Genomic DNA, 72,089 nt, shown 5'->3' on the forward strand with positions numbered 1-72,089 from the left:
AACACAGTTAAAAATCATCGTTAGACATGTATAAAATTACAATAGTATCCTTTCTTTGATATTTTGATAATTGTTATACTTTACATTTAAGATTAATCTCATAATATATGCCCAACTACCTTATTTTCATCTTCATCCCCATCTCAACACTCTTACATGATGGATCCCCACCCGTCCTGTTGTGCATTCACTCCACTTATAGTAATTCTTGAAATAATATAGGCTCAACCTTATATTTTGGACAATAATCCATCCAAATTTTTAACTACATGATGATAATCGATGATACATGAGAAATTGTTTCATATTAGTAAAACATATTTTTTTTTATTTTTTTATTATGAAAATTTGTATTTAAAAGTGGTTAAGGATGTGAAAAAAAAACGGTTGTTAAAACCACCTTTAAATCTATATTACCATAACACTTTTCCATGTAAACTTATTATCTTGCTAATAAATGTAATTTCTAAAGTACTTGTGTTTGATTTTAATAAGATAAAATCTGTTTTCACATTTTCGCAAAATATTTATGTTTTCGCATGAAGCTACTTGTATATATATATATATATATATATATATATATATATATATATATATCAAGGTTGCAGAAAACGCTAGACGTTAGCTAGACGGTGGACTGGGGTCTAGGGATTATCAGTTAGACGATGATTAATCGGGGACCATTAATTATTAAAAAAATAATTCAAAAATTTATAAATCAAACTTTAATACTAAGAATATAAGTAAATAAGCATAAAAGTTTAATAATAACTTAATAAGTTTAACAAGCACAACCATTTATCATCCAAAATAAGCATAAAAGTTTAATAATAAGTTTAACAAACACACAAAATCATCATCCAACAAGTCCATAAAAGTTTAATAATAAGTTTAACAAGCACAACAATTTTCTTCTAATCTTCTCCACATACTTCCATTATTTGAACCCCATCCGACTCATATTCGTCTTCTTCTAACACTTGCTCCTAACTCTCGGACTCGAAATCTTCATCGAAAAGTTCCCTCGTTTTTGGACTTCCTCGGGGTGCTTGACTAACATCGGTTTCAAGAGCTTCATCAACCGTTTTGGGGTCTACTTCATCTACATCACAATCATCGCAATCTACAATCCATTCTTGAGCGGAGAGAGAATGATTTGATAATAGCACTTCCATGTTTCTATCTTTTCTCTTTTTGTTTTTTTCCATTAAATTAGCATTGAATTGAACATAAACAAGATTGTTCAATTTGCTTGTCTCCAATCTATTTCGTTTCTTTGTATGTACCTACAAATTTAAACACAACAAAGAGGTCATACGTGCTTAATATTTAAATTTTATAAAATATAAATTTAATGCTTTAGATTACTAACCCCTTCAAACGTGCTCCAATTCCTTTCACAAACCGATGAACTACTAGTTAAAGAAAGAATCCTCATTGCAATCTTTGTCAAACGAGGAGTTGTGCCACCAAATAGTCCCCACCAACTAGCTACAATTTTGAAACAAAAAAACATTATTAATCGATAAATATCAAAATTTTATAAAATATATAAATAGATAACTAAAAGGAAAACGAATTACTCGGATCAAAGTCGGCATCATTCACCTGACAATGTTTAATTGCAAGATCAGAACCAAATCTATCCACTTTTTTCTTGTACTTTGGCAAGTCAATTGTTACGACTTGCCTTTGCATCTCTAAATCTCCAAGAAGTAATGTACATTCCTTTAGGCTTACCGGAAAATTTACATTACTCCCATTCGTTGCTAGAGAACATATGTCTTAGTTGCTCCTTTTTTTCGGAAAAACTTTGTAATGTTAGAAAGGCGGAAGCAAATCTCGTGACTCCCGGTCAGATAATTTCCCTTTTGTTGGTGTAACTTCTCATCATCGCCAAGGTTTTGTGGTGAGCGTAAATGAATATGGTTAGTTTCTGAAACATCCCAAAAATCAAGACTAAAAATTTCATTTTAATTCATTAATAAAACCATAAGTTATCAAAACATTTCATCAAACATTGTCATCAGAGTTCCATATCAAAAATCAAAGTAAAACATCCCAGGCTAAACATCATGGTGTGTGTGATGCAGTCATCCCGAGCTCTTCCCTCCGCTACCGGAAGTACCTGAAACCAAAACTAAAAACAGTAAGCACGAAGCTTAGTGAGTTCCCCAACCTACCACATACCATACACATAACCACATACTGGGTCCCCGCCCGCTACATCGGGACTTGCCCGACATCGGACTCACTCCGGCATCGGGCCCCACCCGACATCAGGCTCCGACTGGCATCGAGCCCCGCTCAGTATACAGATCGGTTTGTCTTAAGCCTCGCCTGTCTCTGGGCCCCGCCCGCTATACATATACAATCACATAAACATGCTAACACATAAAGCAACATACACTACTGAATTCCTGTTCTAAGGCCTCACCTATCTTGGGCCCCGCCCATGTCCTGCTACTGAAAAGTCATGGAACCCTGTCCACAATCCTGTTAATGGTGAGATACGGGCCCCCACCCACACTCACCTCTCTCCTATCCCGAGCCCCGCCCCTGTTCTGCTAATAATGAGATACGGAACCCCGTCCGTACTCAGCTAGTGGTGAGATACGGGACCTCGCCCACACTCACCACCCTACCAAGCACATACATGTATCACAAAGATAACAAGTATAATCTACTATGCAACATATAACATTCCTCGGGATTACCCTGGCATCGAACCTTGGTCCGGAAACATACTACCGACACATGCAAGAATCACAAAGACCTCTAGCATACTAACATACCTCGGGCCTCGCCTGACATCGGATCGCAATCCGGAACATATATCATAAAAATGCCTAGGGCTAACCCCCGAGTCTTCCTACTATACACAAACATAATGGGCCGACATTGTGGCCGTAGACCCATACACACAGTGAGGAGACTCACCTCGCACTGCTGAAAACCCACCGATAAACCTCTGGCTGCTAACTGGCAATTCCTCGAACTGCTGCTCGCTCCTTCGGCTCCTCGAGCTATCAGTACCAAAATAACACTTAGTCCAAATCAATAATCCTCCTTAAGGTAAAATTACCATTTTACCCCTAGTCTAACTTGTTCCATGACTAAGGCCCAAAGCCATAATACAAAAGGCCCAACACTAGGTAGGCTTCCCAAGCCCACTAGTGGCCCACTAATGGCCCAATTTGCTAAATTGGGCCCAATCCCTCTAATAGGCCTTACCCTAAGCCCAAACATATTCTTGGCCCAAAATATTAAACTTCTGATGGCCCACTAAGGCCCAAAGAACTAAAATCCAATGCATGGCCCAAACCGAGGCCCAAAACAAGCCAAGCCCATATCTGATGAGTACGTTGGGCGTACTCCTATGTACGCTAAGCGTACAAGCTAAATGGTGCGTACGATGGGCATACCTGCATGTACGCTCAGCGTACTCCACTGTTAAGTCACTTTTCCTTTATGTGCTTAATACTCTAATCCAGAAGCTACAATCACAGATCCAAGTCCTTTTCAACGTCTTAATCCATAAAGTCACTGACTTGGTGACTTTTCATGGCCCTAATGAGCCCAAACTCCAAAATAGCATTCCATTCCCATAAAAATGATCTTAATTCATGCATGATCCCAATAAGACATTCAAGATGGCAACTTTTTGCCTTAGGGACTCATTTAGAACTGAGAGTGGCAACTCTAAGTCCAGAAATCGGATTTGAACCATAAAGTTCTATGCTTGGGACCAAAATGACTTCAAAACCACACTACACTAGATCTAAGCATAATTGAGGAAAGTTATGAACTTTATACCTCCAAAGAGTCCCAAATGATGATGCTATCCCGGATCTATGAGCTCAAGCTACCCAAGTCCTTCTTTGCCAACTTATTCTTTCTTCTTCCAAGCTTAAAACCACCAAGATGGGCTTCTGAAGATCAAAATCACACAAGAATGAAGGAATGAGACGTTCTAGGGTTTTTCTGAGGTTGGGGAGGCTGATAAGGGGCTAGGGTTTGAGTCCTAATGTTCCTTATATAGTGATTGACCCTAAAATTAGGGTTTAGGGTCTCTGAGCGTACGCTGGGCGTACGTTTCCAACACCCGCGATTACTTAACCCTTCTACGTTGGGCGTACCCCAGCTTACGATGGGCACACTCTTGCGCTGACCACCTTGCATGCATGGTCCTTTCTTTCCATCTTTCTCCATTAAGGACCAATATTGCCAATAACTTCAAAGTGCTATAACTTCTTCGTTCTAAGTCCGTTTCCGACTAACTTTATATCCACGAAAAGGTGGCGGGAAGACCTACGCTTCTAGCCACACCCCCGAGCCTAAAACATTCCGGATAAAACCCGAGACCCATAAAATACCGAATCGCCCCTACCCTTGGCCTCCGAGACCACAACCGAGTACTTTCAAAACTGGGTGTTACAACTCTCCCCCCACTTAAACTAGACTTCGTCCTCGAAGTCTTCTGCGGATACTTATCTTGGGTACTTCTCATGGGTCACAGTAGCCATTCCAAGCTAGCCTGAACTCTCACAACCATTCTTATACAACGCTTAACCTTATTTGCATCAATCCGACTCCTGAAAGGACCGCTACACTTGACCTCCTGAGGTCCAACCATTACCCTGCGCAATCGATGGCCTTCCCAAGGAAACTGTACATTAGCGACAACCTTTCCTGTCTCTGCGAAGGACAAATCCTTCACTGTAACAAATCTCCAGCCACTCCCAGTGCTGGTCCCTTCGCTGTTAACCATTGAATGCTTCCACTTACTATGTCCATATGTTGAACACTCAACTCAGCTTGAAAATCAGATAATCCTTCAAGTAGAAGATTCATCCCTGCAACAGTTAGAATTATACGAGAGCTGTGCAACAGAGTCAAACCCTTTACTCTGAGATTATTTAATCCAGCTGTGAGCGACTTAGCACCTCTCGGTCAACTAGCTGCTCCACTCCAGAATTCTCTTATCACTACCTGTCCGAAGATCCTGCTGTCTCTTATCCGCTTTCCGGATGAACCGAGACCACCCTGGTCCCAACTGGTCTACCATCATCTGGGTTACCGGACTCCCACCGGTTACTAAACCCAAGCTCAATCTCTTAGTCGCTCCCAGTGACTTCCGAAGAAATTCCGGCTATCTAAACCTGTTCTATATACCTTGCCACTCTAGCTCTATAAGTCCTAGGATCCTCGATCCCCTACCTTGACCCTACGCTCTACCAGGTCCCACCTGCGCTGCTATAAGCACACGCGCCTCGCCCACGGGTCCCACCCAAGCTATATCTCGGAGCAGCCTCTCCCACGGGTCTCACCTTTTCTAGGGCTATGTAGGCCCACCCCTCATCCGATCTCAACTTCCTATTCTGACTCTTATCATGCTGACTAGGAGATACGGGTCTCGCCCACACTCCACTCACCAGGAGATACGGGCCCTCGCCCACACTCCGCAATCTAGGAGATACGAGCCCTCGCCCATACTTCGCTAACTAGCCTGTTAATGAATGCTACAGCTATCCCGTATGCTTACATCTCTTTTCTCACTGTCCGATTGCTAGTAGATGCTACGACTATCCCGTAGTCTTACATCCTGGCTAAACCCGCGTCCTGTTGGAAATTCTCTGACCTGGTTTCCCAAACTAGCTATCTGCTGTTGTGCATACACGAACCCTACGTTGGGAAGTTTTCCCAAACTTCCAATTCCTGCACTACTCTATCCACATGGTCAATCAGGCTGCTTCCGTACCCAACATGATGTGAACTTATCCCAGCTCGCACTTATTTATGCTCTTGAATACTTGTATGGTTTTCCCCCACTTCGATTCAGCTAACTCCTTACAACTCACAGCCTTGGAAAGGATTCCTCATCCTTCTTACCGTCCAAGGATCGATCCGCTCACAGTCCGACGCTCACCACTACTAGTGACCTACTAACCAGTACCAATCAATACCTTTCTTGAAATACTAGCGACACATATCCCGAGTTCTAGTCACGCTTGCTACAGTTAATGCATCCTGATAACCTTCTCTAAAAGGGAACGACTTATAACTACTATTATAAAATCCAAAGTATGCCAATGGCATATAACTCAATATCGATGCAGTACCATAACAATAAAATCATAAATAAAAGTTGATAGGAAAGCAATAGATACGCACCTGCAACATCGGAAGCTCCTCGTGCCTCTTCTGTGGTCAGCTGGAAAGCCCTGCTCCTCACCGTAGGTGCCTCTGACCGGCCCTGACGGCTGTTGGTGATCCTCAACGTCGCAGGGGCAGGTGTCATCACCTGTCCCTTGGTAACCAAGCTCGGACACTGGGCCTTCTTATGGCCCCGCTGACTGCAATGGAAGCAGATCAGGTCTGATCCATGGGTGGTGGTACCTGTACAATCTCTACTAAAATGACCAGTTCGGTCGCACTTGAAGCAGCCAGAATCACCACCACTACCACTCCTGCACGCACCCTCGTGCGTCCTGCCAAACTTGCCACACCGGCTCTGACTCTGATAGTCCCTCGATCTCGAATCTGACCCCTTGGGTCTCTTGCCTGAACCCGTGGCTACCTGAATCTCATCCGGCTTCCTCTTCCTGAGGTGCTCTAGGTCGATCTCCCTCTCCCTGCCTTGAGCTATGATATCCTCCAGCGTCTTGCAGCTGGACCTGCTCACAAACTTTCTGATGTCATCCCTCAGCATCTTGTGATATCGGGCCTTCTTCATCTCCTCGTCTGCGACATACTGCGGAACAAGAAGAGCCCTCTCCCTAAACTTGGTGGTAATCTCCGCCACAGTCTCAGTCATCTGCCGAAGGTCCTGAAACTCCCGTGCTAACTGCTGCACCTCAATCACCGGTGCAAACTCGGCCTTGAACCTGTCCGAGAAGTCACTCCACGTCATCGCGTCCAACGCGACATCATCCCCAATGGCATGCCCAACCTCCTCCCACCAATCCTGCGCTCTGTCCTTCAGAAGACAGGAGGCAAGTCGGATCTTGTCCCCCTCGAGACATCGGCTCGTACGGAAAGCTCTCAGCTTCTCATCCAAAATCTCTAGTATGCCCTGCTTGACCGTACCGAAGATCAAAGGAGTCTGCTGAAATAAACTCTCTCATCTGCTCCCTGAGCTGCTCGGCTCCTGAGCCCGAGCTTGATCCCTCACCGGCGCCTGAATCGCCAACTGGTCTACCCCGTAGCGTCACCATTCTGCAACATATCATAATAACCATCAGTATACTCCACTACTGAGGGATCACACACACACTACAAGTTCCCTGGTTTTATCTCATCCCTCTTTGATTCGAGTACAGATCCTCTGCTTTCAGTAGTATGGGCCCCTACTACCTTCCACATCTATCCGTACTTTCCTTAAAGATTGCCTTGACTCCACCAAATCCCTTGCACTACTACTATTGCTCCCATCACTAATCTGATCCTAGGCTTTCCCTAGGGAAATCTATAACCCAACCCAGTCCTCAGCTGCTGAAGAACTCTTCATAATGCCAATTAACCACTACGTGAATACCATCACTTGTAATGAGGCTCGGATAATCCTTCGAGTAAAGGACTCATCCCTACAACGGTTGGACTCAGATAAGAGCTGCACAGTAGGGTCAAATCCAGCACTCCGAGATTATTCAACCCTGATCACATGTGACTTAACGTATTCACCCAGTAACTAACTCACATCACTCAAAGTACCACAAAGCACAAAGCAAGTAGCATTCGGACAAACGGAGAATCTAACCAGAAACATAATCAAGCGATTCTGTCCACATATCAGGAATCTGTACTAGCATGCGATTCTAAGCTCATACACATATAACAGGCACATAAGGCATCCTCCTAGATCCTTAGCCCTAGTCTAGCATGCAATTCTCATAAGCATATCATATCCAAACAAACATGTATGGGTAATTTGGGAGAACTTACTTGAGCTCGGCTGATTGCATGCACAACACCCTATTCTCTTTTCAAAGTTCATTTCTCTTTTCAAAATTCTTTTCTTTTTTCTCAAATATCTTTATAAAAATGACTTCCTTTGAAAATTTTTCATACCAAGTCCTCAGTTTGAGTTCGGACACACCCGAGATTGTGCCCGAATCCCTCAAACCAAGGCTCAGATACCAACTTGAAACATCCCAAAAATCAAGACTAAAAATTTCATTTTAATTCATTAAGAAAACCATTAGTTATCAAAACATTTCATCAAACATGGTCATCAGAGTTCCATATCAAAAATCAGAGTAAAACATCCCAGGCTAAACATCATGGTGTGTGCGATGCAGTCATCCTGAGCTCTTCGCTCTGCTACCGGAAGTACCTGAAACCAAAACTGAAAACCGTAAGCACGAAGCTTAGTGAGTTCCCAACCTACCACATACCATACACATAACCACATATTGGGCCCCCGCCCGCTGCATCGGGACTTGCCCTACATCGGACTCGCTCCGGCATCGGGCCCCACCCGACATCAGGCCCCGCCTGGTATCGAGCCCCGCTCAGTATACAAATCGGTTTCTCTTAGGCCTCGCCTATCTCCGGGACCCGCCCGCTATACATATACAATCACATAAACATGCTAACACATAAAGCAACATACACTACTAAATTCATGTTCTAAGGCCTCGCCTATCTTGGGCCCCGCCCCTGTCCTGCTACTGAAAATTCATGGAGCCCCGTCCACGCTCCTGCTAATAATGAGATACGAGCCCCCGCCCACACTCACCTCTCTCCTATCCCGGGCCCCGCCCCTGCTCCGCTAATAATGAGATACGGAACCCCGACCGTACTCAGCTAGTAGTGAGATACGAGACCTCACCCACACTCACCTCCCTACCAGGCACATACATGTATCACAAAGATAACAAGTATAATCTACTATGCAACATAAAACATTCCTCGGGATTACCCCGGCATCGGACCCTGGTCCGGAAACATACTACCAACACATGCAAGAATCACAAAGACCTCTAGCATACTAACATACCTCGGGCATCGCCCGACATCAGATCGCAATCCGGAACATATATCATAAAAATGCCTAGGGCTAACCCCCGAGTCTTCCTACTATACACAAACATAATGGGCCGGCATTGTCGCCGTAGACCCATACACACAGTGAGGAGATTCACCTCGCATTGCTGCAAACCCACCGATAAACCTCTGGCTGCTAATTGGCAATTCCCCGAACTGCTGCTCCTTCGGCTCCTCGAGCTATCAGTACCAAAATAACACTTAGTCTAAATCAATAATCCTCCCTAGGGTAAAATGGGGTAAAATGACCATTTTACCCCTAGTCTAACTTGGTCCATGACTAAGGCCCAAAGCCATAATACAAAAGGCCCAACACTAGGTAGGCTTCCCAAGCCCACTAGTGTCCCACTAATGGCCCAATTTTCTAAATTGGGCCCAATCCCTCTAATGGGCCTTACCCTAAGCCCAAACATATTCTTGCACCAAAACATCTGACTTTTGATGGCCCACTAAGGCCCAAAGAACTAAAATCCAATGCATGGCCCAAACCGAGGCCCAAAACAAGCCAAGCCCATATCTGATGAGTACGTTGGGCGTACTCCTATGTACGCTAAGCGTATAAGCTAAATGGTGCGTACGTTGGGCTTACCTACATGTACGCTCAACGTACTCCCCTGTTAAGTCACTTTTCCATTAAGTGCTTAATACTCTAATCCAGAAGCTACAATCACAGATCCAAGTCCTTTTCAACGTCTTAATCCATAAAGTCACTGACTTGGTGACTTTTCATGGCCCTAATGAGCCCAAACTCCAAAATAACAGTCCTTTCCCATAAAAATGATCTTAACTCATGCATGATCCCAATAATACATTCAAGATGGCAACTTTTTGCCTTAGGGACTCATTTAGAACTGAGAGTGGCAACTCTAAGTCCAGAAATCGGATTTGAACCATAAAGTTCTATGCTTGGGACCAAAATGACTTCAAAACCACACTACACTAGATCTAAGCATACTTGAGGAAAGTTATGAACTTTATACCTCCAAATAGTCCCAAATGATGATGCTATCCCGGATCTATGAGCTCAAGCTACACAAGTCCTTCTTTGCCAACTTCTTATTTCTTCTTCCAAGTTTAAAACCACCAAGATGGGCTTCTCAAGATGAAAATCACACAAGAATGAAGGAATGAGACATTATAGGGTTTTTCTGAGGTTGGGGAGGCTGATAAGGGGCTAGGGTTTGAGTCCTAATATTCCTTATATAGTGCTTGACCCTAAAATTAGTGTTTAGGGTCTCTGAGCGTACGTTGGGCGTACGTTTCTAACACCCGCGATTACTTAACCCTTCTATGATGGGCGTACCCCAGCTTACGCTGGGCGTACTCTTGCGCTGGCCACCTTGCATGCATGGTCCTTTCTTGCCATCTTTCTCCATTAAGGATCAATATTGCCACTAACTTCAAAGTGCTATAACTTCTCCGTTCTAAGTTCGTTTCCGAATAACTTTATATCTATGAAAAGGTGGCGGGAAGCCCTACGCTTCTAGCCATACCCCCAAGCCTAAAACCTTCCGGATAAAACCCGGGACCCATAAAAGACCGAATCACCCCTACCCTTGGCCTCCAAGACCACAACCGAGTACTTTCAAAACTGGGTGTTACAGTTTCTTTGCTTGATCTAGGATTTTCTTAAACCTTGGGAGTGCTCTGATATCTTGAAAAATAAACACGATTAAATAACAAATTATAGTATATAATTAAACATTTTAAAACTAAATAAAGTACTAAACAAATAAAATAATAAATACAATAAATAAATAAAATAATGTAAATACCTTCAAGCATAAGGTTAATGGTATGTGTCGCAGATAATGTCCAAAAAATAGATGGTCTTTTCTCTTTTAGCAACTTCGCCACTCCCATGTTATTTGTGGCATTATCGGTCACAACTTGAACAACATTCTCGGGACCAACTTGTTGAATACAAGATTCCACATACTCATATATGTGTTGGCTTGTATGTGATTCACCAGAACATTCTTTTGAAGATAAAAAACGATACCCATCTTTGAATTAACACATAAATTCATAATGCTTCTCCTCTTCGACCGGACCAAGCATCTGTCATAATCGAGCATCCATCCTCTTTCCATTCTTTTTCATTTTTTTTCAACAAATTTTTTGTTCTTTCAACTTCAAGAATTAGAAGTGGGTTACTCAAAGCATATCTTGTAGGACATGGAAGACCGGTTCCAAATTGGCCAATAACCTCCAACATCATTTTGAAGCTATCCCTTTCATAGGCATGAAAATGAATCACACTCTCATATGGCCACCTACTAATAAATTTATGGACTGCTAATATTCTTTCTTTCCGGACAATATTGTTAAGATCAATATTTTTGCCCTTTCCCGCCTTCACAACTTCTTCGGGGTTTATTATGTTTGCGAAGTTATCCATGGGGCCTATAACATTTGGTGCCTTCGACCCCAAAGAATTTTCTACTTCATCTACGCTATCATGCAATTCTTGTCTCGCCTGTACCCTTAAGTCTTCAATCTGAATTTTTTCAGCTTTCTTTTTCAACTTCCCTTCGTTAAGATAATTTAGACATTTCAATTGATCATCTTTTGCAGACTTTGGACATGAAGATACATTCCCCGTCACATGAGCAATATGTTGTTTCATCCTAAAAATCCCTCCACCAAACACTTTTCCACACAAGGTACATTTCAATCTATCCTTGTTTTTTTATCCGAGATAACACCATATTCCCAACCAACATCAACTGAATTACGTTTATGTGCACCAGTGGCGGTTGATCCAATAGATGTAGTCGAAGCATTAGATGCCATTGATTGTCAACTGTTATACAAAAATCACATTAACACATTAAAAATGCTCACTCAAATCAATTTATCATCACTTCATCTAATATTGACTATATCATCACATTAACACCATATTCATATCAATTTAACACATTAAAAAATCACATTAACATATTAAAAATACTCACTCACATATCATTTTAACAGAAAAATTGAGTATATCATCACATTAACACCATATTCATATCAATTTATCACTTTATCATCCCTTCATCTAATATCATCACAAATCAGCATGCTCTGTATATCGTTCATATCAATTTAACAGAAAAATTAAATGTATACTTCATATCACAAGCCAAAACAGGTATAGAAAAAATTAACTGCTTAAGCTTCATATCAAAAGCCTCCAGTAGTGAAAATGCAGAAAAAAAATATGTTGATTAACAACTTAAATAAAAAAACGAGTCCATCTGTTGATTGTTGAACCAATACATTTCAACTTAAATCAAAGAACAAAAATCAGAAGCAGGATATCGAGGTTAATAGAGTAAAGTCGAAGTTTGATAGCATACATCGAGATTAATAGAGGTTAATCAGTTGAGGACGAGCCCTTAAGTTCTTCACAAATCCGTTGATTAACAACTGAAATCGAGTTTAATAGATAAAATCGAAATTTTACAGCTTAAATCGAGTTTAAAGAACTAACCTATGTAGATGATAAAGGCCGTTGTCGCTGTCGGAAGAGAAATGAGTCTCTAACAGCGACGAAGAGGAAGGAGAAACGGGAGGGTGAGATCGGAATTCAGGGATTCCAGCTTTAAGAGGTGATGGCGAGGACGAGGGTGAGCTTCAAGTTCTCCGATTTCAGCTTTGAGTCGAGAGAAAAAGTGAGAAACCACAGAAAACGTTTTCACAGGGGACGATGGAATGAGAAGTGAGAACGAACCCTAGCAAAAGTTTTCAGTTTTGACAATTTTGCCCCTAATTGTTTTTTGAAAATCCGTTGACCAAAGTTGACCAGTTAAACCGCCTAGATCCGATTAGCACCGATTAGAATCCAATTAGCTCCGAGTTTGACCGGCGTTGACCAGCCCCGATTACTCTGAGCGATTACACATAAACGTGGTCGGTTGCGGTCCGCCTAACCCCTAGGCGCCGATTAATCGGTCGCCTAGGCCGATTTTTACAACACTGATATATATATATATATATATATATATATATATATATATATATATATATATATATATATATATATATATATCCCTATTCTAATAAATGAATAGTTTTAATCTCTTTTTACCGAGTGTCAGTCTAATACAACTCCTTATTTATATTATGTCATGTGTCATGTAGATATATTAGGCAACTCATTTCAAAATTCAAATTTACATTTTCTAATTACATGTTAAATTTGAAGTTATAATAACTTTAAAATTTTGATATATCTCTTAATTAATAATTTATTTAAAATAATTGATTAATAATTATGAAAGTTTAATTAAATTTATAGCTCGTGGTTCAATGGGTTATAAACTAGTATATATATATATATATATATATATATATATATATATATATATATATATACTAGGTGTGTGACCCGTATAAGACACGTGTTGATAAAAAAAAGTTATATATAAACTGTAAACATTAAGTATATTTTAAGTAAAATTTTGAAATTAATACAAAAGAAATGATTAATAAGTAAGTAATTCAATATATATAGTAATAAAAAAAACTATTGACATGTATTAAACAGTTATGCTGAATATTAAGGTGTAAAAATTAAACATTTTTTAAAATAAATTTTCGAAATGAATACAATAAAAACATGAAGAAGTGGGTAATTGAATCTATACTAATAAAAAAATTATTGACATATTGTAAATAAATGTTATGAATCACAAATTTCAAAACAACTTCTTTGAATACAACATTAGATGTCTTATTACTAAGTTTATCGTTATTATCTAAAATTAATATTTTTAATCTATCTCTATTTTTAACTCTGGACAATGAAACATACAACTGCCCATGAGTGAACATTGGTTGTCTTAAAAACAATTCCTACCTTCGATAACGACTGTCATTGACTCTTGTTTACCAAAGAGCTTCTAGTCCAACGGTATCCGATGTTGCCCTCCCTCTTTGAAGTTGAGGGACCAAGTCCCGTCGTGGACATAAATGGATTTAAAGAGTAGTTTAGGAATAGGTTAAATTTCCTGTTTCAAAAAAAAATGACTCTTGTTTATTGTCATCACAAAACCTACAGTCAGTGGAAATTATCTTCTTTGAAATGTGAAATGAGTCCTTTTATTCGAAGCCGTCAAAGACATTAATATAATAAATGTACAATTTCCTATATTATTTCTGAAAATCATATTTGCTTCTCTAACATGCTTACCAATGTTATAACCGGTAGTCTCGTTATTTTTTTGTTCATGATTATTTTTGTATGTTTCGACATAACTTTTATCAATACAATCGTCAATACGTCAAAACGTAAAAAAATAAGCATGTACGAAAAAAATAAGTATGAAAACATAAAAAAAATACATCGAAACATAGACGAACTCAAATTTATAACGAAAATTTCAAATTTTCATCGAAACGCTGACCACCTTGAATTTATAACGACACACACACACACACACACACACACACACACATATATATATATATATATATATATATATATATATATATATATATAAAAGCACATAAAAATTAGTTTTTTTAAGTCAACAAACAAAAAATTATTATATGTGACTCGACTCATACGTAAAAAACGTACATAAATTGATGCTCGAAAACATAAAAAAAAATACATCAAAACGTAGACAAACTCAAATATAATACATTTCGACGTACATAAATTTACAACTACCCTACTTTCATCTTCATCCCCATCACAACACTCTTATATGATGGATCTACACCCGTCTTGTTGTGAATTTACTCCACTTATAGTAATTCTAGAACACTAGCTTATGTTTGTTCGTAGTATTTCAACTTATTATATATATATATATATATATATATATATATATATATATATATATACCATCTTATAAAGAGTTTATTTTTGTGGGCCCTCTATAGTTTAAGACATTTATCTTAAAAATCAAGGAAATCAATTATGGACATTTGGATCTAAAATGAAGGGTCATGATTTTGATATTTGCAATCCGTATGAAATTGTTTGAACCAATAGGAAACAAGAAAAGCAAATACACGGATCCTTGTATCCATTATGCCCTAATTTACAACCGAATCTTCTCTCCTTTCTCATTCCGCCGTTACCCTATCGTGAATTAGCCAAAGATCTCTCCTCCTCCTCTCTTAATCCATTCGCCATCTAAATCTCGCTCAATACCCTTACCCATCGTCACCAACGTCGTTACAACCACCGAGTTACCTACTTGGAACCCATCAGCTTAAAAAAAACTCGCAAAAATCCCCTACATTTTGTCCTGTGATAACCGATTTTGGTTTTTTGTTTCGATTTCACGTGCTAGGGTTTATACAATCTCAAAGTTTTCGAAGATTGTGTGGAAGAAACGATTGAAAGGTTCGTTTTTTTGAGTTTTGTTTCGATTTTGGTTTAAAGATGGTTTTTTGTTTGTCCTGTGCTAACTGATTTTGCTTGTCTGTTTCGATTTCACGTGCTAGGGTTTATACAATCTCGAAGTTTTCGAAGATTGTGTGGAACAAACGATTGAAAGGTTCGTTTTTTTTAGTTTTGTTTCGATTTTGGTTTAAAGATGGTTTTTTGTTTGTCCTGTGCTAACCGATTTTGCATGTCTGTTTCGATTTCACGTGCTAGGGTTTATACAATCTCGAAGTTTTCGAAGATTGTGTGGAACAAACGATTGAAAGGTTCGTTTTTTTGAGTTTTGTTTCGATTTTGGTTTAAAGATGGTTTTTTGTTTCGATTTTGGTTTTTTGTTTTGAGTTTTGTTCTCTAGAATTTCGAACGAACGCCCTTAGCCACAAAAAAATCGCCAAAATCCCCTACCTTTTGTCCTGTGCTAACTGATTTTGCTTGTTTGTTTCGATTTCATGTGTTAGGGTTAATACAATCCAAAAGTTTTCGAAGATTGTTCGGAACAAACGATAGAAAGGTTCGTTTTTTATAACTTGTTTCGGTTTTTGAGTTTTGTTCTCCAGAATTCAAAAAGATCGCCAAAATCGCGTACCTTTTGTCCTGTTTTAACCGATTTTGGTGTTGCTTGCGATTCCATGTGCTAGGGCTCATACAATCTTGAGGTTTTCGATCGTGCAGTACAAACGAGAGAAAGGTTCGTTTTTTTTTCTAACTTGGTTTGATTTTTCAGTTTTCTTCTCCATAATAATGAACAAACTCCAATAGCCACAAAAATCGTTTTTTTCAGGTCCAAAAAACTGGAACGGTGCATCCCATGGATGTTGAACGAAACTCTGATTTTACTTGGTGTTTTAGAATATTAGCAGGTTATATTTCTGTTGCGTTTTTATTTGTTGAACGAACCATTTCAGCATTTTCTTTTTCTATCTATTTACACATAAAAATTCTGATTTTGTGATTTTTTATTCTATTGTATATATGAAATGCAAGCAGATCAAGAAGGAATGATATCGGATTTGCACCAACAAACTTTTATGTTATTTAGGTATAATTATTGGTGTTTATTAACTTCAATTAAACTTTTATGTTATATTATTCATGATTAACTCATAGTTTGTGGTTTTTTTTTCAGATCTGATGAAAGGGTGTGATTAATTGTTAAAAAAATACTTATTGAAGGTAGTTGATATTTTTCTAAACTCTTCATATATTTGTTGAGGTTTTTTTTCTATATGGTATCATTATAGAATTTAAATTGCATTATGTTAATGTTCAGGTAACATAGTACTGTTGCATGGAATTTACATTGAAAAAAAATTGATAAACAATATTGTAATTTTGAAAATTAAAAAGTTTAAGTATGGAATGATATAAAATCTTTGTTTTACGTTATTAAATTGTTATTAAAAAAATACTAATTAGGGATGATGATAAAAAATTGTACAACGGTATGGTAATTTGGAAAATTTAAAAATTAAATGTAGTGACACAATCTTTGTTTTACGTTACCAAATTATTTTAAGAAATGGTGTTTATAAAAAAAATGATAAAAATAGCAATTTTTTATAAAAAAAAAGAGGTCAAAAAATATTTAAAAGAAAATAAGTAAAAATAAAATGAAAGTTTAAAAAATATAAAATTTTAAAACTACACTTGTTTGGTAAATATTTTTGAATCTGCACCTATTTGGTAAATAAAAATTTAAAACACACCTATTTAGTCCAAAACTCTATCATATTTATTCCTTCATAAAACACAAAGTAAGAAATATCATTATATTTTAAATGACACCTTTATTTGATTTAAAGAACAAAAATGAAACCTTTTTATGAAAGGTATATAATGGCATCCTACTGTATGGTATATGTATGTGATCATGTGTGTATGTAAAAGTATAATGCAATTATAAAGATTTTATTACAAGCATCAATATTTCTTTTTTAAAAAGTTAGAAATAGCATCATACTTGCATTGAATCTCTTTATAGCATCCTATTTTTCATGCTTATTTAAATACAAAGCATGAAATAGGATCATACTTTCTTTTATTCATGTTTTATAATGCACTATTTTTTATTTAACTAAAATGAAATTATGAAGCTTTAAGGCAACAATTAAAGTTAGATTATATTTATATGATGCACTATTTGATCCTATATTGTGTTTTGTAAATACAAACTTTCATTGATTCCTTTTTTTAGTGTTGTTTTCTAATATATTTTAAATACAAAGCATGAAATAACATCATAATTTCTTTGATCCAATTTTTATAATTCACTTTTTTTTCTCATTGAAATGAAAGTAAGATACTCTTAAGTCAACAATTAAATTACAATGCAAATATCTATACAATTCATGATTGTTTTATGATGGCTTATATTTTAACTTTTTTTTGCTAGGTACAAGTTTTTGATGTGTTTGGACAACCTTCAAAATTAGTAGGGGTAGAAATATGATATTTTTTCTATTATGTAATCCGTTCATAAGTGTGTAATTGTATGTATATATGTTAAAGTAAGGTTAAATGATAAAGAAATCGTGAAAGTACCTTGTTATTTCCCAGTTTTTAAAATACAAAGTAGGAAATAACATCGTACTTTCAAAGATTTCTATATTATGGGATCCTACTTTTTTACGCTTTTCTTTCTTACGAAAATAAGTTGCTATTCATGATTATGTCGGCATTGAAGTACAATGATATTTCTTGCCCTTCCTTGTAAGGAATAAGAAATATCATCTTATTTTAATTGATTCGATTATAATATAACCAAAAATTGAAATTATGATGCTATTTCTTGCATTGTAAACATTGATCATACAAGTTTTGTATAAAAACATCATATTTTCTCACTTTTTATTGTCATGACATTCTGAATTTATCTATATGTTTTTGAATGTGTTAATGTGAAAGTTGGATGCTTTATTAAAGAATAGAATAAAAAAAATTAATGCATATCTTAAATGTTAAGGTACATTTTTTATATTCTGTGTTTATGTGAAAGTAGGAATTTATAATAACGAATAAAATAAAACAAATAAAGGTATTTCGTTTTTTTTAAACACAAATTGATTGCATGTGAAAAAAGTATTTTTCTGATTGCAAAATATTTTATTAGGTACAAATGTTGTCAGTAATAGTATTGTTGACTGTGAAAACAGCAATGTAGTAGGTAAAACCCATGTCAAAAACAGTAAATTAGTAGGTAAATAGGTGGTCATAAATAGTATTTTTCAGACTGTCTAAAATACTGTTTATTTGACAGTCAAAATCAGTAGAATATTAGGTAAAAGCATGTAAAAAGAAAACAGCAATTTATAGACTCTTAAAAAAAGGCTTATAGACTGTAAAAAAACTGTTTAATAGACAATAAAAACAGTTTGTATAGACTGTACTTTTGATATTAGTTTTTTTATTAGTGAGTAAATAGCCTAAAGCCTAATTGAAACACTATTTTCTAGACCATCAAAATCAGTACTAGCAAAAGATTCCTAGCAAAAGATTCCAAAAGGAAAACCAATATAAATATGTTCATTGGTTGATAAACAAATTGTAGAAGCCGAGTTTTAAAAAGAAGGTATGCTTCCTTTTTCTTTCTGTTGTATTTTGATATACAAAAATTAAATCGTAATTACTATTTTTAATAATGAGTGATGTGTTTTGATTTTTTTTTTTCATTTACCTAACAATAAATTTTTAGTGTATGTTTTAGAGTAACATTTACAATTTTGTTTAAATTTGATTAATTTCTATTTTTAATATAAAGTGATGTGTATTGATTTTTTTTTCATTTACCTAACAACAAGTTTTTAGTATATACTTTAGAGTAACACTTACAATTTTGTTTAGATTTGATTTGGTTTTTAACAACTTATTTTTGTTTTAATCATGTCTATGATACAGGTTTTTAGTATATACTTTAGAGTAACACTTACAATTTTGTTTAGAGTAACAACAAGTTTTTAGTATATACTTTAGAGTAACACTTACAATTTTGTTTAGATTTGATTTGGTTTTTAACAACTTATTTTTGTTTTAATCATGTCTATGATACAGGTCGGTGCTTACTTTTGACTTGTGACCAAAATAGAGGTAAATTGGAAGTCTTTCTATTTACATTATTCATCTTGTTTAAATATCATTATCCTTTTTTGCTACATGTTTTACTCTATTATATTTTAATATAGTATTAGTTTTTCCTACATGTAAAACTTGATAATACTATGTAGTTTCTTTTATTTACATGTTTTATTTTGTTTACATATCATTATCTTTTTTTGCTACATGTTATACTCTATATAATTTCTTTTATTTATTTATTATAACAAATGTAAATCATTTAAAATATAAGTATAAACCGTTTAAAGCTATGGATGTAAAAGTGGATGCAAATTTATACAAGACCAAATGTAAGAAATAGAGATATTAATAGTATAATATTTATAGAAATATATTATATGAATAGTTATTATTTTTTTATTGGTTTTAGTTTAATATGTTGTTATTAAAATATAATGAAGAATAAAATTTTATAGCATTTATGATATCAAATTAGGGTTGTCAAAACTTTAACATTGTAAATGAAAGTCTAAAATATTATATATCTATATTTTCTATTGTTTATTTTAATAATTATAAATACAATATTTATTGTTATGAACATTATGAATATTTTTAATATTTAAATTAATATTGTAAATGAAAGTCTGAAATATTTTATATTTGTGTTTTCTATTGTTTATTTTAATAATTATAAATACAATATTTATTGTTATTAACATTATGAATCTTTTTAATATTTAAATTAATAATATTGTTATCAATTATTTAACTTTTATATTTTATTTTAAATTTTGTAGAAAATGGATATGTATTTCAATGTTAACTCTTTTCGGTCACTCAATAGTCCATATGCATGGTATAATTTCGCTTGCGTTCGGATTGATTTTGTTTGGGTGGATACAAGTGAAAACAAACTAATTATGCTTGTAGTTGACCAAAATGTAAGTTCCAAATATATAATGCTTAATTTCACCATATAAAGAGTTTTTCTATTACTATTTTTTAACAATTTTTTTATGAACTAGAGAGAAAAAATGGTGGTGGTTGTGCCTAGCTCTTTAATAGGAAGATACCTAGAAAGAGGTATGGAAGGCCGCTTATATTCTATAAATGATTTTAAACTTAATTCCACTCCCGATGACTTCCCCAAGTATGAAGGATACAACTTTGTTGATGATCAATATGTCATAATTGTCAACCAAGCTACACGATTTACTCTACTTAAGCCGGTCATTGAAAATCATTTTCCGACTTATCCATTGGTTGAGTCTATTGAATATCTAATGAGAAATCCACGTCAACGAAATCTGATCGGTAATTCTTAAATAGTTATTACAATATAATATTTAACTCATTTTTTTAAAAATAACTAAAATTTGTTTTACTTAAATGGTGGTTTAGATGTTGTTGGCAAAGTTATTGACGGACGTCTTTTACACCATGACTGTGCGATTGATTTACTTCTTCAAGATCAATCGTAAGTTTTTATATTATTATTATCATTATTATTATTAAGAGTTTAATTATAAGTACTATTAAAATTAATATTTCAAATTATTATAGTGGCTATGTAATTCAGCTGATTTTGAATGATGGTCCTGAAGCCTTACCTTTTAAACTCGCACGATCAATTCAAGAGAAATGGATCATATATGTATCTCGTGTTAAATATCGAAGCCGAGGGGGGAGTAAGTATAAACTTTTCAGTTCAAATCATTTAACAAATTAATTATTTTTATTATCCATATGAAGTATTAATGTATAAAAATTAATTTCAGTGAACTTTTTGGATTCTACATCCATTTCGAGGGTTGCATTTGAGCCGGTTATGGCAGAAGCAAATGCTATTAGGGCGATTTATGGATGATATAATTATGTATTTCAATTTTAAAAATAAACAGCTTAAGAACGTTTGTTGGTGGTTTGTTTATGTAAGAATATTAGCTATTGGTATTTTGTTGTTGTAACCTTAATATATCTATTATGTTGCAATTTATTATCTTTGATCTATATTATTCAAGTATTGAACAAATTTATGTATTGAGTTGGTAGATATAATATGCTTTTTATTTATGTTTTATAAATTTATAGTGTGAAATGGGGACCCAAGATAGTGAAAATGAAAATGGTGATTTGACGCAAATTTATTTAGATATCGAAAAAGGTATGCATAATATATTAATGATAATCATATATTGTTTTTTCTTAATTTGAACTAAAAAACTTATAAGAAAAAGGATTGTATTATTAATATTATTGCAGAAAGAAGAAAACGATACAACAAAGAATATTGGAAAACACGATTTACGCAAAACAAAAAGCAAAAGGTTGTTATTTGTGAGGAACCCCAAAGTAGTGCAGAAAAACGAAAAAAAGCTAATCGTGAATATTATGTACGAATTAAGACCAAACAACAATTAGAAAAGGTACCATTACAAAACTTGGAAAACCAATGTAGTGGTGGAATAATGCTATCCGCAAATAACCATTCAACCTCACATGGTACTCGAGCCAGAGACAAAGAAAATAGTATGCCGCGTAGTAAGGATAACGCTGCTCAAAATAGGAAAGATCCTAACAAAAAGTATTATGAACGCAACAAAGAAAAAAGGAGAATGCTTGAAAGAGATTACCAACAAAGAAACAATGAAAGTATATTTGCTACTGCAGAGGTCATTCACAAACATCATGTTACATGTGCTGAAGAAAACAACCAAATATATTCGGGGTTAACACACGAAACATTAGATGGTTAGTTCTAATTTAATTCTACAACAAATTTTAGTATAAACCATCATTATTTAAAATGAACAATTACATCTTTTTTATCTTTCATTTAAAATAGTTGTTTTTTCATATATTATAGAAGTTGGAGGTTGTAGCGAGGTCCATGTCAATCAAGTAATTCCAGATGACATTCTTCTAGAGGATCCATACCATTCTATTTTCGATGGTATCCCTGAAGTACATTCTATTTTGGAGGGAAGTAATATATGTGTTCATTGTGGAGCCAAACGGTTCAAACATGAATTCGCTACTTTTTGTTGTATGAGTGGGAAAACAAAGTTGGCATCTTCCCAAATTCCTGATGAGTTATATCGTCTTTTTACATCAGAAGAGGAGTCAAGCAAAATATTTAGAGATAATATACATGCTTACAATACAAACTTTTCTTTCACATCCATGGGAGTAGAGTTGGATGATGATTTGAGCAATATGAAATCCGGAGTATATACATTTCGTGCGAACGGAGCAATATATCACAGAATTGATCAGTTAGTACCGAGGGATGGATTACCTAGGTACTTACAATTATATTTCTATGATTCCGAAACCGACTTTACACATAGACTTCAATGGCCAAATATTGATCGAAAGATCATTCAAGTGTTGGTGGGCGTTCTTTCAACAAACCCGTATGCTACAACGTTTCGAAGCCTTCGTGAGCTAGGACCTCTCGATAACTATAGAGTCACTTTGAACGCATCAGTGGAACTTGACCAAAGGGTATACAATCGGCCGACCACATCTGAGGTTTGGATATAATAATTATTTCTCTTAATTTCAAGTCATCATATCATTTATCGTATTATATATTCACCATACTAAAATCAAAAATTATATAGGTTGCTGGTATTTGGGTAGAAGGTAATGACAACATAACAACATATAAAAGAAGCATTGTTGTATATGGGAGATCTGACTATAGTACACAAATTCAACCTTACGAAGGTTGTTATGATCCTTTGTCTTATCCATTGTTCTTTCCTAATGGTGAGTCTGGTTGGCATGCAAAAATAGCAAGGGATGGGGTGTCCATCAATGAAGTTGTGGGTAATGAAGAAAATATTGTGGATGATTTAGAAGGTACATACATTTTTGAAATATGAACATGAATGATTTCGGTAAAAATATACATAAATACAAAATTTACATGTTTCTAACATTACCCTTATGCAGGGGCTAAGTCAAAGAAGGGTAGGAATACAGTAACAATGCGTGAGTACTACTGTTACAAATTCCAGATTCGTTCATCTAAAAATTTAATTCTATTGGGAAGAAGATTGCTACAACAATTTGTGGTAGATATCTACATAAAGATCGAGACTTCACGCTTGCTTTTTTGTAAGCTAAACCAAAAGAAGATAAGATCTGACCTTTACCAAGGAATTGTTGACTGTGTCAATGCCGGTGAAGTTGAACCAAGTAGAGTCGGTCAACGGATAGTCTTACCTGCATCTTTCATTGGTGGACCACGTGACATGCGACGAAGGTTCCTAGATGCAATGTCGTTAGTTCAAGATGACGGAAAGCCTGATATATTCCTTACAGTAACATGCAATCCAAACTGGCCAGAAATTGTTGATGATTTGAAACCCGGGCAAAGTGCACAAGATCGACCAGACCTTGTATCAAGAGTGTTTCGTGCAAAATTAGAGGATCTAAAGGACCAACTTCTAAAGCACCATATCCTGGGTGTGGTTCGAGCATATGTTTATGTGGTGGAGTTTCAAAAGCGTGGTTTGCCACATGCACATTTCCTCTTGATAATGAGACTAGAACACAAGATGACAAATGCCGACCATTATGACAAAATGGTGTGTGCTGAACTTCCCGATCCGAAAAAGTATCCCAAAATGCACGAAATTGTTGTGAAGCATATGATGCACGGTCCTTGTGGTCATTTACGAGAAACCAGTCCATGTATGCAAGGAGAGCCAAAACAATGTCGGTGGAGATATCCTAGACAATTTAATGAAGCGACGACACAAGGAGAAGACTCATATCCATTATATAGGAGGAGAAACAATGGGATAGAGGTCAACGTACGAGGAAATACACTTGATAACAGATGGGTGGTACCATATAACCCAAAGCTGTTAATGATGTTCAATTGCCACATGAATGTCGAGGTTTGCTCGAGCATAAAATCTGTGAAATATGCTTTTAAATACGTTTACAAGGGACATGACAAACAAGTTGTCCACATTGATCAAGATGGAGCGGAACCCATCATCAATGAGATCAAAAGATATCAAGATGCATGTTAAGTCTCACCCCCTGAGGCAATATGGAGGATTTTTAGCTTTGCGCTTTCTCAAATCCACCCTTTCGTCATGTCTTTGCATCTTCATCTCCCGAACCAACAATTGGTTAGATTCTCAGATAATGATTCAATGATTGATATTGTGGACAGGGAGAAAGATAAGAGTTCAATGTTGACCGCATTTTTTGACATGAATAAAATGGATGAGATTGCGAGGCAATATCTATATAAAGAATTCCCAAGATACTTTACATGGAATGCAACCAAACGTTGTTGGAAACAAAGGAAAAAAGGAGCAATGAGAGGCCGATTGGTTTCTGCTAACCCTGCCGAAGGAGAGAGATACTACCTACGGGTTCTCCTATCACATGTTAGAGGGCCAACATGCTTTGAAGATCTTTACATGGTGAACAACGTGTTACATCCAACATTTCGTAAAGCTGCTCTTGAGAGAGGGTTAATAGAGATCGATGATAACCTATCTCAATGTCTTACTGAGGCCTCATTATATCAATTTCCAGGTGCTCTTAGAAGGTTATTTGCAACTATACTCATTTATTGCGAACCCGGAGATGTTCGCAAGTTATGGGATGACCACTATAATTCACTTTTTGAAGATTATATGCGACAATGTGAAAGTGTTGAGCGAGTTCAAACCATGGTTCTTATGGATATCTCTATAATTTTGCAATCTATGGGTAAGCATCTCAATGAGTTTGATCTTCCTATGGTAAATACAAACATTAATTTGGAATCTGGAGATTATCGCAAGGTCTAAGAGGAGTACTCCATCGTTGTGGATGATGAACACCTTTGTGCAAAAGATTCTCTCAATACCGACCAAAAAAATGCATATGATGAGATCATGACCCACGTTAATCAGAATCGTCCGGGTGTGTTTTTTATAGATGGTCCTGGTGGAACTGGTAAAACATTTTTATACAAAGCCTTACTTGCCGAGGTTCGTTCCCATGGTCATATTTCACTTGCGACAGCTTCATCTGGTGCTGCAGCTAATAATATGCCCGGGGGGAGAACATCTCACTCGCGGTTTAAGATTCTGATAAATCTTGATAATAACTCAATGTGCAAAATCAATAAGCAAAGTGGGGTTGCTCAACTACTTCGTTTGGCCAAAATAATCATATGGGATGAAGCATCAATGGCGAATAGGCAAGCAGTAGAGGCGGTGGATCGAACGATGCAAGACATTACAAAGGTGATTTTAGGCAGGTGTTACTAGTAATCAGACGTGGTACTAGAGCACAGATTGTAGACGCCAGCTTGAGGATGTCACCTCTTTGGTCTTTGATTAAAAAAATACGTTTAACTATAAATATGAGAGCACTGGCCGATCCATGGTTTTCAGATTTTTTGATACGAGTTGGCAACGGAGATGAAGAAACCATCGATGAAAGTTTTGTCCGAATACCTGATGATATGTGCATTCCTTACACCGATTAAGACAAATCAAAAAACGAGTTGATTAATGCAATCTTTCCTTCTTTGCACATCAATGGAGGCTCTTCAGAGTATATTATTTCCAGGGCGATACTATCAACAAAAAATGAAAGTGTTGATGAAATTAATGATCAACTGATTGATAGGTTTTGTGGAGAGGAGAGGATTTACTATAGTTTTGATGAGGCAGAAGATGATAAGAACAATTTCTATCCGATGGAATTCTTAAACTCTATAAATATCAGTGGTTTACCTCCTCATTACCTTCGACTCAAAACTGGATGCCCTATAATACTATTAAGGAATATTGATCCTTCGAATGGTTTATGTAACGGCACAAGATTGATATGCAGAGGTTTTCAGATGAACGTGATCGATGCGGAAATAGCGGTTGGCCTTCATGCCGGAAAACGAGTTTTTTTTTACCAAGAATCCCTCTTTGTCCATCCGATGATGACATGTTTCCATTCAAATTAAAAAGAAAACAGTTTCCAATTCGGCTTAGCTTTGCTATGACAATCAATAAAGCTCAAGGCCAAACAATTCCAAACGTTGGTGTTTATCTACCAGAGTCAGTATTCTCGCATGGGCAACTTTATGTGGCGCTTTCCAGAGGGATATCCCGTGAGAATACAAAGGTCTTAGTGAAACCTACAAAAGAATTTCAGGGGAGAGGAATTTACACATCAAATGTGGTGTATCAAGAAGTTCTGCGTGATATATAAGATCAAATTTTGTATAAACCTTATCGATATATATTAAAATGGTAATGATATTTTTCAATTTATTTGTGTTCTTAAAAATATTTATTTTCTATATATAACTAATTGAAAAAAATTCAATGAAATAAAATCATTCCTCAATATTAACTATTCATTTAATTATGAATGTGATGAAATCTTTTTTACATAATTCTTGTGAAAAAAATTAAAAATAACAAGTCTTTTACATTAAATGATTATAAGCATTTGTTGTATGAATTGGTAAAAAAGAAAACATATTTTGATTCCTTTTAAAATTTATAAACAACAAAAGAAAAAAACTCTCATATTGGAGGAAGATTGGAAACATGCTGGTTTTCATTTATTATCATATACGATTACAGTCGCACCACCTCACCGAGATAACTTTTCACCTAACAAGAACTAATCGGCGCCTAGAATCTTTTTGTCGAAAGGAACAATAGCCATCGCCGCATCGCGCGGGTACCCCACTAGTATATATATATATATATATATATATATATATATATATATATATATATATATAGGGTCCAAATGTGTTGCGTCATGGGCTTGTGTTTTGTATCCGGATTGAGCCTGTCCATCCGTGATTAGCTGGTAGGGTTAGACTATATATAATGCATGCATGTATGCATTAAAAGGTTAAAGTTTGTGATTATTATCGTATTAGTTTTGTAACCCTAAACACCTCTACAGTCGAAGTTCTTAATCGAGCTCTTCTGAGGTGTTAAAGCATTAATCATACGACATATTCAAAGCCATTCTTGTGTTTATAATTACATTCTTTATTGTTTGTCTGCATAGAATCTATCGATCCTAATTGAATTTGATTCAACAATTGGTATCAGAGCAGGAGACTGTGTGATCAATACACATTCCTTCTGTATTCAGAATCCTTTAGGGTTTCCGCTTTTATCGTATAAATAGAAGCCGTCTTCTTCATATCGACGGCAACTCTGTTTCTGATAAAACCCTAATCTCAAGATTACAGGTCTGATTCTAGCAGCTCACCATGTCTCACGAAGATCTGCAAACAAATCCCATCAACATCTCAAACAACATTGGATCCACTACCAGGATTCCCATTCTTTACACTCAAGACTATGAAGTATGGGCGCATCACTTTGAAGATTATGTGGTTGGATCTGAAGACAATGGCTATCTCATCTGGGAAGCTATCACACTTGGGCCGTTTGTTCACTCAGGAACGAACACAACAGTTAAGTCCCAAAAGGAATATAACAAACTGATGGCGGATGTAGAGAAGATGCCACAGGATGAGAAAGACAAGTTGCTGTGTAATGTGAAGGCCATGAGAATGATCAGATTCGCCTTGCAATCTGACACTTTTCGGTTGGTTGGTTCATGTACGACGGCCAAAGAAATCTGGGATAGGTTGAAAGAACTTTATTCAACCGATGAAGATCTAGAACACTCCATTCAAACCTTGTTGCTGTCAGAATTTGGAGTTTTCGAACAGAAACCACAAGAAAAACTCATAAAAACTTTCGATCGGTTCAATCATCTCCTAAGTAAGATGATCAAGCATGGAATAGAAAGAAAGTTGATCGAGCAGAAGGTGACCTTCATGAATGGTCTAAGACCAGAATGGATGGCTGTGGTTTCAACAGTGAACGCACATGAACAGTTTAAATCTTACTCACTAGCGAAACTTGTAGGAATTCTTAAGTCCCATGAAAGTGTAGTAACCAAAGAGGCGAAGGTAGTTTCTGGTGTGGGATCGCTGGCTCTTGTCTCAAAAGGAAAAAGCATTGCAGAAGAAGAAGAAGAGTCGGATATTTCTGAGTGTGACCTTACAAGTGAGGAGTATGCTATGATGGTCACCAATCCAAAGAAGTTTGCACGAAGAAAATTTCCTATCAATAAGAACCGAAACTGGCAGGGAAGTTACAGTTCTGAGAAGGTGAAGGATGAAGCGAAAAATTCTTCTCAAAAAGATGAAGACAAGAAGGAGAGCAAGCTTGCAGGAGACTCTAGGTTCGACTGCAATTACTGTCACGGCAAGAACCACTTTGCCAAAGATTGCATGCTGAGGAAAATGGCCGAGAAAAGAGATGGTGAAGATGATGAGGCGTACTACATGCGTAAGTTGGAAGAGATCAAGAAAAAGAAGGCGACTAACAATTTTATGAATGCCTTGATTGTGCAGGAGAATGCAGATGAAGATGAGTTCGGTGGCGTTGAAGTTTGGTCAACCGATTCTGAAGATGAAGAGGTGAGAAAGCCCACTCATGGAAGAGCTTATGTGGCAAAGGATGTAGGTTCGGCTGGAAGATGTTTGATGGTCACAGCTGGTGCATCAACCGAAAGTGCAAGTGAGGAACCGAACCTGATTGAGGACAAATGTTTTGCAACCAAGCCCGTAAGTGAAAAGATCAACGACTGCGATCGGCTGATCAAAAAGGTACAATTCATCCTTGAATCACTTAAAGTTCCAGTAATAGATTATGAAGAAGAATTAAAAGAATTAAAATTTAAATTTTCTAACTTAAGTGGTAGTCTCATGCAAACTCGCTTAGCGAATTCTAACCTAACTGACGAACTCAGCAGGGTTTCTTCAAAAAGTGAGGAGAGAAGGATGTGGATTGAGCTGAAGGAGGCGGAATTAAATAGAGCTAGGGATGAAAGTATTTATTTGCAAAGAGACAATTTAAAGTTTTTAAAACAAAGGAATGTTTTTTGCTTGATTGCTAAGCGCTTATATACTAATATTGCTCAATTGCATTTAAGTTGTGAGATAGGGAAGAAGATTCACAAGATGATCTTGCGCTTCCTTGAATTTAAGGAGGATGAGATCATCGTTGAGTGTGAATCAATAGTGTCCTCAGAAGAGACATCCATGTCTTACAAAATCGGACTGGACAAAATAGAGACCTTCATTGACTCTAAGGAACATAAATGTATGCTCAAAAATATTTTAGATGAAAATGATAGGTTAAAAATAAAGTCTGAAACTATTCAATCTTTTGACTCTTCAAACGCCAAATTAATTTCTGAAAATAAAATGAACTTAGAAAATACGTCTGAATTTGATGAGGAAAGTGAGATGAGCGAAATCTCAGTGGAAGACGTAGTTGATTGCTCTGAGTTTATGAAAAGCGAAACCGAGAATGAGAAACCCCTCATATCTGAAAATTCGGTTGAATTCGCTCGCCTGTCAAGGGACAAGCCACAGAAACTCAAAGAGAAAGCCATGGTTTATCAGAAAGTTCAAACTGTGCCGAATCAGGTCTATGCAGTTACCGGTGTCACTGCAAAACAAACAGCAGAGTTGAAAATCTTGGTCGACAAAGACAATGCTGAAGGGTGTGACGATTACTTCTGGTCAGCCCCTATTGACAACGCAGATGAAACCATAGGCTTAACTGAGCAAACTTCATGGAGGGTTAAAGGAAGATATGTTGCTGAACCTATCAACAAACCCTCAAGTTTCGACAAACCAAGCACAAGTGGAACTAAAGAAATCCCTGAAGAACCAAAGAAAGAACCGATAGTTCCAACAAGTACAACCGAAACTCAAAAGGAGAAGCCAAAGGCTAGCTTCAATATCCACAAATCGCAGAAGGAGTTAGCTGAACAGAAACGCTTAAGAAATCAAAGATACATGAAGAATCTGAATGAGCGAAAACGTCATTGGCAATCTCAAAATCCCAACTACGTTTCTCCAAAGAAAGAATCAATTGCTAAAGGAAACGAAAAACTGAAAGGAAAAGAAAATTTCAGTCCAAATTCCTACTATTCCAAATCTCAGAACCGAACATCGACTTTTGGTTCCAAAACAAGCGCGCAGAACCGAACGTCTAGTTTCGGTCCAAACGTCAAGGCTAACAACCAAAAGCCTACTTTCGGTCCCAACAAAGGAACTCAGAACCGAAAGTCAAGTCTCGGCCCAAATGTCAAGGCTAACAACCGAACATCAACTTTCGGTCCCAACAAAGAGACTCAGAACCGAAAGTCTAGTTTCGGTCCTAAGACAAGTTTCGGTCCTTCCAACTCACAAAGCAAATTAAAATCACTAAAGGATATCAAAGGCAAAGGAAAGCTTGATTCTGAGTTCAATAATAAGAAAAAGTCAGATAACCCTAGGAAAAGAAAACACTAAAAACATCCTTTAATACACCAAAGATTAAACCAAATAAAACTAAAATCAAGGTGTATACCATCAAAAGAAAAGATCAAACCACTTTAGTAAAACGAACATATTTGGTTGATGTTTCTACTGCAATTCCTTTTTCCTGTGAAAAACTCACCAGGACCCAAGAGACTTTGGGTTCCTAAATCAGCTTGAATTTGCAGGTGATACGTGACGAGCAGTTCGATGACGAATGGTATATAGATAGTGGCTGCTCGCGTCACATGACAGGAAGGAAGGAAGAGTTGAGGGAGTTTCGGTCCCTAAAGGATGGTGGATGTGTGAATTATGGCAATAACTCGTATGGAACAATCAAAGGATATGGGATGATAACCAACGGAGATTTCTCGATTCGAAAAGTAGCGTATGTGGAAGGATTGCAGCATAACCTCATCAGCGTGTCACAATTAGTTGTGGGAATAGGTTTGAAGGTTTCATTTGATGATGAGGGTTCTGAGATAATTGAGAAGCAATCCAAAAAGGTGTTGTTAAAGTATGAACGCAAGGGAGAGATGTATCCTTTAAATCTCAACCCAATTCGAGGAAAACCAGCTATATGTCTGCTATCAAAGGCGAATACTGATGAAAGCTGGTTGTGGCATCGACGTCTATCGCAACTGAACTTCAAAGACATTAATAAGTTGGTGTTTGGTGATCACGTTCGAGGCCTTCCTCTTCTCAAGTTTTACAAAGAACATATGTGTGCAGCGTGTGAGATGGGCAAACAAAGCAGAAAGAGCCATCCTACACGAATCAATATAAAGATTGTTGAAGCTCTTGAACTTCTGCACATTGACTTATGTGGACCTTCGGCTATCGAAAGCTTCGGTGGTAGTAAGTTCATTCTTGTCATTGTAGATGATTTTTCTCGCTTCACCTGGGTTTTCTTTCTTAAATAGAAATCAGATGCAACTCCCAAGCTGAAGACGTTCATAAAGCAAGTGGAAGTACAGCTGCGAAAGACAGTGAGGAATATCAGAAGCGATAATGGGCTGGAATTCAAGAATAAAGATTTTGAGGATTTTCTGGCAGATAAGGGGATATCTCACAACTTTTCAGCTCCTTATACTCCACAACAGAATAGGATTGTTGAAAGACGAAACCGTTCCTTGTGTGAAGCATCCAGAACTATGCTTAGTTTCGCCTCTCTTCCACTATACTTTTGGGCTGATGTAGTTGCAGCCGCGTGCTACACTCATAACCGATCTTTGCTCAACAAAAGATTCTCAATCACTCCATATGAGATCTTAAACAATCGAAAGCCCAACGTCAAATTTTTCCACGTGTTCGGTTCAAGGTGTTTCATTTTTAATTCAAAGGAGAACCGAAACAAGTTTGACGTCAAAGCAGATGAGGGAATCTTTCTTGGTTATTCACTTACTTCAAAAGCATACAGAGTTTTGAACAAACGCTCCAAACGAATTGAAGAAACATATTATGTAACTTTTGACGATAATTACATGAAAAAAGTTCAAAGGACTGAAAGTGACTTAGGTGAAATATTTCCTGAATCAGGACAGGTCTCGGTTCCAATATCCAACTTGTTTGAGGAGTACATTCGGTTATTTGATGAACCAGAGAAAGCAGCACACTCAGAGGCGAAAGCAGCAGATAACAAAATTGATAATCTCAAAAAGATCATAGATGCAGCTGCCAAAGAAATGGAAAGTGAACCTCCTAAACCGACAGGTGGTCAACTCTCAACTGACTCTCCAAACAACGGCTCAATGTTCAAGGGGGAGAGTTCAAAAGCACCAAAGACAACCGAAATGTCTTTCGAGGGGGAGAATCCTAATCCATCCCCAACTCATAAAAGTCCAGGCGAGGGGGAGCATACAACTCCTAACCCACCCAATAACAGTCCAATCGAGGGGGAGAATCCGACTCCCACAGAGAATGACAACTCTGAGCCTGACACAGGTTACACTCCGCCAGTCGAGGGGGAGAAAGAGAATACAACTGACGAAGGTGATCAATCAGAACTTGAAGAAGAAGTAAATGCAGAGTTGGATCCAGCCTATGACCCAAATTATCCTCCACTAGTGAAATGGACCAAGGATCATCCCAAAGCATAAATAATTGGTGAATCATCTGAGAAAGTCCTCACTCGTTCTCAATTGAAAGCGAAACAAACTGCATTATTCTCTAAAGTTGAATTCTGTATGTTTAATTCGTTTATCTCTAAAGTCGAACCAAAAACAGTAAATGCTGCACTTGATCATTCTGATTGGGTTCAAGCAATGCAAGATGAGCTTCATGAGTTCGAACGAAATTGAGTTTGGAGGCTAATTCCCACACCAAAGGATGCTTCAGTGGTGGGCTTGAAATGGGTCTTCAGGAATAAATTGGACAAAGAGGGGAACGTTATTAGAAAAAAGGCTCGGTTGGTAGTTAAAGGATATTGCCAAGAGGAAGGGATAGATTATGAGGAAACCTTCGCTCCAGTAGCTAGGTTGGAATCAGTTAGGATCTTCCTGGCATATGCTGCTCATAAAAACTTCGAAGTTTTCCAAATGGATGTAAAATGCGCTTTCTTGAATGGAGAACTAGAAGAAATAGTGTATATTGAGCAACCTCCCGGGTTTGTGAACGAGAAATTCCCTGATCATTGCTATGTGCTGGAGAAAGCTGTATATGGTTTGAAGCAAGCACCGAGGGCATGGTATGAAACTTTAACTCGCTTTCTGAAAATGTCGAAATTTAAGCAAGGTTCGGTTGACCCAACCTTCTTCCGAAAGAAAGAAGGCGAACATCTAATGATAGTTCAAATTTATGTCGATGACATCATCTTCGGCTCCACGAATCCTAGCCTAACGGTTGAATTCAGGAAGTTGATGGAGACTAAATTTGAAATGAGCGCAATGGGTCCGATTAATTTTTTCCTTGGTTTGAATATTAGACAGGGACCAGAAGGTATCTTTATCAATCAGGAGGCATACACAAAGAACTTGCTGACAAAATTTGGTATGACGGGAGATTCAAAAGTGAAGGTTCCTATGGCGTTTGGCACTAAGTTAACACCTTCTCTGGAAAAACCTGCTGTTGACATAACACTATATCGACAAATGATAGGGTCCTTTATGTATCTAACAGCCAGTAGACCGGACATTATGTTTTCTGTTTGTTATTGTGCCAGGTTTCAAGCTAATCCAAGAGAACCTCACATGGTGGCGGTGAAAAATATTTTCCGTTACCTGAAGAGAACCTCTTCTCTCGGTCTCTGGTATCCTGCTAGATCTGGATTCTTCATTCAAGCTTTTTCTGATGCTGATCTTGGAGGATGTGGTCTGGACCGAAAGAGTACTACAGGTGGATGCCAATTTCTTGACGGTAAACTTGTTAGCTGGCAGTCCAAGAAGCAAACCTGTGTGTCACTTTCAACAGCCGAAGCTGAGTATATAGCTGCAGCATCTTGTACCTCTCAAGTAATATGGATTCAAAGTCAACTAAGAGATTATGGGCTGAGTATGAAGAAGATTCCTCTCTATTGTGACTCAGAAAGTGCAATAAGGATTTGTCACAATCCAGTGCAACACTCTAAGACTAAGCATATTGCACTTAGATATCATTTCATCAAGGACCACGTAGAAGATGGGAACGTGGAAGTACATTTCGTTCGGTCCTTTGATCAACTGGCTGACATATTCACTAAAGCCTTACCTGAAGCGAGTTTCAATAAAATTTTACAAGGCTTGGGAATGATGGAAGCAGAGTCGGTACCGAATCCTAAAATCTCTTACTAAAAATTAGGCAAGCGAAATAGAGCGAACGCTCGGTCTATTTCGGCTCCATAATTTTCGGGAACCGAAATGAACCGAACGCTCGGCCTATTTCGGCTCTGGAATTTTAAGGAACCGAAATGAACCGAACGCTCGGTCCATTTCGGCTCCATAATTTTCGGGAACCGAAATGAACCGAACGCTCGGTCTATTTCGGCTCTAGAATTTTAAGGAACCAAAATGAACCGACCGCTCGGCTTATTTCGCTTCATTCTTTTAAGATAAGGTTTCGGTTGTACATTTTGTTTAAAGAGTGCTTTGTGCTACTTTATTTTTCTTTTTCTGTTTTTATTATTTTTCAGAAAACTTCAAAAATCCAAAAATATTTTCTTTTTCTGTTTTTATTATTTTTCAGAAAATCTCAAAACTTCAAAAATATTTTTTTTTCTTCTCTCTTTATTTGGTGTGTTTGTTTGCTTGTTCTTTTAATTAGGTCTAAAGTATACCAGTACAACATAATTTGGAGCTGAGGCAGATATGATTATTTCTATCTGAACTAGTTAAGGGTCCCTAGAAGCATGCTGCTGCATGTTGACCAAAGCCTCTACGACTTAGAGCAAGGCCTTAATGATTCGATCTCTACCTATCGTTTCTTCCCAATCAGGCTTTTAAAATCAACTCAAGTCAAGAGCTACCTTACTCTTCTCAAATGAGTTAAGAGTTTTTCTGCTTAGTCATGTCTTTATAGCAGAAGGTTCTTTCGGTTCTTTAGCCACCCTCCTTATATTCTCCATCAAGTTTCGGTTCACCATTGTAACCCTTGAGACTCTCGGTCTTTACCACTGAGGTTTATGGTTGCATAAAATCTATGTTTGTGATCTTAGATACGTACACCACGTGCTGAGTGAAACCCACAATCCTACACCAACAATGAATTGACAGTGAATTATTATATTCAAGATCTTACTGGTTACCTAATGAAATCTCATTTTTACTTTTGAGTGATATTTTATGAAATTGTCTAACACCAAGGCTTTTCTTCCCAAAAAGATCCAGTTTATTTTTGTTTTTGAGATTTCCATCATTTGTATAGTCACTAAATCTTATATCCAACCTACTTGCTCAACATACCACATCGGTCTCACAAGTACTTCTTCAGACGTTCGGTCTTATGTTAAGAATGGATGTTCGGTTGAAGATAAGCCACCCTAAACCTATAAATTAAAAGAAAGCCTTTCAATGTTTCTCTATAAACAGTTGATCGTATTTTCTTGGGAAACCATACAAGCACTTCAAGTCTCTCTTGATTTTGAAGGAAGCGATTCTTGCCCGGAATCACCTGCTTTCTGTCTTCTAATAGACATCACTCACATCCAATACACATTTTGCTTTATTTCTTTATCTTTTGTCACTCTATTGCACAAAAATTTTTATTTTCCAACATTCTGGTTGCTGTTGGTTCTCTTTTTGTTTATCCTTTGGAGCAACAGGGGTTATCCTAAATCTTGGAGCGAAACTGAATTTCAAACGACGAATTAAGGATAAGATTTTGGGCGCGTGAATTTGAACGGTCTCTATACCCACGCATGCTGACGTATACATAGGAGTAACCAACCTGTCACATCGCGCTTTTTCAGGCGACGTTTCAGTGATCTCATCATTATGATGACGATTTTTTCTCACTCCTAGCAACGATATATAAAGGGTTTCTAATCTTATTTGTCTTTTACCAGCAACAAATTCTCTCAAATTACAAGGCAATTTGAAACTGTTCATCTTCTTTCTTCGATCAACAATGGCGACTTCTTCATCGGCTCATGATCAAACTGCTTCGTCCACATTGCTTTCGATCAAGCCAAATCAGAACATGATTATTGAACTCAATCCTTTCCTGTACGATTCATATATGCTACAGGTGGTTGAGTGTTTGCAGTATTCACCTCTGGTTCTAGCCCTAACACAGGTGGAAGCCGTTCCTATGTCACTCCTATCACATGTTTACTCTACTGCTTCATATGACAAGAACAAACAACGAATCTACTTCCAAATCCATTCTCATAAGGCTTCTATTTCAAAAGGGAGATTTTGTTCCCTATTGCACCTGGCTGTGGATTCATCTGTAATTTCACCAGACTTCATCTCGACTACTCAACTTTTCTCGATGCTCTACGAAATGGGATATACTGACGTGCTTACCACGGTAACGAAGGTTAAGAATTCATGCTTACCGTCCCCATGGAATGGAATGCTGACTCTTCTCATCAAGAGTTTGGTGGAGAGAAGTGGTGGATCTGATGGCACCAGTAAGGGTTTCCTAACCCTTCTCTACGGGCTTTACAATGGTCTCAATCTCGATTATGGGACGATTATCTGGTCTCAAGTGGTGCAAAGCCTCAACACTTCAACGAGGCATTCTGAAATCTCATGTGCACGATTCTGGACTCTCATTACACGAAGGGCGATTAATTCTTTGGAAATTCCGGTAATGAAGGATGCCCTAGTCGCGTCTATTGCTACGTTTCACACCAAGAAAATCATAATTTCCGATCCTAAGAAGTTCCCTCACATTGGCTCTATCCCAGAGACAATGTACCGGTGTGTCACAACCGAGAGTAAACTCATGGCTGATTATCACAAACTTCCTCCCAAGGAACCAAGAGTCCTATCTCCTGAACAGCAGGCTGCCTTAGATGTTGTGAACAAGCCTGGTAACCGAGGGAAACGGTCTACTACCAAGAAAGAGCCAACAGAGGATGATAAGTCTAAGTCTGCCAAGTCCAAGAAGCGAAAGTCTGAGAAAGGGGATTCTTCTAAACCGAAGAAGATTAAAAAGATGGCGAAAAGGTCCAAGAGTCCTACTCCTCCCAGTTCAGAACATGATGAGGAGGATGAAGAAGAGGAAATTCATCATGCATCACCGAGAGGTAACACTCCTCCCCGATCTCCTACTCCAACCGAATCTCCTCATAATAAACTTCCAACACCACCTCCATCACCGAAACAGATAGTTCCAGTTTCGGTTGCTCCTGTTCCCCCACCTACCACATCTCAAACAACAACTTCTTTTCCACCACCACCACCAGTTTCTTCTATTCCTCTTTCTACAACTCCCTTACCACCTCCCATAATTTCACAATCCACTTCCACTACTATTCCTGAACCGACAGTAAGAGTCAACGTATCTGATACGGGGGCAACTACTGAAACAGAACCACCAGTTACATCCAAACCACTTTCACCCTCACCTTTAACCGATTCTGGTGCCACTCTCGGTGGTGCTAATGATGAGTTTGATTCTACATACTACAGTCCCTATCGGCTTCCTACCGATGAGGATGATGATGCTCCCGTCACATGCCAACACTTGCAGAGCATTCACGAGAAACTGGATAAATTGCTTGATGACAACAAGTCCTACAGTGGTGTTGTGCTTAAAGCCTTTTTGGACACAACTCTTGAGCAATACACTGACTCCATTGATAAATCCAGTAAGGCTGTTAATGAGTCTACTTCCTCTTGCCAAAAGGCCACTGCTGATGTTGCTGATATTGTTCATACTACTCAGATCTTTCTCGAGTCACTCAAAGGGCATGCTGATACAAGTGCAGCCAAGGTGCAAGCCTCCGTGGATTTATTTTCCAAGTCCCTTCAAGAAGAGCAAACAAAGTTTGAAGCTGTTCGTTCTTCCATCCAAGCAGATAACACTTCACTTCTCAGTTCTGTGTCTTCTCGGCTGGAATCTCTTCATGCTGATTTAGCAAAAGAAGGTGTTCTGAAGGAAGATCTTGCTCGACAAGCATCCACGATTGAAGTTCAGAAGGTTCAGCTCGCTCAAGTTGAAAAAGAAATTACTTTGTTGAAGACGGAGAGAGCTGTTTTTCGAAGCTGTGCAGGGGATGTGAAGGATATGCTGACCAACATTCTTGGTGCTCATGATCCTATCCTTACTTTGACCATACAGAATCATCTAACTACAAAACTTCTTCCTGCCCTTGCATTGTTACACGAGATGAAGGGTGTTTCGGAGAGATTCATTGCTCCAAAACAAGGGGGAGAAGGTGCTCATCAACTAAAGGTTAAAACTGAAACCGATTCTGCTCAACCGAAAGTCAAAGTTACAACCGAACTGAAGGGTAATGAAGCTTCAGGTTCTGGTTCACAACCCAAGCAAAAGGAAATTGATGATGATAGTAATGACGAGTCTGATGAAACTATTGCTGAGGCTCTTAAGCGAAAGAAGAGGGATAAAGAGCTGGATGAAACCTTGAGGGTTGCAAGGGAAGCAGAGGAGAGGGAAAGGAGAAACAAGGAAGAAGAAGAAGCCTTAAACTGCAAGAAGGCCTTGTTTCCCCTATGGACAAAAGAGGCACTTATCAATCAAGCTATAGAGTTTCCAAGTGTTTATTGGTTGGAACCTGTTGCTTCGTTTGACTGTGACAATTCTAAGGACTCGCAGTTCGACATGCCGATAACACGAAAGGCATTCACGTTTCATTGTTTCGATTCGACTGCTGAGGTTTCTTTTCCTCATCCAAAGGTTGATCGAGAGCTTATCGATTTTTATTTGAAGTATGGTCAACCGCAGTACTTGACATGGAGCGCACAGAAGATAATTACTGTCAAGGTACTGAAACCTACGTCTGCTGGGAGGTTCATAAATGTTAATTTTAAAATCACACGAGGATCTGCAAACTCGGTGTCGATTATTTCCCTGGCAGATCTTCCAAATCTGAATCCTCATGACTGGATTCTATTGTTTAACATTCTGCTCACAAATCCGAGGGAATATGATCCGATACTGGAGCACTTGAAGTGGATGTTGGCTTCTTACATCCATGAGGTTGCAGCTATGGATCAGGAGATAGCGAAAGTGATGAACAAGAAACCGACCATCAAGCCAACACCGAAACCAGGAGATGTGAATAAGATGAAGATGGGCCAAATTGATTCAACACATCTTACTGTGATGTTTACAAAAGGCGAAGCACACAGATTTTTATTCGCTCTTGTTGATAAACATTTATTTTCAACAGACTGCTTGGAGCACATCATCAACATTATTCATCGGTGCAAGCAGAACTCAAAAGCAGACAAGAAAAACTTCACGGACATGCTTCGGTGGTACATAACGTTCCGTCATCATCTATTGGCTATCATTCCGAAGGTGTTCAAAACAATAAAGAAGTCTTCTGCAGCTCAGCCGAAGTGAGCTTTCTGCTCCATTGATGCAAAGGGGGAGATTGTAGGGTCCAAATGTGTTGCGTCATGGGCTTGTGTTTTGTATCCGGATTGGGCCTGTCCATCCGTGATTAGCTGGTACGGTTAGACTATATATAATGCATGCATGTATGCATTAAAAGGTTAACGTTTGTGATTATTATCGTATTAGTTTTGTAACCATAAACACCTCTACAGTCGAAGTTCTTAATCGAGCTCTTCTGAGGTGTTAAAGCATTAATCATACGACATATTCAAAGCCATTCTTGTGTTCATAATTACGTTCTTTATTGTTTGTCTGCATAGAATCTATCGATCCTAATTGAATTTGATTCAACAATATATATATATATATATATATATATATATATATATATATATATATATATATATATATATATATATATAGTTTTGACATAACTTCTATCAATACAATCGTCAATACGTTAAAACGTAAAAAAAAATAAGCACGGACAAAAAAATAAGCATGAAAACATAAAAAAAAATTACGTCGAAATGTAGACGAACTCAAATTTATAATGAAAATTCCAAATTTGCGTCGAAGCGTTGATCACCTTGAATTTATACTGACACACACACACACACACACTGTCACACCCTCGGGCTGGTGGCAGAAACACTGAGCGACATGACGTTTCATAATGTTGGCTTATGGAAGAGACTTTCATGTTGAGTTTTTCCTTAATCACCATCTTCTTTGGTAGTCTGAGAGTTGTGCATACTCTTCGGCTGGATAGTCTTTTATTTCTGTTGGTTGACCTAGGAATAGATGTGATTTTGATATGGTCAACATAATGTTGTTGAGTTCACAGGTTTGGTAAGCATGAAAATATTTTGTCGAAGTTCTTAAGTTAGCAATCGTTGTATTCTCAACCTAAGTCAACATGTTAGTGTAATTCCTAGTGTTTTGGTAATGGGATTCAGATAGTTTAATGACTAAATCTAAGTCCTGATTTGCATAGAAGATGTATATTTTTACTTGTCACTTTAATTCATGATTAGTGTTCTGGTAATATTCTCCTAATATTTCTTTTATCATATTTTAGGCACTACTTCTCACGGTGTTCCTCAAGAATAGTGGATATTTATTTTAAAGAGTGTATTCGAAACTCGTTTCCTTGAGTTTGAGTATACTATCACTACATAATGGATTAGTAGTATATGATAGTTTAGTTTTAGTTTAACAAAGTTAAGATGAGTTCCAATAATCGAGCTATGACTGTTGATCCTGAAAACCACGACGCTTCATCGAACGTTGCTATGTGTTTACAAAGTTATGCCTGCTTCGAATTGCCAGCAGGATGTAGCTAGCAATCACAGGTAAGAGTTCCTATATACATATCTCTCCCGCTCACTTAAGATTTAACGATTATAGGCCTGGAGCTAACTGAAAATCTATAAGAGTGTTGATGAATCGTGTCTCATCAAACTCTTGTTGTGGGGGCCTCCCCTGGTCTGCGTGTTTTTATTCGCGTTTTATTTATACGGGTTTACTTATTATATATTATTTATCTTATATGTGTATATATAATTGGTGTTTTCTGCGTAGCCAAGTATTTAGGCAGACTAACACTAGGTACTTAGCTTATCCAAAGGGTGGCTATAATAACGCGTTTCAACGTTTCCTGGCAATTGGCCAACGTGACAACTAGGTATGATATTATCTATCATTGTGGTTTAGTATAACAACTAGGCATAATATTAGCTAAAGAGTTTGGGCAAAGTATCTGCCGGTCATAATATCGTCATAATGTTATGAGCATAATTATCTAACTACAATAAGTAATACGTATGTAAGTTTGTATTTTAGACATGTATTCCCTCCGAAAAGATTTGGAAAATGGGGCCATGAGACTCACCTATATTTCATGAAACCGTTGATGTAGGGTAGAAAAACCACAAGTCCGGTACTAGAGAGGCGCTCAGGAGTCATTGGCATGAAATTTAAGAGAGAGAGAGAGAGAGAGGTGTTGAGGTGTGAGAAAGGATCAACCGAGACTTGTTATTTATATGAGTTTTGGGCTGCATGTTTCACAATAAGCGCGCGAACCACCCTGATGCTGACACGTGTCCTCTACCTATAGGTCCACGTTATCCGTATCTTGGAGGATCGGGGTGTCAGAAAGCGCGCCGCGTATGGCGCACAAGTGCATGCGAGGGTGTTTTCTAATCTTTGAAAATTCATAACTCTCACGTACGAACTCCATTTTCTACGACTCTTATATATTCTTGTAGATCTCCTCGTTCTATACAACTTTCCTTTTGGTCATTTTGACTTTTGTTTTTCAATTAGTTTTTACTACTATTATGATTTTGTAAAAATCATATCTTTCTTATATGATTTTCGTTTTAGGAGTTCTTTGCTCCATAATTCCTACTTTACGTTGTACTACGATTTCCTAGTTGGCGACTTTTTCCAAAAGTCAAGCATTCTCCTTGTAGTTTTCGTCATTGCAAACTTTGAAGTACGGTCGAACTTTATTTATTGCGACAATCATATCTTACTCGTATTGAGTCAGATTTTTGTAAAATTTATTTTTCTTGAATCGCGGTAGCGTGTAGAATCTATGTATGTTAACCTGCTTTCAAAGTGACACGACATTTCACAAACTTATTTTTGAGCCTATGGTTTGATGTCAATAAGGGTGATAATTGAAATTTTAGGTGTTTGCAAGATTATATTATCGTGTTTTGACGTTGGCTATCGACGGTGGTTGAGGACGTATTTTATGGGTTGTCACATCCTCCCCCTGTTGAAGGAAATTTCTTCCCCGAAATTCAACTTGTTGTGCCTGACGTGTGTAATATCCGGACTCCCAGGTATATTATTTATATATTTATTGTTAGGGTTTATTGAGTAACTCGGCGAGTTGGTGCCTCAACTCGTCGAGTAGAGTCGTGATTGGCCACGGGGGTTAAGTGACCAACTCAACGAGTCAGAGAGCCGACTCGCCGAGTTGGCGCTATGAGATGAAACCCTAAATCCCCGGGTCTGGGGCCTATTTAAGAGAACTTATGTTCTCATTTGCACCTCACCAGTTGCCTAGCCTCCCTGTGTGAAACCCTAAACGAGTGTAGTGAGCTAAGAGAGTCTCAAAGCTAATCTTGAGGAATTTTAGTGCAACTTTTGAGGAGAATAGGAGTTTGTCCAGCAAGGAACAAGGAGGAACTGTGGGTCCAGGGCCAATTCGTCCAAAGCTTCAAGTGGAAGGTAAAAAGCACGCACCTTTCTCATTTATTTGGTTAGATCTCATGGTTATGGAAGATTAGGGTTTCTACCACCTTTTAATTGGGATTTCGAGCATACTGAGTTATCATGAGGTTTAGACCTCAGATCTGGACCTTGTGAGGTCCCTAAAGTCCAAAGATCCCAACTTTATTCATCCATATGAGGGTTATTGTGCTTAACACTTTGTGAGAACATGTATTTGTATTTTGGAGCAAAAGTACCATGCATGAACGTAAAGATCGAAGCTTTACGTAACAATCGAGTCATGGGATGCTAGATATAGTGTTTGGAGTGATAGATCTGCTTTAAATCGTCTAAATGAGAAATCAGATTGAAGGGACTCGCCGAGTCTATGAACTGACTCGACGAGTCGGTTAGGGTTTGTCCCGATGAGCGTGATCATGCGATAACTCACCGAGTTGGAGGTCAACTCGACGAGCTGAGCTGGACTTTCATGAGACTTCTCAGGAAAACGAGTGGACTCGACGAGTCACATACATGTACTCGACGAGTCAGGTCAAACATGGACTGTTGACTCGGGCGTTGACTTCTGTTGACTTTAGGGTTTTGGTTAAGACAGGGTTAAGAGAGCTATAGAGGGGTAAAATGGTCTTTTACCCATTCCAAGAGTTTGAGAGAAAGAGAATAGCCTTGATTATTTAGAGTTGTGAATAGAGTATTAATTAGAGATAATTATCCTATGTGTTAGGCGGAGGCTAGTTCGAGATTCGTGTACGAGGTTATTACTTGCTTGCTTCGAGGTGAGTCTTCTCACTATACTTTACCTAGAGTGGTAACTTTTGTGTGACCGGAGGGTCTTATGTGCTTATATTGAGTATTCTAATATCCTGCATTATGTCTTTGTGATTTATGTTGTGTATTATTCTGAGCTTACTGAGTTAGGACCGCAGGGTCCACCCGAGTTGTGGGACCGGAGTGTCCCACTGAGACACATTGACCAGAGGGTCTTATATGAGTATAGCCATGAGAGGCTAATGAGATATGTGTGGTATTTTTGGGAACTCACTAAGCTTCGTGCTTACCGTGTTATGTGATATGTGTTTCAGGGACTTCTCAGGATCGCGGGAAGGCGCCGTCTTGATTGTACACACACTTGAGATGGAGTTTATGTTTTGTGGATCCTGGATTTTTAATCAAACAATTATGGAGTTGTGTTTTGATAATTTGTCATTTGGGATTTGGTGAAATGTGTTTATGAGAATTAAGTGATTTATAAAGCGAAAATTTGTTTGAAAATTTACGGTGTTACAAGTTGGTATCAAAGGCTTGGTTTGAGGGATTCGGATGCACCTTCGGGTATGTCTAGACTCAAACCGGGTATGTCAAACTCTTGAAGAATCAACACCCATCGTATCAACCTTGGCTTTGCATCCTGTTTTCTAAACAAAAATTTCAAGGCGGATTGGTCAGTAAACACAATGGTTTTTGACAAAATTAAGTATGGACGAAATTTATCAAAAGCATAAACTATGGCTAGTAATTCCTTTTCTGTGGGAGTGTAGTTTTCTTGAGCCGGGTTGAGTGTTTTGCTTGCACAATTAGTTGGTTGAAAACGGGTTTCAACCCTTTGTCCTCAAACCGCTCCTAATGCAAATTCACTAGCATCACACATCAACTCAAATGGGAGGTTCCAATTCGGGGCAATCATAATGGGGGAGGTAGTTAATTTTTCCTTAAGAAGTTCAAAAGCCTTCAAACAATCGTTATAAAAATCAAAAGTAGTGTCTTTTAGAAGTAATTGAGTTAAGGGTCTTGTGATTTTTGAAGAATCTTTAATAAATCGACGATAAAAACCCGCATGGTCCAAAAAACTCCACACCCCTTTAAAGTTAGTTAGAGGTGGTAAGGTTACAATTGTGTCAATCTTAGGATGATCCACCTCTATCCCTGCTTTGGAAACCTTATGTCCGAGCACTATTCCTTCTCTAACCATAAAATGACATTTTTACCAATTTAAGACCAAGTTGGTCTCTTCACACCTAGCAAACATTAAATCAAGGTCAGAAAGACAAGTATCGAAAGAATGACCAAAAACCAAAAAATCGTTCATGAAGAATTCCATGAACTTCTCCATAATGTCGTGAAAGATAGCGGCCATGCATCTTCGAAAGGTGGTCGGCGCATTGCATAATCCAAAAGGAATTCGTCGATAAGGAAAAGTCCCACTTGGGCATGTGAAAGTGGTATTCTCTTGGTCTCTCGGATCAATCGGGATTTGAAGGTAACCTGAAAAGTCATCTAAAAAGAAATAGAAGAGGTGACCGTATAATCGTTCGAGCATTTAATCAATAAAGGGTAAAAGAAAATGGACCTTGCAAGTGGCATCGTTTAACTTGCGCTAATCGATGCACACTCGCTAACCAGTTACCGTTCTAGTAGGAATGAGCTCGTTCTTCTCATTTGTTACCACCATCATCCATCCTTTCTTTGGAACCACGTGAACCAGACTCACCCATTGGCTATCCGAAATAGAGTAAATAATTCTGGAATCCAACAACTTCATTACCTCCTTCTTCACTACTTCTTGCATGTTTGGATAGAGTCTACGTTGTGGCTGAACTACAGCCTTGGACCCTTCTTCCAGAATGATCTTATGTGAGAAATACGAAGGGCTTATTCCTTTGATGTCGGAAATCGTCCACGCTATGGCATTCTTACGCTTTTTCAACAATTTCACCAAGCTCTCCTTCTCTTTGGGATTCAAATCTGAGGCTTTGATCACATGCTTATATTCATTATCTTCTAGGAAGGCGTACTCCAAATGATCGGGTAAAGGTTAGAGAACTGAATTTTGGCTCTATTCAGTGGCAACGACGTGGGCTGATTGCCACACCGTGGGATTCTTTTTTCCTTGTTTGGTCTTGAATTTTGTTGACCTTACGTCGTGGCTACTGTTGGGCCACGTTGTGGGGTTTTTTTCAGAGATTCTTTTCTCTTCTTCAAAATCTCTTTCTTCCAGGAGCCTTTCCAGTTCTTCAAGGTCATGTTCGGCATCAAAATTATCTTCCTTCCGAGTCATATAACCTTCTAGCTCATTCTCCTACCATTCTTGCATCTCCTTTTCCATGAATGAGTCAAAAGTGTAAACCGAAAAGACCATGTCATCACTAATCTTCGAGTGCTTCATTGCTCTATCTACACCAAATGTTATTGCATTTTCTCCAACCCGAATTGTCAGCTTTGATTCACTAATGTCCACAAGAGCCCGTGTGGTGATAATAAACTGTCTTCCAAGAATAATAGGAACTTGATTGTCCTCCATGTCAAGCACTATGAAATCTGTAGGAAACACAAGCTTATCAATATTAACCAAAAGATCCTCACAAATACTTCTCAGGAATGTCACTGTCTTGTTTTCTAGATGAATTCCCATGCGTATTGGCCTTGGATCCGGGAGATTCAACTTCTTGTAAAATGAGTAAGGCATCAAATTCACACTAGCTCCCGAATCGGCAAGAGCATGACTAGTTGCAAGATTTCTGAATTGACAAGGTAGTGTCAAGCTTCCTGGATCTCCCATCCTCTTTGGCAACTGTTTGAGCATAGTTGTTGAGACATTCTTGTTTAATATCACACTAGAAGCTTCCTTCATCTTCTTGCGGTTTTTGAGAAGGTATTTAAGGAACTTGGCATATTTGGGAATTGGTGCAACAACTTCAATGAACGGAATATTGATTTGTAAAGCCTTGATGTTTTCCAGAAAATTTTTGTAGTCCTCATCTTGTTTGTCTTTCTTTGCTCGGCTCGGATATGGAAGAGGTGGATTGATACGTTTTGACCGAAGTAAAATTTTTGTCTTCTTCTGATAGCCACACCGTGGGTACGTCCCCACGTCGTGGCTGCTGGGCAGTGGTATTTTCTTGAACGATTTTTTCCGGCTGCTGCACATTTAATGAATGGGTATCAGTTAAAGAAATTAAAGGGTTGATAATTTTACCACTCCTTGTTGTTACGACCTTGACGTGAGCATTTGGATTGGTCTCCGTGTTGCTTGGAAGTGTGTCCGGTAAGCGCTCGTTGAATTGCGTTGATAGTTGTCATATTTGTTCCTCGATGTTACATATCGAGGCTTGCTGATTTCGGAGAACAACATCAGTTTCATCGAGCCTCTTTTCGGATGTGGCTGCAAATCAAGCAAGTATTGCTTCAAACTCGTTCTTCTTTCGGGAGCCGGTTGCTCCTTTTGATAAAACATGCGGACTTGTTGCTTGTACTTCTCTTTTTTTACCTTTCTATATTCATCATATGGTAGCCACTCCTTCTTCGGTTTCCTCTAATCTTCATCATACATGTCACCACTAGAGTACCAAGCTTGAACCTTCTGATTTCCATTTTCGTCGAGGTCACAATCCTTTGCCAAGTGAGGCCCGCTACAATTATCACACCCTACACGAATTGCATGTATAGATTGATACATCTTCGTCATCCTTCGGTCCATCAACTCTAGTTTTTCCATAACCGCAGTTATGTTCTCATTGCCTCCATCCAAACTTCCCCTGCCTCTTATAAGATCTTCTCGTAGGTTATGATATTCACACGAATATTTTGCGAATTCTTCCTTCAACTCCTTAATAGTAGCTGGTTCTTTCTTTGTCATTGGTTGGTGGGATGTCAAGTCCACCAAGCAAATTACACCCTTTGTTTGCAAATAAAACATAATATAATGGTAAAAAGGGGTATCAATCCTCGGGGAAATGGTTGTATTCAATCACCAATTCAATCCAATAGAACTAGCGTAAATAAACTAACTACAATTAAACTAAAAGAGGGGGGTGTTGTGATTGCTTGAAAACTAAAAGACTTGAATAACTAAAAAAAACTTGCAATTAAGCAAGATGGTGAGATGCTCAAATATTGGAGAGAATTGGTTAACCAATGCAATTCAACACAATGAACATTTGTGTGTTTATCATTAGGATTCAACATGAAGCTTATCATTCATCCCAAATTGGTTATAACAATCATGAAGCATGATATGTCAAGATTCCTCATAGGTAGTATGGAGGTTGGGGAAGCCCACAACACACCTTCTTAATCAAAATCAAGGATTCAATTGAAGCAATTGAACCCAAAAGTTGATTAGCCTTAATAATGAAGGAATCCCCAATTCCTAGAGGATGTCAATGCTTACACATCCATAAAGGAGTCGTGATTTATAAGCTAGAGATGATTTCTATCATAATAAATCCCTTGTTCTAAGTAAATTCAATGATTCAATGCTAAACCAAAGAAAGAAACCAACAATTGCTCATACAAGTACCAAGCTCATGACCAAAGTATTAAATAAGCATAAGAAATATGAACTAGAATCATAAACATAAGATAAATGACAATTAAGCATGAATCCTTCAAAACCCACAAATATCCAAGGGTTTTAGCCAAAGTTAACCAAAATAGAGAAACTAGCCACTCATGGCAACAAAATAACAATCACAAAAGTGTTTTTGCATCAAGAATCTACCAATTACTTAGAAAGATGAGAAGAATGAGTATCAAGCTCCAAAAATCGCCTCCAATGGTCTCCAATGGTGTCAAATCTAAGAATTTGCTGAAAGATCAAGGTAAATGGTGAGCAAAATGACCAAAATGTCCAAAAATGTGCAGTTGTGCGGGTACCCGCGCAAGTGTTGCGCGACCGAGACTCCACCCTCGCAAGTGTTGCTGGAATGCTATTGGCTCATTTTTCTCCACTACACACCCTACTACCCAAGATTCCCTTGGTCCCCTCCATGCCTCACATGATTAAAATTTGGCCAATCATCTTCAAGCTTTAAATATGGATAGTCCAAGCCCAAAATAAGAATCCATGACCCATTTTCACAAGCCCACTTCATCCAAGTCTTCAACTTTTTAAGCCTACATCTCCTTTGATGGATCCGTAAAGTCCAATAATGCATCAAAAAGCTCACCAAGCCCAACTGTAGTTAAAGCGAAACTACAACGAGCTCCAAAACCCTGCAAAATATCTCATGCAAAATAGAAAGTACCCGACACGATCCATGATAAAGAAAATAAAGAATATATAATGCAATACCAATAAAAATACCTAAAAAATTCTAAAATAAACTAATAAAAAGAAGGAAATAAAATAAACTATCAAATCACCCCAAGCTTAAACCTAACATGTCCTCAAGTTAGAACAAGACTAAAATGAGCTCGAGATTAGCTAAACTAAAATGGAAAAAGAAAGATACCAAGAACTTGGTCAACACCAGTCAACATGGTCAGAATCAGTCTTTCATGGACCCTACGCATCTTCAAAATGTTCCCCACTTTAGAGCCATAAACCACATTCTCGAACCACTTGAAGGGCGAATCGATCACGTCTGGATGTAGTCGCGGTGTGCAAGACAAAGGAAACAGAGGATGCGCCCAGTGGGGGCACTTTAAATCACAAATGCAGACCATAATGCATGAAGGAAATGCGCCTCTTCACACACGATGATTCCTACATTTGTCAGGCTAAAGTGTATAGTAACGAAATAGGGTTTTGCAGCACGGCCTCTGGGAAAACATCCGGCTTCAAGGGCTTCTCCCTTGAACTGTCCTTTACAATCTACCATCTCATCTTCATTGCCTTTTCTCACCAAAATCAAAAATAAAAAAATATACTTAACCTAAATCGAAACCTAACAACTTAAATCTTCAATGTAGAACTTCTGTTATTTGGTCTTCAGTCTCCTTGCTGCTCGATCTTCTGTCTTCTTAATTCTCTCCTTTTCTTTCGTTCTTTTTTTTTGAAGAGAAGTCTTGAAGTTGGATTCTTGTTCTTCTTTTTGTGTTCCTCTTTGTCTTCATTTTTCTTTTTCTTATTTGTTGATTTTCTTGAATCTTCTTTTACCGTTTCTTATTGTTTTTGCTTTTCCAATTTCTTCATTTTTTTGTGTTTTCTTCTTGGAAGGTGTAAGGAATTTCACCATATAACATAGGACTCCAATAGTGGAAATGGAGCAATAGATAGAGGATAACATGAACACCTAATGATCATTGACAATGTGTCAAGATCTACTAAAAAGGGTGGGGAATGACTCAAAAATGGGTGTTACCAAAAAAACTTGGTCCCAAAAGATGTGAATTGGGGACCCACTTCAAAGTTCATCAAGCACCTCAATGCAAGGTGCGATAAAAAAAATCTAACTATCTACTCTAGACCCCTAGAAAAATGATGACCTATCCTAAAAAGGTGGTGAGAATCTAACTATGTAAGGCTCGGACGAGACTCGGGAGTACTAAGGGGTACCCCAAAACCAAGATGCGAGTCTTCAATGTCTTCAAGATACCTTACCAGGCTAATCTTTGCTCACACACATAGGTTTGACCAACCACATCCCTCCGCACCTAGACCCAATCAAGCTACCTGCATCTGACCCCACACAAGCGGTCTCAAAGTGGTTTGTGAGGCTCAAAGCGTGTCCCATTTATCCAATACAAGGAATTCCATATCAAGACCCGAGACCAATCTATGATTCAATACTTATGAATCGACGCTATGGTACCTATAGGGATGAGAAGACAAGAGAGAACAAAAATGCATGAACTTAAACTAGAATACATCTAAAAAGTATGAAAATTAGATAAGAAGGAAACAAAATATGCAATATTTTTGAATTTTTTTTATGCAATTTTTTTTATGAATGACCTAAATGACTTACTCTAAATGCAACTATATACAACCTAAATGCAATAAAAAAAATATAAGAATACCTCACCCCAAGCTTAAAATGAAGCATTGTCATCAATGCTTAGGATGAGAGTAAGGAAGGATCATGCCGGGATCAAGGTGGTGGAGGCACGCAAGGATGGTATGGAAGCAACACATGGGCGGCACAATAATGTGTGGGTGGAGTTCTTGGCCACCTAAATACACATGGGTGAAAGCTTGGTCGCGCAAAGGAAGACGGTGCAATGGCTCAAAATTTTATTATGAAGTGACATATTTGCGCGGGTACCCTCGCAAACTTTGTACGGGTGATGGCTGGGTCGCGCAACTAAAGAGTTAGCAGCATTGGTCTTGCAAAAAAGGGGAAGGATTTGGTCTTGGCCGCGCAACAATCTGCGAGGGTGGAATGCAGTCACGCAAGTAGGTTGCGAGGGTGGCAGTCGGTCGCGCAAACATTTGTGCGGGTGAGGAACCCGATCGCGCGCAGACATCAAAATGCACCTTGTGTTGGAGTAATTTTTAGCTCGAATTTGCGCGACTGGGGCTGGGTCGCGCAACGTTTGCGCGGGTACCCGCGCAAATTGCAGATTTTTGACACTTTTTGCATACTTTACCAAGATAATTGCTAAACCTCAAGATGCTTATTTTTGACAAACTTCAAGCCTAGAAATATCAAAACTTCAAGTGGAGATTATTTATTTACAATGCATTTATTTAACGTCTTTGCCAAGACATAGCCCCGCTTCCGTTAACCTTCGTAAATCGGAGTTTCCAATGTTACGTTGTCGAATTCTCCCGTGTCAAAGCTTTCATAAAATGGTTTTAAACGGTGCCCATTCACTTTCAATATTTGATTCGTTTCCAAACTCTTAATTTCAACCGCACCATGATCAAACACTTTTATAACAATAAAAAGTCCGTGCCATCGAGATCGCAATTTTCCCGCGAATAAATTCAAGCGTGAATGATAAAGAAGAACTTTTTGACCCAGAATAAAGTGTTTTTGGGTTATGTGCTTGTCATAAAATGTCTTTTTCTTCTCTTTGCACCTTTTGAACCTTTTAATTATCTTCTTCTTGACCACTTCCATCATTGGAGGATTCAATCTTCTTTGAGCCTCTCTCCTAGGCTTGCAATCATCTTCCATGAGGATCTTGTGAGTGCATACATTAGGAATCATCCCCTTGATATCTGTTATTGTCCACTCCATGGCCTCTTTGTGATCTTTCAAAACTTTAACCAATCGGTTTTCTTCATAATCTTTCAGTTGAGAGGAGATAATCACCGGAAGAGTCTCGTCCTTACCTAGATAAGCATACTTCAAGTGGCTAGGTAAGACATTCAATTCAAGTGTGGGTGGGTGGATAATGGAAGGGGGCATCTTGTTTGGAGAATGAGATAAGGCAACTTGAGAGACATCCTTCTTTGTTGAGTTTTTAACTTCTAAAGTCTTTACAATCTCTTCAACTTCAGAGTCCAATGTAAACATTTCCAGTGTTTTATTCAAACTTTCACAATCAAGGTTCATGTTGAGTATTATCTCCAAAGTATCCCCTTGAGACAAATCAAACACTTTTTGGGTTATCGGCTCAATTATATCAACCCGATACAATGGAGAAATGTTGCTAGGGTACCTCATTGCTTCAAAGATGTTGAAGTGAATGGTTTCTCCATCAAACTCCATAGTTATCTTTCCTTTATGGACATCAATGATTGTGTGAGCATTATTCATGAAAGGTCTTCCAAGGAGGATCATAGATGATTTAGAAGGAGTCTTCTCTTCAAGATCAATGACATAAAAATCCGTGGGAAAAACAAGTTCATTAACTTGTACTAACACATCTTCCAACACTCCTCTTGGAGACACACTTGACTTGTCCTCTAGTTGAATGATTACTCCCGTTTCTTCTAAAGGTCCAACATTGAGAGATTGAAAAACCGAATATGGCATCACATTGATCGAGGCTCCAAGATCTAACATGACACTTTCGCCATGTAAATCACCAATGGTGTAATGGATAGCAAATATTCCCGGATCCTTGCATTTGGGAGGTAACTTCTTTTGGATAACCGCAGACACGTTTGCATTGACTTGAATCTTTTCATTTGCGTTGAATTTCCTCTTCTTGGTGCACAAATCCTTGAGGAATTTTGCATAACTTGGAATTTGCTTAATAACATTCAATAGTGGAATGTTGATTTGAACCTTGCGGAAAGTTTCAAAGAATTCATTTTCTTCCTCTTTTTTCTTTGAAGCGGCTAACCGGGAAGGGAAGGGTGGTGGTATGACCAATGGCTTGATGGTCTTGTTGGAAGATCCGGGTTGCTCAATATTTTTCACAACCGGTTTGTTTGGAGGAACTACCACCCTTGAAGGTTCAATAACAATAACCTCATATTCTTCTTCTCTTGAAACTCTTTTATGGTTGCTTTCTCCAAGTGTTTTCCCACTTTTCAAGGTGATTTCATCCACATTTGGATTCTTCTCGGTTTGAGATGGAAGTTTACCCATTTGTTCTATCTTGTTGAGAGCAGTGACCAAGTCTCCAATTTGTGCTTGAATGTTGGAGAAGGTGTTATTGGTCTCTTGTTGAAATTGGGTTTGGCTTTGAGCAAGAGAAGTAACGAGTTCTTCAAGACTCATTTGATGGTTACCACTTGATTGTCCTTGTTGTTGAGGTTGTTGGTAATTTGGAGGGGTATAAGATGTTTGTGGATATGGAGCTTTTTGTGATGGGTATTGTGGATACTGGGGTCTCATCATAACATTTGGTGGGTTTTGCTTTGGTGGGTATAGGTTGTTTGGGTTATTCCTCCAATTTGGGTTGTAGTTTTGAAATCCCATGGGTCTTGGTTGACCTTGATATCCTCCCATGGCATTAACATCCTCCGGTTCACTTCCAAGTGTGGGACACTTATCCGTATAATGTCCCGTCATTACACAAATACCACACACCATCAATTGTTGACCACTTCCCACCACCCTTTGACTTAACACATTAGTCAAATCCAAGAGCTTTGATTCCAAGTGTTGGGTGTTGCTAACTTCACCAAAAACTTGTGGAGAATTTCTCTTCATGTCATTTCGAGTCCCGAAGTTTCTTTGATTTTGAGAAATGGTACCAAAAAGTGATCTTATCTCTTGAGGTGTCTTTTTGAAGATGTCACCACCACTTGAAGCATCAATCATCCTTCGATCTTTTTCATTCATACCCTCATAAAATTGTTGAAGAAGTAGTTGTCCGGGTATGTTGTGTTGTGGACAACTTGTACATAGGTTGTTGAATCGCTCCCAAAAATCATGAAAAGTTTCATTCTCCCCTTGACGAATCCCCAAAATGTCACTCCTTTGACTTGATATTCGGGAAGTGGGATAGAACTTGATATTGAAGGATTTAAGTAACTCTTCCCATGTGTGAATAGATCCTGGTGGTAAGTTGAATAACCACTCTCTAGATTTATTTTCCAAGGTGAGCGGGAAGGCGGTTAACTTGAAATCATGCAATGTCACATGTTCGGGCAACATGCTAACACATATCATATGAAAGGACTTCAAATGCCTTTGAAGATCTTCTCTATCTGAACCATGGAACTTGGCGAGTTGATGTATGAAACTAGACTTCAATTCAATCCCTCAGCGTTTTGCGGGATAAACAATACCAAGGGGTGCGTGAGTAACATCCGTATCCATCATTTGTCGAAGTGTCAACTCTTGAGGGGGATTGGGTGGATTGGGGTTATTGGGATATTCTTGCATGTAATTGGGAGGTTGTTAGTAAGGTAGGTATGGGTATTGGCGGTGATTGTACATTTGTGGTGGATAAGGTTGGTAGTTAGGATATTGGTTGTACGGGGGTTGTTGTTGTGGGTACATTGGGTGTTAGTACATTATAGGTTGTGGGTAATTAGGTTGATTTGGTTGATGTGCTTGTTGTTGTTGAACTTGAAAATCATTGTTTTGAGGTTGGCTGTTTTGATGGAAGTTTTGGTTTTGTGGTTGTGGTTGTTGATAATTGGGTTGATTTGGTTGATGAGGGGGTTGATTCCAAGGTGGCATATCTATGAGAGGTTCTTGGTGTTGTTGTCTTGGTTGTTGGGGTGGGGTATTGGCATCTTGATTGTTTGGGTTTGGGTTGGGATTGTGAGGTGGAGTGTGATTCATGGCTATGTAGTTTTCAAACAGAATGTCTTCAAAGGAATGACCAACTATTGGAGAACTCGGCTCGGTGTCAGTATCACTTGAAGTATGAAATTGATCTTCTATGTTGATTAGTGGAGAAGAGGAAGAAGCTTGAACGAGTTGTTGTTGCTTTGCTTGTTTGGCTAACTTTTTCAACCTTTTTGCTTCTTTTTCAATCTCCGGATTGTGGAGTAGTTCGCCGGTTATTGTAGACCTAGGCATAAACAATCAAATAACAATAACCAATTTCCCTGGCAACGGCGCCAAAACTTGGTGGGATGTCAAGTCCACCAAGAAAATTACACCTTTTTTTTGCAAATAAAACGTAATATAATGGTAAAAAGGGGTATCGATCCTTGGGGAAATGGTTGTATTCAATCACCAATGCAATCCAATAGAACTAGTGTAAATAAACTAACTAACTACAATTAAACTAAAGGGGGGGGTGTTGTGATTGCTTGAAAACTAAAGACTTGAATAACTAAAAAAAACTTGCAATTAAGAAAGATGTTGAGATGCTCAAATATTGGATAGAATTGGTTAACCAAGGCAATTCAACACAATGAACATTTGTGTGTTTATCATTAGGATTCAATATGAATCTTATCATTCATCCGAAAATTGGTTATAGCAATCATGAAGTATGATATACCAAGATTCCTCATAGGTAGAATGGAGGTTGGGGAAGCCCACAACACACATTCTTAATCAAAATCAAGGATTCAATTGAAGCAATTGAACCCAAGAAGTTTATTAGCCTTAAGAATGAAGGAATTCCCAATTCCTAGAGGATGTCAATGCTTACACATCCATAAAGGAGTCGTGATTCATAAGCTAGAGATGATTTCTACCATCATAAATCCCTTGTTCTAAGTAAATTCAATGATTCAATTCTAAACCAAAGAAAAAAACCAAAAATTGTTCATTCAAGTACCAAGCTCATGATCAAAGTATTAAACAAGCATAAGAAATATGAACTAGAATCATCAACATAAGATAAATGACAATTAAGCATGAATCCTTCAAAACCCACAAATATCCAAGGGTTTTAGCCAAAGTTAACCAAAATAGAGAAACTAGCCACTCATGGCAACAAAATAACAATCACAAAAGTGTTTTTGCATCAAGACTCTACCAATTACTTAGAAATATGAGAAGAATGAGTATCAAGCTCCAAAACTCTCCTCCAATGGTGTCAAATCGAAGAATTTGCTGAAAGATCCAACCTCCAAGGTAAATGGTGAGCAAAATGACAAAAATGTTCAAATATGTGCAGTTGCGTGGGTACCCGCGCAAGTGTTGCGTGACTGAGACTCCACCCTCGCAAGTGTTGTTGGAATGCTATTGGCTTATTTTTCTCCACTACACACCCCATTACCCAAGATTCCCTTGCTCCCCTCCATGCCTCACATGATTCCAATTTGGCTAATCATCTTAAAGATTTAAATATGGATAGTCCAAGCCCAAAATAAGAATCCATGACCCATCTTCACAAGCCCACTTCATCCAAGTCTTCAACTTTTTAAGCCCAAATATCCTTTGATGGATCTGTAAAGCCCAATAATGCATCAAAAATCCCACCAAGCCCAACTGCAGTCAAACCGCAACCGCAACGAGCTCCAAAACCCTGCAAAATATCTCATGCAAAATAGAAAGTACCCGACACGATCCATGATAAAGAAAATAAAGGATATACAATGCAATACCAATAAAAAGACCTAAAAATTATAAAATAAACTAATAAAAAGAGGGAAATAAAATAAAATATCATTGGTCCTTGAGAGTCAAGGAGGTGTCTTGTTGTAACATTCACCCTGTCATAAAAGATAGACACTTCTTATTGCACATTGAGATCGTGGTGGGGGAAATTCCTTAGCATGCCTTTGTACCTCTCCCAAGCTACAAAAAAAGACTCACCATCATTTTGTTGGTGTAGTGGTGTTGATTATGATGACAAATGCGGAATATGAAAGATCTAGCGAATCATCATACAAATCATGAACACATGGAGTAAATAAATCTTGTTTCAAGCTCTCATTAGTTTGGTTAGAAAGAGTACAAATGGGTTTGCAATTATTCTCTCTCTAAAACTAATCTCTCCAAAATGATCATTACATGATACCAATTGTAGTGGTGTAGATTATGATGATAAATGCGGAGTATGAAAGATCTAGTGAATCATCATATAAATCATGAACACATGGAGTAAATAAATCTTGTTTCAAGCTCTCATTAATTTGGTTAGAAAGAGTACAAATGGGTTTGTAATAATTCTCTCTCTAAAACTAATCTCTCAAAAATGATCATTACATAATGGGAGTCACTCACTTCCTAATTATAGGAAAAGACTCAACCCATTTACACATAAAAGAGGGTAAGCACTAACACTCCACATCCAAGCGTGACTTTGCACCCTAACAGTTGGAAGTTTGCTATATTCTTTTTGAGAATGTCTATTTTTGATGGTGGGCTAAATTTCTCAATGAAAGCTTCGCGTAGATTTGTCCAAGTTGTAATTGCTCTGGGTGCAAGGGACTTTAGCTACATTTTTGCATCTCTTGTGAAGGTTACTGGTAGCATTCTAAGTAACACTGCTTCTCGCGAGACATTTGGAACATTGAAGTAATTTTCAATGAAACACGTCTTCATGGTCTATTCTGGAAAATGGATTGTCTTTGAGCATTAAAAGATTGTGCCCCTTGAGCTCAAAGTTGGTTTCAACTGGAATTGCTTCTGGAGCAAGGCCTAGCCCACTATCATTGCGCAATTGTTTATTGTATGCTTCAATAGTCATCTGTGTGATATCCGCCATCTCTTCTTGCTCACTTTGGATGTTGTATTCTAAATCGTCATCCAAATTGTCTTATGTTTCTGTTTCTGTCTCGTATCCGGTTGCTTTCTTTTCGGAAGTCTTTTTAAAGGTTTGGAACTTGTAGATTTGAAACGTGTTACTTGATTCGCCTGCCTTTTTGTCTTTCTTCTTGTGGAATGCAGATTCAGGGTCTTCAAGTGATGGCACAATTGAAAACTTAGAGCCTCTAGTCATATATCTCTGAAACGAAACAGAAAAGAAACATATAAAACGAATAAAAATAAGAAAAACAGAAACTGTTCGCACAGTGTCCACGGCGTGGCCAAGCGTGATCACGGCGTGGCGAGCTGTAAAACATAAACAATATTAACTCAAAAAACACAACAATAATCTAGCTTTCTTGTCGGGAGTGTTTTCAAAGGTTTTGAACTTGTCGATTTGAAACGTGTTACTTGATTCGCCTGCCTTTTTGTCTTACTTCTTGTGGAATGTAGATTTGGGGTCTTCGAGCGGCGGCACAATTGGAAACTTATAGCCTCTTGTCATATATCTCTGAAACGAAACAGAAAAGAAACACATAAAACGAGTAAAAATAAGAAAAACAGAAAGTGTTCGCACAGTGTCCACGGCGTGGCCAAGCGTGATCACGACGTGGCAAGCTGTAAAACAGAAAAAATATTAACTCAAAAAACATGACAATAATTTAACTTTATATGGAATAGATTCCACATAAAGTATCGATAACTATAAGTATAATAAAATCAACTAACTAATAAAACCATTCCCCAGCAACGACGCAAAAAACTTGATATGCAATTAATATACAAATTTTAATTTATAAACCAACTATCTAAACTAGCTAATGGGTTAGGCATTGTACCTAATCAAATAGTAATATAGTAAGAAAGCAGGGTGTCGAACACAAGAGGAACGTGAATGATTAAAAGCTAAATTATCTACTAAAGTTAACTAATTTTAAAAGCAATTAAATAATGGTTTTTCTCTGGTTTTACAAGTCTAGCTTACTTAAAAACAGTTATCACCAAAAACGATTAAACTAACAAAAATCAATCCAAATTAAGGTTTAAAGCAAGATATTAAAGAGATTTCCCTTTAGATACGATTCACACTACTCCTATGGTTGATTTCTTGGAAAGTGCAATGGATTAAGTTGTTGTTGCTTACCGATTTCTAAGTCGATTAGACTTTATTGTGACAACCGGTAATTTCTAGTCAAGTCAAAGTCAAATAAAGTCAACAAATCAAACCGGTCAACTCAACTAACCTTTGTGTACTAGGGTTTACGTTATGTAATTATTGTACAACTCGCTATTTTAATAAGAAGTCATCACCTGGAAAGTTCGTATGTTTAGATTTCTTGAACCCTAATCGGGGTAAGTGATGTAGCAAAACGATAAAACACTATTGCATACCCTTCGGAGGTGTGTAAGGTCCTTAAACACGACTTAACGGGGTTACGGACCTTGCGTTACAAAGCCAAACACTCAAAAAGGTCACAAAAGAAATCTCTCCCAAATCTTTCTCAACTTCTTATAATCACTCGGGGCATCCCGACCCTTAATTTAGTCGAAAACCGCTCGAAAACGGAAGTTTACGCGAAAAACAGCCTTAAGGAGCCGAACCCTCTTAAGGAGCCGAAACTAGCTTAAGGACCGAACCTACCTTGAACCGAACCCTTCTCTCGGTTCTCATCCAACAACCGAATCCTCCTCTCGGTTCTAAGCACCTAAGGACCGAAACCATCTTTCGGTCCGGAATCATCCTTTCGGTCCGGATCCACTTTCAAATCGAGACTCCTTGCCCAATTTTTCTCAAACACACGACTCTAAACCAGGAGAAAAGACCCACAAGGAGCCTTCATGATCCGAAGCCACCTGACTCCGGATCTGGCTATTCGACTGCGGATGTAGCAATTTGACTCCGGATCGGGCCAATCGACTCCGGGTCTGGTTATCGACTCCGGATGTAACTATTTGACTCCGGATCTGGCCCATCGACTCCGGATGTAACCAATCTACTCCGGGTCTGGTTATCAACTCCGGATGTAACTATTTGACTCCGGATCTGGCCCATAGACTCCGGATGTAACCAATCGACTCCGGGTCTGGTTATCGACTCTGGATGTAACCATTTGACTCCGGATCTGGCCCATCGACTCCGGATGTAACCATTTGACTCCGGATCTGGCCCAATCGACTCCGGACTCACCTCTGTAGTCAACTAGAGTCAGGTCGCGCCACAATAAGCGAAGCCTCACCCTATTAAATCATGACCAGGGAAAAACATTACTCCAAATCATATCTTTTGTACAAAAGATTATCCAAAGGACGGTTGACTTACCAAAAAGTTATGACACGCCCTATCTCCCATACCCACTCCATGACCAGCTTTAGTCACTCCACCTTACCTAGTCATGTCTATCGTCCTTTTTCCCACTATTTTTCCAGCCATACTCTTGAACAAAAGCTGGAAATCCTTATCTCTCCTCCCATTTCACTCGCCCTCCACCAAGAAGCAAAAGCTCATTCTCTCTCCTTATCCCTCTCTAATCTCGCAAATTTCAAGACTGATCACAAGTTCTTCATCCACTCCTAGTAAGTAACCTCACTCCCCACATGATTATTTCTCTTACTTTCTACTTGAATCATAGATATCTTACGCAAACATCATCATATTTGTGTTAGATCTTCGAATCTTCAAGCATCATCCAAAGTGTTCTTGAGTCGAACACTTCCTTTCTTCGTCATCTATTCACTGAAACCACACAAGGTGATTTCATACCCCCTATCTTTTCACGTTTTTCTTAAGTTTTATGGGGGGGGGATACAAGTTAAAACACCAAGAATACAACTAAACTCTTCCAACAGCTTTCATCAGAAAAGTTGGACTCCATTCACGGACTGTTTTTGACAACTTAAACATTTTAGTTTTCAAAACTGTATTAGGTGCAAATAGTTCAGGTTCATACCTTTAAAATGACTACTTGCACATCTCCATACGAGGTTTCTACAATTTATGGTGATTTTTACAAATCTGCCTATCATTTCAAGAACAAATCCGGACCAGTCGGTGATTATTGACCTTTTCACACAAGTTAAAGGTCACTAAAAATCATGATAAAATTTACGAACAAACTAGATACATTTTTCAAACTCTCAGAATTTACGGATTTTGATTTGGACCTGTGATGATTTTTCTATAAATTTTCCAAGGACAGGAAAAGAAATGCTTAACACTAGGCAAATATTATCTATTTCATTTACACCTTGTAACTTGTTGAGCAAGGTGGGTATCATTATGTGAATATATGTTATTACCATATATGTCATTTTGTCTTGGTTTATAGACATACATCAGAAAAGAAATGGATTTCCACCATAAGTATGGTAAATAAATTATTTGTTATAAACAAAGTTATATTCATTGAATACAAACACTTAGTAAACTATGACAAGTATAGTTTATGTTCACTACCACTATTTGATAAACTATAATAGGTGTAGTTTATGATTCATTTACACATCAAACTCATTACTAAAGGTTTCATTTATACAAAGAGGGTTTTCATTACACTACACGTAAATCCGTTAATGACTAAATTGTGAGACATTCGCTTCATGTTACTCTTCGAGTAATACACTTAAGTCCTGCATTGTAACCAGAGTCTCTTGTAGGGAGAGCGTGATAGTTGTATATAGATCTATATTGGGATTGACACCCCACACCTTGCCGTTAGCTACAGTGGGACCTCGAGATCTACGGGTGACAAATGTCATAACTTTTCCGACGCCTGAAGAACGTCGTTTCAGGCCAACTAGGTCATAGTATGGTTATAATAACTCACACAAAGTATTAACAACTCATAGGATTTACGGGGATTTCATTAAATCAAACGAGTTTATGTCAATTTAAACTTGCATTGTTTTACTAAGTATGGAAATTTACTTGTACATTTTGGCCTTTGGATTTAAGGCTGCAATTCACACTTTAAGGAAAATATTGGATTTTTCTGGAACAAACATTTCTTTTAAAAAAAAGGAAAGGTTTTCATCACTACATTCAAAAGCTTATGAACTCACCAACTTAATTGTTGACACTCTTTCAAAACTAATTGTATTCTCAGGAAATCAATAAACAGGTAAACAAGTGCTTTTGAGGATGGGACGTTAAGGCGTCAAAGATTTCATTTTGTCAACATAATGTAAATGATTTGGAAACATGTAAACTTATACTATGGTGTAACTTTTTCAATTATATTTATGTTGGTTGTGTTTACTTTGATTACTATTGCAATTGTTGTTATGATACTATACATGAAGTCCTCCACCCCCGGACGTTTCCGCCATCCTTGGTTTGGGGGTGTGACAGATTGGTATCAGAACATTGTTTATAGTGAACATAGTATATCAAACCACATAAGATATACAAACTATAAACACAATGGGACTAAGATTCTCTGATTTAAAGGTTTTCTCTACAAAGATACTTTGAAAAATAATAAAAGCATTATTTTTATGAAAAAGTATAAGTACATACGTGTATACCGGTATAGTGTCAAGTCTAAGGAAAACGCAAAAGTTAAAAAATAGAGGAGTTGTGCAATGTGAATATGCCTTGGGATGTACAATCAAGTCTGGGAGGAATATGGCCTGAACAACTATATTCGTCCGAGAAGTGACTAGTATATGCCAGGGGATAATCATAGTGGACAACAAGTCTATCAACTTACCAACACCCCCCATGTTGTTGATGTGCACCACTGATTTCTTTCCACTTTTCGTGAGTCCGGGCAACGCAACAGATTTGCACGCCACGCTTTCTGGATTTTGTCATTTTCTTACATTTGTTTCTTCTCCTACTCAGGTACACGTGTCTGAATTCTAACACTTTTTCACTGTGGTCCTAATTTCCTATAGAAATTTGGGATTTTTTTTAATTTTTGTGTGATAGTGTGAAATTGATGGGTTTAATAGCTAGTGTATCGACTGATTTTAGTAGTTCTATAGTCGATTCTCGTTAAAAACTTGTTATACTTCCCCCAATTTGAAGCATTTCAAGTTTTTTTGGGAAAAACTTAGGTTTTTGTGTGAATCCGGATTTCTATTGCGTTTTAAATCAAATTGGTGGTGTAATAAGCTTGTATAAGTACCGATTATCGAACCCTAATGCTTCTTAGGTTGAAAACTGGACGGAATCAGATCTGAATCTCGATATGTCGTCGTTGTATTCTTAAGGCGTGCGATACATATGAAGATGCCCATGACGCATCTTCAAATGCACGCCGTACGTTATGAAATGCGAGCGAGGAGCACAACTTTTCCATATTTTCTTATTTTTAAGTTTTCTTTTAATTTATTAATGTTCTTAGTTAATTTTATTGGGTTCCACGATGAACAGGAGACAACATGCTGGGTCGATTCCTCATGACTGGCCGACAAACCCATTCCTATCGTTTTCGGCTACTTTTCCTGACTGAGAGTCTTATATTAGGAGGGGTTCGAAGTTGCTGACCAAGCAGATCAGCATTCTACAGTCTTTAGACTGACGTATTGCGGGTGATTTGGGTTTGATGGCGCTCCTGGATCCGTTTCTTATGCGATCACTTTGCAATGAGGCGGATCTCGTGATCTTCGTCATTCATGCATGACACCATGTTTTGGGGTTCCGGGAGATCATTTTCAGGGAGCTCGTTATAGAGTTCCTTTCTACTATCCGGTTCAAGTGAGAGACCAAGATTTGGTCAGATGACTCAACCTTGTCTTTCAGGCTGGGTGGAGTTTCCCATTCTTGTAGATTGATAGAGGTTGGGCAGCGATTGGGGATATATTCTACCGAGGATGCCGATCAACCTTTCTTGGAGGCCTACTTGGACAGTTGTATTCTATCGGAGCCGATAGAATACAACCATTTGAGTGTATGGGCCCTTGCCGTCGGGGATTACGTATCGTGGTCGATGAAGGAGAGCAGGTTTAGATCTCCTCTGCACATGTTTATCAACCGCTTGATCGCCTCTACCATTCACCATCATGAGGAGCACGTTAAGGTTCCTTCAAGTGATCTTTTTCGTTTGTGGTGCCTTCTTTACACTGATGTTCACCTCTACATCCCTTACACCATTGCCTCCTTTCTTTCCTCTGTTCTAGCCTAGTCTCTCAGGAACGAAGCAAGATCTGTGTTGGCCATTTCATCATCCGCTTGGCTCGGTCCTATTGGTTTGATACTCATAGGATGACTTATTATCCCCTCCGGGAGTTGGACGAGGTGGCTTTAAGGCGGTTACGAGTATTTGTTCATGGGCCAGAGTTGTGCCCTTTCGCCAGGTAGATCCAGAGCATGGAGAGAAGCGAGAGTTTGAGCAAGGTTATCGTCAGCAGCGAGTTCGACGCGCTCCCCCTGCTGTTGGGGTCCGTATCTTGAGATGTATATAACCCATCTCTCTAGGCGCATGGATGAGCTGAGTAGGGAGGTTCATGATTTCCGCCATTGCCAGGAGTGGATGGTGGGGGCTATGAGCGATTGGTTCACTTTGCAGGGATTTTACTTATCCCCTTACCAACGACTGAGAGATAGGGTGGGCGCGTCAGGGGGGCATCACGGTAACGATGATGAGAGTGATGACGATGGTGGTGATGGGGATGACGACAAGTATGTTGATTAGTTATGTTTATTTTTTTCTACTTTTAGGTATGTAGACTACTTTTATTTTCATATATTTTAGCAGTGATGTATGGGCATAGATGCCCCCTTTTTGGTAAACGACTTTACGATGTATCTATGTAGTATTATATATATATATATATATATATATATATATATATATATATATATATATATATATATATATATATATATATATATATATATATATATATAATATCTTGGTTGGTTCATGGTTGTATTTGTTTTATGCCTTCCTGGATTGCTTATGCTTTTAATTTATTAATTACCATATTTAGGTTTAGTAATTCATTTAGACCCATCCAAAATAAAACATAGCTGATCAATTCTATGTGTAGTCTTGGCTTGGCCAATGTACTATTAAACTTATTTAGGGTACTTAATCTAAAATTTTGATTTTGTGTGTTTTTTATTATGTTTTGGTTTTGTACAGCAAGACTATCAAATAAGGATCAGTAAGGTGAAAAGTACCGGAGGGCAAGACCATTTTAGCATATAGTCGTTCTGAAATCCAGCAACCCAAACGATACTCTAAATTAGTCACATCTCCCGTAAGTAGTCTATCGGTAGTGTATTTTACTAATATTTTTAGTTATAGATCTAAGGACAAATATTTATAGATTATATGTCCCTAGGTTATAGTCGTACTTCCTAAATAATTACTAATTCGCTGCAACCCTTAAGCTCTGATACCAATCTGTCACACCCTCGTCCTGGTGGTAGAAACACCGAGCGGCGCGACGTTCCAAAATGCTGGCTTATGGAAGAGGCTTTCATATTGAGTTTTTCCTTAATCACCATCCTCTTTGGTAGTCTGAGAGTTGTCCGTACTCTTTGGCTTGATAGTCTTTTATTTCCGTTGGTTGACCTAGGAATACATGTGATTTTGAGAGGGTCAACATAATGTTGGTGAGTTCACAGGTTTGGTAAGCGTGAAAATACTTTGTCGAAGTTGTTAAGTTAGCACTCATTGTATTCTCAACCTAAGTCAGCGTGTTAGGTTAAATCCTAGTGTTTTGGTAATGGGATTCATATAGTTTAATGACTAAATCTGAATCCTAATTTGGATATAATATGTATATTTTTACTTGTCACTTTAGTTCATGGTTAGTGTTATGATAATATTGTCCTAATATTCCTTTTATCGTACTGTAGGCACTACTTCTCAAGGCGTTCCTCAAGATTAGTGGATATTTAGTTTAATAAGTGTATTCGAAACTCGTTTCATCGAGTTTGAGTATACTATCACTACATAATGTATAAGTAGTATATGATAGTTTAGTTTTAGTTTAACAAAGTTATGATGAGTTCCTATAATCGAGTTATGGCTGTTGATCCCGAAAACCGCGACACTTCATCGGACGTCGCTATGTGTTTAGAAAGTTATGCCTGCTTCGACTTGTCGTCATATTGTAGTTATCAACCACATATGGGAGTGTCAATTCCGTATAGATCTGTACATATCTCTCCCACTCGCTTAAGATTTAACGATTATAGGCTGGGAGCTAGCTGGAAATCTATCAGCGTGTTGATGAATCGTGTCTCATCTAACTCTTGTTGTGGGGGGCTCCCTTGGTCTGTCGTGTTGTTATTCGCGTCGTATTTATACGGGTTTACTTATTATATATATATATATTAAAAGAGGGTGGAGTTAGCTACAGTAAACTCCACCTCTTTTTTGTCCAATCAGATTCTTACGCTTCGCACCGCTTTCTCCTTTATTCTATCATCGATTCCCACTTTTCCAAAAACTCACCGACTCCAATTCTATCATCCACCGATTCCCCCTCAGCTTGCTTTCATTCACCAAAAAACAATCTTAGATTTCGTTTCTAAACCCCCTGAATCACTTCCAATTGTAGAAACTCTGGTATGAAGGAATTGGTAGCCCTATTGAATGGCTCTCAACTGCCTTATTTTTTCCATCGATGAGAAAATATTCAATGGTGCCGACTTTCAGCCACAACCACAACCATCTTCAACCATTTTGTTGGTTTTCTATTCTGATCTTCAGACTTCAATTCTTTGCTTCCAACTCCTCCCGTTAGCTGGTAACAAATCGCAAGGCAACAATGTTTTTGGGTTCCCGTGGTTGACCGATGGAAACCAATTTCGATTTTGGAATCTAGTATGACAAATCGCTGATGATTGTTACTGATTTTGAATTTTCTATGCGATTGGTGGTTGGGTCGATGTCTTGCACCGGTACCGGTCGAGAAGAAAACCTCGAAAGCTTCAACGTTTCCCCACCACCACAGTCACCGGTGCTACTGAGTGGATTTCTTCTATAACTTTTCTTCTAGGTTGTGCTTCTAGGGTTGATCGATTGTTACTGTGTCACTCGCTGAACCTCTCCATCCAAAAATTGGTAGTTTTTAGCGTTTTACTTTATATGATTTACTACATATCCTTCTATTATCGGATTTTCTTTCTACATGGATCAAACTCATTTGTAAAACATTGCAATTAGTAGTAGATATTTAACAGTCTATATATCATTATGCTTTTGTGGTTACTATTCAGTAACTAACAAAAGTGTTTGTTATTCTGACAGGAGAGACTACTTGCTACCCGATGATCAATGGTGGCCTTCAAGAACTCAACTGGTTTAAACAATCTCATGGGTCGTGGTTCATGGGAGATTATATTAGTGAAGGTAAACTTACATAATGACAGGAACATGTCTTATTCCTATGTCATTATGTCATTATCATTATTTATGGTTTTATTCTTGTCTTATAACAGGATGTAATTCCATTTTGAAAACTAACATTTAACTGTATCTCTTTATTGTCACACCCCCGGCCGTAGCGGAACATACCTGGCTGTACGACTAAGTTCATGGATCACAGATAAACTGAATATATAACACAAGTACAACAATAAACAAAACAAAATTTATTTTCCATCTTGATGTTTGAATACATGGTTCTTACAGATAATAGTATAATATGTGAATTGCCTTAAACAGGTAGGCGGACATAATAAGAAGTAGTAAACTAAATTTCCTGAGATTCCTGAAATCCGTCGTCTGAATTTGCTTGATTACTGATTTCCTGAGAATACATGTAGTTTTGAGGGTCAACACAAGGTTGGTGAGAGTCACAGGTTTTCTGCTAGCCGCAGTAATAATACTCTTAAAAGAGTTTCAAAAAGTATTTTCTTTATAAGTAAACCATGTTAAAATAAGCTTTGAAAAAATCAAAACAGTGTCCTGACATAAGTAATTTCATGCTTAAAACGATTTTTAAACGAACCAAGTTTAGAAATTGTAGTAAGAGAGAGAGAGAGATATATATATATATATATATATATATATATATATATATATATATATATATTCGAGTTAATGTTTATATTGGGTCCTATAACCGAGCTATGAGACTTAAGTATACCCGACTACAACGCTTCATTGGACTTTGCAGCAAAAACTGTAGACACCTATCACCCGCTTCGATTGATCAGTCGAGGTTGTAGCTAGCAACCACAGGTGGGGATGTCAACCCCGTATAGATCTATACATATGTATCTCACTCCTAAGATTAGCAGTTATAGTAGTGTGGGTATGGTAAGTGTTTAGAGTCAGCTAATGAATAACGTAGCGTCTCACTAAAAAGCCCTTAACAAAAAAGTTTGTGAATAACTCTCAGTCCTAACTTACTTGTGGGTAATTTCTAGGCGTAATGAATTTCATGACATCAAGTTTATAAAAGTCGAGTATGTTGGACTTGTGTGTAAAGTAGAAGGCACTAACTTTTATATCGAAGTATGTTTCTTTTATAAACTTTATAGTAAAAGGCATATGTTATTTCATGACATCAAGTTTATAAAAGCCGAGTATGCTTGACATGTATGTAAAGTATAAGGCATTAGCTCTTATAATGAAGTATGTTTCTTTTATAAACTCTACAGAAAAAGGCATATGTTATTTCAATAGTTGTATAATTCTAACAACATAACATACTAGGATATCGAAGTTTAAAACGATATTGTTTACTTATAATATATAAGTGTTAAACAATACTTTTCAACTACAATGCACAGACAGGGGCCATACATAAAACACCGGAGGGCAGGGCCATTTTGGCATTTAAGCTGTTCTGAAATCCAAAAACCCTATGCGGCCCTTCAAACCAGATTCCCCGTACCGTAAGCAGTTAAAAGGTATTGTAATAACATTTTTGTATAATTTATAATACTTAGTACATGTATTCTCCCCCAAAATAAGTAAATACAAAAGAGGTGCGGTAACACTCACCTCAAAGCGTGTTTGTCGAGTGGTTTTGAGAATGGATGCAAGAACCGAGACGTATTGCCGTGAACACGATACTCGAGATAAATTTAGTTTCCTAAATAAAAATTAACATAAATTAATATGTGAAGGGTATTTGGTATTTTGACTAAGTATATGATTTAATTAATAAATTCTAAAGTTTTATTAATCCAAAATTTATTTAAATAAATTTTATTTAATATTTTCCAAAAACTTTAACTTAAACCAAAATTTTATTTAATAATTTCAAAAATAAATTTATTTAATCTAAAGTTTATTTAATACAAAATTAATCAATATTATACAAATAAATTTATTAAATTGTTATATTAAAAATTTGGATTTATTTGAAAGAGTTTTTCATGGGTTTTGACAAATTTAATTGAAGTTTGATAGTTTTGGACTAATTTTGCAAAGGATTCTGAAATGAGGGGGAAATCTAATTAACTTATATAAGGTTTTATGTCATTTGGACTAAAATTGTTATAGTTTTAAAGGTTGGGTAAAATATGTTAAATGGTAAATGAAGTTTGAACAGTAGTGTTTTAAATTACACAGGAGGTTATACCTCCTAGTCGTCCGTCCGATGTTGCTATTGGCACCCGATTTATGGGTCAAAAACTACCTCGGTCAAAACAATTTTGACTTTGGTAAAATGACTCAATTGGATGAGACTTGTAGATAATAAATAATTTTATTTTATCTATGGTGTCTTGATTTTCTTCCTACCCCATCAAACAATCAATTTATCAAAGATTTAATAATTTTAACATTTTTACCCTTATAGTTAACTCATATTTTCAGTTTATGTTTTTTTCTATTTTAAAAAAATTACTTTCAGTCCTTCTTATTTCAATTTACTATATATTGATATTTCAACTTTTCATATATATATATATATATATATATATATATATATATATATATATATATATATATATATATATATATATTTTAACATTTTTACCCTTATAGTTAACTCATATTTTCAGTTTATGTTTTTTTCTATTTTAAAAAAATTACTTTCAGTCCTTCTTATTTCAATTTACTATATATTGATATTTCAACTTTTCATATATATATATATATATATATATATATATATATATATATATATATATATATATATATATATATATATATATATGAGTAAATTACACAAATGGTCTCTCTGATTTGGGGTAATCTACGAGTTTGGTCCATAAATTTTTTTGGACGGTTCCTATTATATCTTTTTGTTGCGCGTTTAGTCCGGTCTAAAAAGACTGTTATGCCCTTATTAACTATTTTAATTAATTTTTTATTCACAAGTTATTAATAAAATTAAAAGATAATAACACTTCGCACCCCTCCCATTTATCTTCATCAGCGTGCAATTGACCACCACCTTCTTAAACTCCTTTGTCTCCCTCTCTCTTCTCTAAATTATTTATATATGGATTTTTTATTTAATGTTTTTTACTCACTTTTTGAATATAAACAAACGAAATATGATATTTTTCGTATTAGGCAAAAACTAATAACTATATTTATATTTATGGTCCTTTAACTTACCTTACATTTACAATAAATACATTATCGTTATTTCAGTGCGGTGTAAATGTATTTATTTAACATATTTTTTAGACATCGTTTCGTCCATCCAATTTTCAGATATTTGGTTGGTAATGTTTCAATTTATGCACTTGAAATAATTTTCAAGGAATTTGAACAAATTAAATTCCTTGAAATTTGTGGATGTCAAATGCGTACTAGATTAATTACCGAGGACCATCAAGAAGACAAGAACCCAACCATACACTCTCTCTCACCAGAGATCACTTTCTTTAATCAATCGTACACACCATATCTGCTAAGAAATGTGTATCTATTCCAGCCAAAAATCAAATTGAGATCAAGAAACACATGAATGTTGATTTACAAGAATCGCATCCAACGCATAGAGTTTTGTCACTTTAACGTCACAACATATCATAACGTTTTAATAGATGAGAAATAATGTATAATGCTCGACTTGATACATATATTCCACCGAATGCGCCACGTAATAATTGTAATCTTCATATAGTTGATGTCTCTGATAATTAATTATATTAATTTATATATTATTAATATTACATATTTTATTGTTAATATTAACGTATTCTATGTAAAAATCAATCAACTAGGTGGGACCGAGACAACCCCTATCGGTTAAGGAATAATCGTAGATCAATACGAGCTTAATCAATATAGAAATCAAAACAAAATATTAATATGAAAATAATCAAAGATAAATAAAAATACAATAATTATTATTGTTTATAACAAATCCATTTTTTATGTATAGATAAATAACAATACAATAATTATTATTAATTTTTTGTCTTTTTCGTTACATCATTCGTTTATGTGTTTTATTTTTTTATTCTGTTTTAAGATGTTTTATTGTTATTTTTAAATGAATAATCTTAACTGTTATGATAAACAACTTAACAATTATCAAACTAACAATTATATTTTAACAACGATTTGTTAAAAGAATAACCTTAAATAAAATTCACCGCTTATTAATACCCATTAAGTATATATTGTCTGAAATAATAAAAAATTCTCTTCGCATTTATTTTAACTGGAGAAATAGGATTCAAATTAAAATAGTAGGGGAGTTTTTTAGTATTTCAGACAATATATACTTAATAAGTATTAACAAGTGGTAGATTTTATTTAAGATTTTTCTTTTAACAAATAATTGTTAAAATATAGTTGTTATGACGGCATAATAGTTGTTTTTTCTTATATTTAAGATTATTCGTTTAAAGAGTAACAATAAAACATCTTAAAGCTGAATAAAAAAAGTAAAGCATATAAACGAATGATGTAAATGAAAAACATATAAAAAATTAAATAATTATATTTGATGTTTGATACTTATCCGGGGTTCTATTTTAATTTGTTTATTCGAGCAAAATATATTAAAAAAACAATATATAATGTGACCGAACAAAACTTAAAAGAAATATATTAAATCGTATATTCGAATATGACGTCAAAAATATTAAAAGATTTTTAAATCCTGAAAACAAATATGATTAAATAAAGGTGAGAATAAATAACAATATGATATATATATATATATATATATATATATATATATATATATATATATATATAATAAAATAATAATAATAATAATAAATTGTTAGAAGAAAATGAAAAAAAAGGAACTAATAAGTTATTATTTTTATATGAAACAAGGACTAAAACTGTAATATTCATAAATCTGCAATCTATTAATTTTTAAACTTAACGACTGAAACTGTGAAACAGACTAAAGCTGAAGGACCATTTCTGTAATTTATTTTGAAAAGTGGACACGGTTA

The 72,089-nt window shown here is 37.1% G+C and overlaps 3 protein-coding genes and 2 long non-coding RNA genes across 5 annotated transcripts in view; 3 read left to right on the top strand and 2 right to left on the bottom strand.

Moving 5' to 3' along the window:
* The first annotated feature begins 15,650 nt into the window (after positions 1-15,650).
* On the top strand, positions 15,651-16,613 carry LOC145119152 (uncharacterized). The gene is made up of 6 exons (XR_013713704.1): positions 15,651-15,705; positions 15,898-15,950; positions 16,078-16,127; positions 16,221-16,299; positions 16,427-16,478; positions 16,566-16,613. It is a non-coding gene; the product is annotated as an uncharacterized LOC145119152 (long non-coding RNA).
* A 3,186-nt stretch (positions 16,614-19,799) lies between these two features.
* LOC145122465 (uncharacterized) lies at positions 19,800-24,543 on the top strand. Its single transcript, XM_079058067.1, has 10 exons — positions 19,800-19,805; positions 20,290-20,433; positions 20,518-20,806; positions 20,894-20,969; positions 21,056-21,146; positions 21,584-21,656; positions 21,755-22,243; positions 22,359-23,026; positions 23,119-23,359; positions 23,453-24,543. The coding sequence occupies exons 1-10, from the start codon at positions 19,800-19,802 to the stop codon at positions 24,541-24,543; spliced, it is 3,168 nt and encodes a 1,055-aa protein (XP_078914193.1).
* A 66-nt stretch (positions 24,544-24,609) lies between these two features.
* Positions 24,610-42,571, top strand: LOC145122466 (uncharacterized). Its single transcript, XM_079058068.1, has 5 exons — positions 24,610-25,311; positions 25,423-25,772; positions 26,147-26,414; positions 37,986-38,513; positions 42,518-42,571. Exons 1-5 carry the CDS (start codon positions 24,610-24,612, stop codon positions 42,569-42,571), a joined length of 1,902 nt encoding a protein of 633 aa, XP_078914194.1.
* Positions 42,572-51,511: 8,940 nt separating this feature from the next.
* LOC145122467 (uncharacterized) lies at positions 51,512-53,275 on the bottom strand. Its single transcript, XM_079058069.1, has 3 exons — positions 52,970-53,275; positions 52,633-52,861; positions 51,512-52,458 (listed from the first exon to the last, which is right to left on the bottom strand). The coding sequence occupies exons 1-3, from the start codon at positions 53,273-53,275 to the stop codon at positions 51,512-51,514; spliced, it is 1,482 nt and encodes a 493-aa protein (XP_078914195.1).
* A 14,062-nt stretch (positions 53,276-67,337) lies between these two features.
* LOC145120766 (uncharacterized) overlaps positions 67,338-72,089 on the bottom strand; it is a 5,638-nt gene continuing 886 nt past the window's right edge. Inside the window, exon 2 of the long non-coding RNA XR_013714352.1 lies at positions 67,338-67,510. This is a non-coding gene — a long non-coding RNA (uncharacterized LOC145120766). The remainder of the gene's footprint in view (positions 67,511-72,089) is intronic.

This window comes from Lactuca virosa, chromosome 6, assembly GCF_052849685.1.
Source record: "Lactuca virosa cultivar CGN04683 chromosome 6, Lactuca_virosa_CGN04683_v6, whole genome shotgun sequence".
NCBI lineage: Eukaryota > Viridiplantae > Streptophyta > Magnoliopsida > Asterales > Asteraceae > Lactuca > Lactuca virosa.

Bases quoted from the DNA above. Each gene is read 5' to 3' on its own strand.
- LOC145122465 (XM_079058067.1), top strand. The intron at 20,434-20,517 runs GTAAGTTCCAAA...TTTATGAACTAG, and splicing joins TGCTTGTAGTTGACCAAAAT to AGAGAAAAAATGGTGGTGGT. The intron at 20,807-20,893 runs GTAATTCTTAAA...ATGGTGGTTTAG, and splicing joins ACGTCAACGAAATCTGATCG to ATGTTGTTGGCAAAGTTATT.
- LOC145122466 (XM_079058068.1), top strand. From the start codon at position 24,610: ATGTCTTTGCATCTTCATCTCCCGAACCAACAATTGGTTAGATTCTCA. The intron at 25,773-26,146 runs GTGTTACTAGTA...ACTGATTGATAG, and splicing joins ACAAAGGTGATTTTAGGCAG to GTTTTGTGGAGAGGAGAGGA. The intron at 26,415-37,985 runs GTTTTTTTTTAC...CAACACTTGCAG, and splicing joins GCCTTCATGCCGGAAAACGA to AGCATTCACGAGAAACTGGA.
- LOC145122467 (XM_079058069.1), bottom strand. From the start codon at position 53,275: ATGGGTAAACTTCCATCTCAAACCGAGAAGAATCCAAATGTGGATGAA. The intron at 52,862-52,969 runs GTTCAAATCAAC...GCAAATGAAAAG, and splicing joins TCTTTGAAACTTTCCGCAAG to ATTCAAGTCAATGCAAACGT. The intron at 52,459-52,632 runs GTGTGTCTCCAA...ATGTCCATAAAG, and splicing joins TCAACTAGAGGACAAGTCAA to GAAAGATAACTATGGAGTTT.